This window comes from Hyperolius riggenbachi, chromosome 3, assembly GCF_040937935.1.
Source record: "Hyperolius riggenbachi isolate aHypRig1 chromosome 3, aHypRig1.pri, whole genome shotgun sequence".
In the NCBI taxonomy this organism is placed as follows: domain Eukaryota; kingdom Metazoa; phylum Chordata; class Amphibia; order Anura; family Hyperoliidae; genus Hyperolius; species Hyperolius riggenbachi.
Genome location: NC_090648.1, coordinates 372642999 through 372715087, shown reverse-complemented (window position 1 = coordinate 372715087; position 72089 = coordinate 372642999). Strand labels below are relative to the sequence as shown.

At 42.6% G+C, this 72089-nt stretch overlaps 1 protein-coding gene across 1 annotated transcript; it reads right to left on the bottom strand.

The window, feature by feature from the left end:
- Positions 1–32865: 32865 nt before the first annotated feature.
- Positions 32866–44680, bottom strand: MSX2 (msh homeobox 2). Its single transcript, XM_068277174.1, has 2 exons — positions 44156–44680; positions 32866–36858 (listed from the first exon to the last, which is right to left on the bottom strand). The coding sequence occupies exons 1-2, from the start codon at positions 44505–44507 to the stop codon at positions 36434–36436; spliced, it is 777 nt and encodes a 258-aa protein (XP_068133275.1). The 5' UTR covers positions 44508–44680; the 3' UTR covers positions 32866–36433.
- Between the last annotated feature and the right edge of the window lie 27409 nt (positions 44681–72089).

The window sequence follows — 72089 nt, the reverse complement described above, 5'->3', positions numbered from 1 at the left end:
TTCAGCAATCGCTAGCGTTCGGCGTGAACGCTAGCGATTGCTAGTGGAAAAGGGCCCTTATTTGTGTGATGTGTAGTGCAGTGGTAGTGAGAGAGTCCCTTATTTGTGTGATCATTCTGTAGTGCAGTGGCAGTGAGAGAATTCCTTATTTGTGTGATCTATAGTGCAGTGGCAGTGAGAGAGTTCCTTATTTGTGTGATGTGTAGTGCAGTGGCAGTGAGAGAGTTCCTTATTTGTGTGATCTGTAGTGCAGTGGTAGTGAGAGAATCCCTTATTTGTGCGATCTGTAGTGCAGTGGTAGTGAGAGAGTCACCTATTTGTGTGATGTGTAGTGCAGTGGCAGTGAGAGAGTTCCTTATTTGTGTGATGTGTAATGCAGTGGCAGTGAGAGAGTCCCTTATTTGTGTGATCTGTAGTGCAGTGGTAGTGAAAGAGTAACCTATTTGTGTGAGGTGTAGTGCAGTGACAGTGAAAGAGTCAATTATTTGATGTGTGGTGCAGTGGCAGTGAGAAAATCCCTTATTTGTGTGATGTGTAGTGCAGTGGGAGTGAGAGAGTCCCTTGTTCGTGTGGTGTAGTGCAGTGGCAGTGAGTCACTTATTTGTGTGATGTGTAGTGCAGAAGCCGTGAGAGAGTTCTTTTGTGGTGTGATTATGTGTAGCGCAGTAGCAGTGAGAGAGTTCTTTTGTGGTGTGATGATGTGTAGCGCAGTGGCAGTGGTAGTCACTTTTTAGGGGGGGGGTGATTTGTAAAGCATATACAGTGCCAGCCAGCAGGCATCAAACAGGACACCAGCGTGAGCTGCTGCTAGGGGGCTCGTCATACTTCTCTGTACAATAGAGTTGCCTAGAACGGGGAGACACTGTATTAATTAGTGCAACAACCCATGAAAATGGGGGCTGAAACAGCATTTCTCCAGCCTCAGCAAAACACCCAGGACTAATAAAGCATTGTTACGTTGGCCTGCTGCCTTAGCTAAATTACACAGCATTAAAAAATAATGCTTTTCATATTAGGTCCTAATTAAAGGTTGGGGCAGCTTTAAAACAAGAGGAAATCAAAGAAAATATATATATAAAAAACCCTCTGTCAAGAGTTATGGGAAGCTAATAAAGCAAGCCTGTTATGGTAGGGCTCCTTGCCCCTAGCTACAGCCAAACTGGAGCCACCGCAATTGGCTTTCAATGAGATAATGATATTCCTTCTATGCCATTAAAAGGCTCCTAGTGTAAAGTTAAAATGATTTATTTAATTTAGGAAATTATGAGGTGTAACTTCAAAGATGAGGCCGTCAGTAATGGAAAACATTGGCGTGTTTGAAATTATAGTAATAATTGTTTGTAATACAGTGATAGCCAGGCTCTTTCATCCGGCACATGAAATTTAACCCGGACAAAAGGGCCATGTAGATTTATTATGTATGTTCTTGTTTTTTTATGATTTCCATATCAGGGCAACCTTTTTAGACTTTGATGTTTTTTTGTGACGTGGTTACACTGGGGCTTAGTAGGTGTTCCCTAGAGGCATTCAAGCTGACTGCTTTTATGATAGATAGATAGATAGATAGATAGATAGATAGATAGATAGATAGATAGATAGATAGATAGATAGATAGATAGATAGATAGATAGATAGATAGATTAGATAGATATGAAGAAATAATATTTAATAATAAAAATTTTGATAGATTTAAAAAATAACGTGTGTGTGTGTGTGTGTGTGTGTGTGTGTGTGTGTGTGTGTGTGTGTGTGTGTGTGTGTGTGTGTGTGTGTGTGTGTGTGTGTGTGTGTGTGTGTGTGTGTGTGTGTGTGTGTGTGTGTGTGGTGTGGTGTGGTGTGGTGTGGTGTGGTGTGTGTTTGTGTGTGTGTGTGTGTTACATAACTATACATTACACACACATTTATGTTTATGTGTTGTGCGGATGGATGCATATTTCTACATATAAATGTACAAATATGCATCCATCCGCACAACACATAAACACATCCACGCATCCATACACACCCACACACACATATTGTACTCATACACACGCACACACATACATTTATGTGTACATATACATACAGACACACATACACACGCATATCGCCTACAATTCATACTATTCATATAGCCTGAAAACAAAAGTTGAGTGTTTGCCATTATTTCATTGTTATTGTATTGGGACCATTAAACTCTGCTTCACTCTGCTGTAAATGAATGGGGGCAGCACATTTTCTGCATTATGTTCTTTTTCATGCCGGGGTGTTTTTTTAAGGTTTTTGGGAATTGTTTTAAGGTGAATGTGTGCTGTTGCCAGCTCGCTGAACTCTAGCTGTAAGGGCCATGACTGTATTTTCATTTCCTTTAAGTGCGTTGTTAAATATTATTTGTATGCTGGAAATCTTTCAGAAGGCGTGCTTCCCAGGCAAACTTGCCGTAACCCCTTTTAAAAAGTGCATGCAGGCTGATGAGAAATGCGGGGCTGCAGCTTTATGGGGCGTTATTTTCCCGTAAACTACAAAGAGGAGATTTTATTCATTGGAGAGAAAGTTCAATACTAGGAGACGGTTGTGGTGCAGAAGAGGGAGCTGGGATCTGCTCTATCACATCCAGGATCAGACATGGCCGCAGCTCCCTCACCTGCACCAGCCATCACGTCACTGATCCCTGTAATAGCCAAACGCTGACCTAATGTCCCCAAAACAGACACAGAGGTCAACTGGAGAGGTGACTCCATAAGATAAGGCACAGAGAGACTGCTGTATGTATACACATAACATCTTCTGTCTGCCCACACACAGAGAATAATACAATCTCATTTTATTTGTGAATAGGTAGCAATATTTATTCAATCTATCTATCTATCTATCTATCTATCTATCTATCTATCTATCTATCTATCTAATGTTTTTATACACCCATTGAATGCTTTGATTATACACACATAGACACTATGTGTGTATAATCAAAGCACTAAATACAATCTCACGTTACCTGTGAATATACAGTACATGCGATCTCCTGCCCCCCACCCCCATCCATACCCCAACACCACCACACATACAAATACACACATACACAGACACTAAATACAATCTCACTTTACCTGTGAATACACAGTATATGCGACCTTCTGCTTCCCCCTCCCCCCCCCATCCATACCCCAACACCACACACACAAATACACACATACACAGACACTAAATACAATCTCACTTTACCTGTGAATATATACGATCTTCTCTCCCCCCCCCATTACACACACACACACACACACACACACACACACACACACACACACACACACACACACACACACACACACACACACACACCTGTAATTAGGTAGCATATCTATCACACACCTGTAATTATAGGTAGCATATCTCTCTATCTATTTATCATCTCCAGTAATTATGTATATATACACCCATTCATACATACCTACAGATCATATATACATACATATCAATATTAATCTTTTTTGAAGACGGTTTTGTATCAGCATAATGTATAATGAAATGGATAAAAGTAGCAACCACTCACAATATTATCCGATATACTCCTTCTCCAGGCATTTTGTACAGTGAAGCGAATCCTCACGTTACAGACATTTTGGTATATAGGCAATTCAGTATGCAGGATACGAGACTAAAGGAGACATGTATAATATTTCAAAAGCTGACCCTCTATTCTGGTTTTATTGTGAAAAGGAAATTATTATTTATTTTTTCTCACTCTTCATTTATACATAGCTTTCTGACGGGGAAGGTTACCCATTCTGTCTCCACAGTGCATTTCATATATCAAATGTAGTAGAATAAAAATGTACTTAGCAAAATATTATAAAATATAAGTATATTTTGAGCAACTTTTTCTGCAGATATTGTCTAATGGTGGCTGTAAATCTATAAATGTATTTTGATGGTGAGGTACAATAACATGTCTTGTGAGAAACAACCGGAGAAAAGCTAATTGACTTAGAAAATACTTGTGTGTTGTATGCATGGATATATATATATATATATATATATATATACTTTTTTCTATTCTCCTGTATTCTGCAGACTGGCTATAACTAACAATAACTGCCACTAGTATCTCCTAACGTCACAGTACAAATGTCACCAGTGTCTCAGTCATAGGTCCTTCATATGAGTGTTTGAAATAGCGTGCATTAAAAGGCAGCAAAGGTTGTAGTTAAAAAAAAATATTTATATAATAATAATAATAATAATAATAATAATTATTATTATTTATGAGTATATAGCAAAGCATGCTGTAATAAATCGGTCCTAGAAGTTGGCCACGGATATACATTGAGACAAAAACGATGGTTTGACATTTATCACAAAAGCTTCATATTCAGTTATGCCTGGAACCATTTATCTTACTTCCAACGAGCCCTACAGGCTTGCATGTAAAATAGAGGAATCGGTGCTACGATCTTGCGAAATCCCAAATACTGTTGAAAGACACTGATATCAAAACTGAAGTTACAATTCACTAGGTTAAACCTGTGACATCTTATAGATCCGGCGACATGCTGATGTGCGCAGCTCAGAGTCGGTATCATTGCCACAAGCATGAGAGAGACATAATGAATACTAGAATTCTGCGTGACCCACATTTCCTATCTGGGGATCCCTATTCCTGGCTACATTCTGCACAATAGAGGATTCAAACCATTGTGCAGAATGTAGCCAGAATAGGGATCCCCAGATGGGAAATGCGGGTCACGCAGAATTCTAATATTCATTATGTCTCCCCCCCCCCCCCCCACATAATTTATCACGTCTATGCCCCTATCACTGTGACTCAGCTGTATGACTAGTATAGACTGAACCAGCATTTTCTCATTCAGCACTTAATCTTTTTCACTCTCCATCATCGTTCACATTAGTCCAGTAATTCTTCTCTGTTGCGCCATCTCCTTCGCTCGAACTTATTCCATATTCTTTTCCCTTGCAAGTTTTTTTTTTCTTTTTTTCTGGGTCACTTATTTCTAATGTGCCTAGTGTTTTCCCCCATGTCATGCAGCACTGCCTGATGAAGTTTTCCCACTTTACCCGTAGCCCTTCCAGTTAGTTTTTATTCTTTCTCTCTCATTTTCTCTTCCCCCCCCCCCCCCCTTTTTCCCAGGTTATTATAACTGTAGTAGGTGAAGGACAGGTAAAGTATGGTTGCATTGCCCTGTACAGAGACACTCCGGTGATGTGTTCAGTGCCGGTGATTTGTATTACCTGTAATTGTGCGATGCCAGCCAGCCTCGTGTCGCTTCAGTAGAGAAGATGACCCATGCAGCAGGCAGAGAGCCCCCCCACTGGCTCCCCACCCATCCCTGATCGCGCACACACAGACGATAGGATGTCTTCGCTGGCTTTTCTTGGACTCATGTTTGTTGTTTCTTGCGGTAAAAATGTGGAAGAAAACTACTCATGTAACGAGGAAAATATTTGGTCGGGAGCCAGAGGCTGCATGGGACACGAACAAGAAATACAGGGGAACAGTGTTTAATCATAGCTAGCAGCATTCCCATAACCCTGTCATGGAGACACAGCAAGCGCTCTGCTATCAGGGCTGGGGCTGCCCCGCAGACATTCCTCTTGGAAAGAAAGCTTAGCTGTAATAAATTCTGGTCCAGAGCTGGCACTAGAGACAGTGAGAAACCGGAGAAACCACTGTCTGTTGTGCAGCTCAGGTAAGCCATGTGACACAAGGCAGCCAGTGCATCACATGGAGGGATCATGAGGGCAAAGTCGCTCTCATTCTGCAACATAAAACAAAATAAATACATAGATGGAATAGCAAAATATTACCCCACTTCTTGTTTCCCTATTCCTTTAGATTGTAAGATCGCAAAGGCAGGACTCTCTCCCCTTTCGTGTCTTGGAATTCATTATACATTTTATTCATCATGTTACTTTTATCACTGTCATTACCAATTCTGTATTTTGTATCGATTTTGTATTTTGTCACCAACTTCATATTTTGTATATTGGTGTACATCACTGTCTGTATTATGTACCTCATGTTCGTTTCTTACTTTGTACCGCGCCACGGAATATGCTGGCGCTTTATAAATCAATAATAATAGCACAAAACACTGAGCCCATGAGTACATTTATATATATCATTCATTCCTGCACATACACAGATAAGGGAGCCCAGCAGTGGCGTAGCTAATGAGCTATGGGCCCCAGTGCAAGTTTTACATGGGGCCCCCAAGCACTCTATACATAATTGATATGGCGCACCTGCCAAGGACAACCACAGTGTCAGGGCCAGTGACCACCAAAACCGCTAGCAGATCCGCAAAACGCTAGAGATTTTTGGAGCAGATTTTCAAAGCGATTCTAGGCATGTTTAGGGCCCTTTTCCACCTGCAGTCGCTAGCGTTCACGCTGAACGCTAGCGATTGCTGAATCGCAAAACTGGCGATTCCCCGACGTTCGCGGCCGCGATTTTGCTATGCTATGCACTGCATAGCAAAATCGCGGCAAATATCGCTCCGCCGCGCGTTCGCGTTCCCGTCAAAAGCGAATCGCGGTAGTGGAAATGACCTACCGCGATTCCTATGTTAAAAAGCAAACCGTAGCGATTGTAAAATCGCTAGCGGTTTGCGTTTTTGCGATTCAGCCAGCGCAAACGCGCTGGTGGAAAAGGGCCCTTAGAGAGATTTTCTAAACTTGCCTAGCGTTTTTGGGAGCGTTTTTGTGTAGCAGATGTCATATTTTGTTACAGTAAAGCTGTTACTGAAAAGCTACTGTAACAAGAACGCTTGGAAAACCGCTCTGATCTAGCGTTTTTCAGAGCGGTTTTCCACTTTCCTATACTTCACACCGAGGCAGAAACACCTCAGAAATCTAATAAATGCTGCAGGACAGAAGTTTGCGTTTGGGGGAAAAATGAACCGCTCTAGTGTGCACCATCCCATTCACTTTCATTAGCCAAGCGTTTTCCCCCCTGCAAGCGTTTTAAAAATCGCTTCACAACCGCTCTGGTGTGCACCAGCCCTCAGAGGTGCAAGCAGGGGATGGGGAACAATTTGTTAATGATTGCTGCTATTTTCTATAGAAGTGATTTTTACCAGCACAGGACCAATAGAGAGCTAAAATTGTGCTTGCTCTGGCCCAAGGGCCCCGATGCGGTCGCTACCTCTGCACCCCCTATTGCTACGCTACTGGAGCCCAGAGAACTAAAAGTTTACTCAAGTTTTCAATGATGTCCCTGGGCATTTTCAAGAATCAAAATGTGGATAGTCTGAGGTATGCAGGCATCCGTCACAAAGCTGGTTGCTATACATATAATGTTGCATAGGCCCACACTATATCTATTTCAGGAGCTCTAGCATTCATGTTAGTTACAAACGTTGTGGTGGGAATGGTCTTGGAATTAATAGCAGTTCTTTCCTTGCAATATGTCAATTGTGTTGCAAAGAACAATATAATCGCATTGGAGCACGATGCAATGATATTCCTATGGCGGTGAGATGTGGCATGTTCTGGTGGGATAATGCACTGCATGCAGAGCATTTACAGAGTAATGTGCATGTTTACAGTGGCAGCAAAGCATATATCAATGGTACTGATACTGAATGCTTCACTCTGTGTTTGAACGTGTCACATCACATGTCTAATGAGCAATGTGACTTTTCAGCAGCGTTGCATTTCTATCGCAACATAATGTGCAAGAAGCCTATGGCCTTTTTACATGGGAGGCTGAATTTGCTGCCTTTCACTTGCTCCCATTCACTTATTCTGTGCTCGCAAGCATTTAGCATGAGCAGTGATGCAATAATTCGCATGTAAGAGAGGCCATGCTCAGATGCGACACGAGGATTTTTCCATTGTAAGGTAATCACACCACATGTGAAATGCTGACATGCATGGGGTTACAGGTGCTGCAATTCAGCTGCATTTCATTACAGCTGAAACTGTAGGGATGAGCCCCACTCTCAGAAAACTGGCCCTAGTCTTGCTTAGAGAAATTCTTGTGCAATTAGCAGTCAAGTTCACCATGTGGCAGCGGTGGGTAGGGATGAGGATTTACAGTATTCTCTGTATAAGCAATCATAAATTAGGCCTTATCGACATACCAAAGTGCCATCACCCCAGGGCTCAGTGGTGTGGAAATTTTTTGTGTGTCTGCTTCAGATGAGAGCAATGCCATCTGTACTCTCTGCCACCAAAAAATGAGCTGTGGAAAGACCAAGACCCGCTTAGGGACAACTTTTTTATGAAGGCACACGATGACAAAGCACAAATTGCAATGGGATGACCACCTGAGGAAAAGCAGCACACAAAAGCAAAGCCACACACCGCATTGACAGATACCAGGCCGCAATTATTTCTCAAAGAAGGTGATACCCAAACTGTACCGTGATGTAGAAAGGCAAGTGGTGTCATCTCTGGCACACAACGTTGGGTCAAGGGTCCATCTGACCACGTGGTCTGCAAAGCACGGTCAGGCCTGCCCGTGACTAAGTCAGGCCCCACACACAGCATCTCTGCCTGCACGCCATGTGACTGCCTGCCCCAAGACTAAGTCGCTCCCTACACAAAATCTCTGCCTGCTAGCAGCGGCCGCTATAATACTTTTTCTGGCGCGTGTACATGCCTGACTAATTTTTCTGGCTGCACTGCAGCTGCAACAACAAAACAAAAGGCATGTACATGTGTCAATTCCCCTTCGTGATTGTTACCTTGCCGCAGTGAAGGGGCTTGCGTATCACAATGAAGCAATGACCAACGGCTATATGAGTGTCTCAGGGGGGAGATGGGGGCAAACCCATGATAATAGGGTCGTTGCTTCATTTTGGACAGACCAATTTCGATCAGCTGGAAAGTCACTGTTCTGTCATTGAGCTACCTCAGCCCGGCGACCATATGGGCTGGAAAGCCGCCATCACCTGCACTCTCGTCATGGTGCGCACCAGTCCAGCACGGCTGTCACTACAGTGACAAACAGCTGTTTGCAGTCACTGCATACCTTTCACTTGAATGGATGGCAGACTTGCCCTCCATAACAGATTCTCATTAAAGGATTTAAAGTTGATTTGTCTCATATACAGCAGGGCCTCCAAAGTCCTCCTGTATTGTTATTTTTCGTCACTACCTCCCTGAGTCGGGACTTGCATGCCATGCCTGTTGGCTTCCTTGGATGTGTGGTGGTAGCCCTTTCTGCTCCTTTGCCCACAGCGTGCCTTCTGCCTTCCTTGGATGTGTGGTGGTAGTCGTTTCTCAGGCTCCCACTCAGGACCGGAATTGAACCCTGATTCCCCGGCCATTACCCGTGGTCACCATGGTACTGGGAAAGTAATATGGAAACTTGTTTATCAGTCACACAGTTGAATGAATGGCAGACTTGCCCTCCATAATAGATTCTCATTAAGCAAGTGGTGTCATCTCTGGCACACAGAATTGGGTCAAGGGTCCATCTGACCACAGATGCCTGATCTGCAAAGCACGGTCAGGGCAGGTACATTACTTATACAGCACAATGGGTCCTTCCTTCCTTGGATGTGTGGTGGTAGCCCTTTCTCAGGCTCCCACTCCGGACCGGAATCGAACCCCGTTTCCCCGGCCATTATCTGTGGTCACCATGGTACTGAGAAAGTACCATCGAAAGTTTCACACAGTTGAATGAATGGCAGACTTGCCCTCCATAACAGATTCTCTTTAAAGGTACTGATTGAACAGCCAGCAGAAAAACTAATTTAAAAACATAGATGTAAGCTTTAACAATGGTAGAGAAAGAACCAGATAAGAGAAAGTTGATAAGGCAGTCAGACATTACCTGATATCGCTGAGGAAGAGCAATCTCGCTATGGTGCGCACCAGTCCAGCACGGCCGTCACTACACAAACAGCTGTTACACAGTAAGTTTGGTGTGTCAGTGTGAAGCAGTACACTAATTACACTCCCTGATTGATGTATATACATGCAAGATGTTTTAAAGCATTTTAGGCCTCCAATTTAGCATGCAATGTGATTTCTGCTCTTAAAACGCTGCTGTACATCTTTTTCATCACTTTTGTGGCCAGCATAAATGTTTCTAGTATTCAAAGTTCGCCTCCCCATTGAAGTCTATTGCGGTTCGAAACGTTTGTGCGAACCAAACTTTTTTGGGAAGTTCACGTTCGAGGTTCGCAAACCTAAAATCGGAGGTTTGAGCCATCTCTAGTCACTTTCTTGAACATGACAGAATCTGGAGAGGTGGGAAGGTTAGGGTTAGGCAGAGGAGAAGGGGAAGGTAGTGGCAGGCACAGAAGAAGGGAGGTTAGTGTTAGACACAGGAGAGGGGAGGTTCATTTTGAGGAGAGGGGAGCTTAATGTTAGGCAGAGGAGAGTGGCGATTAGTGTTAGGCACCAGAAAGGTGAAGGTTAGTGTTTGGCTTAGGCCTACAGGTCGTACATTTGGAAGAAAACACTTTTTTGTCACCTCACCAGCCAAGGTACTATGTATTCTGTTACATCGCTTGGCCACTTCCCACATTCTCTGGCCAATGTGGGAACTAGCCACACTTCTGGCTTTGGCCATAACATAAGCATCACATCTAACAAAAATCTATTTAAAAGTAGGGACATGCTGATCAATATTTTTCATTTTGTTGATCAAATTTATAATGGGAGTGCAGGAGGTGTGCAGGCATAAATCTCCTGCAATGGATGCTCCAATCAAGGAACTATAAGAAAGATGAAAATGCAAATGAAGCAGGAGCAAAGATTAAAACTGCATATACACACTAGATGAAGTCCGCGGAAGTGGTCAATAAGTTAACGACCACTTCATCCAAGGATCCTTTATTCATTTAGTGTGTGTTAAGGATTAGGCATGATGGATCCTTAACAAACCCTGATGCCCAAACAGTCCTGATTGTGGTGTTTTTGCCCTTATCCCACAGCCTAATATTAACTCCAGGTGCCTGTGTGTTGTAATGTGCATTAGAGGTTGCTATTGGTTTATACTTTATCATTTTCATACTTGACCTGCCTTTTTAGTAGCCAGAAATGGCAGCATGAGTCACCTGTCACTTGCTTCAGACATTCAAGTAAGATAGAGACCCAAGGAAAAGGTGTCTGTATCTCTCTTACTGCTTCATTGCAATTTTTCATCCAGTAAACCTGACTTGATCTACAGCAGTACCATCTGCTAAAGGATTCTAGTTCTTGCCTATAGTGTCATTTTAAACGTTTAGGCAAGGAGTTTGAATGTACAAAACTTTTCTTGTAAGTTATATTCTGATGTAAGCACCCAAGGAGCAAAAAGGTACTAATGAAGAATGGAATATCAGAGTTAAGGTAATCAGGAACAACTTATTTTGAGTATTTTTTCTTTCTTTTAGCTGCTGAAGTTATTTGTAGATAAGTGGGGAAAAAAAGTAAGGAGAAATAACTGATGAGATACGATTTATAAATCAGCCCCAGGATGTGAAAGCAGCAGTAATTAGGTGCTGGCTCTTTCTCTATCAAAGTGGACTGAACTCTTGCACAGCACACAATGAAAAGTCTTTAGTCCACATACAGTTGCTGAACAACTCACTTCTCTGTGTCCTGAGACATAACCCTTCCAGTGCTCCCTGCAAAAGTGAAACCTAGTAAGATGACAGTTTCCATAAATTGTGATGAATAATTTTTTCTGTAGAGGTTATCTTGCTGTGGCTAATATTTTAGAGCAAAGGAAGTACTTTTTAGTTCCACTTTAACAATTCATTATTATTACTGCCTCTGGGGGTCAAGTCAGGGAGTGCAGGCAATCCTTTGCACTGAAACAAATAAGTCTGTGCTCTTTTTATTCCCCCTTTTCTGCCCCCAGGGCAAACTCTACAAAATCTGGGAAGGTGAAATAGGGCTTTAACCAATACTAAATAACCACAGTTTCCCGTAAGTACTGTTTAGTATCTTCTTCCACTCCTACACTGTAAGCTCAATTGGGCATAGCTCTCTTCTCAATAAGCTAGTTTGTACTTGTTACACTTGCAGTTTTGTCATCTACGGCGTTTTGTTTATTATGTATTGTTTCACAATATGTTGGTGCTTTCTAAAAATAGATCATAGAATAATAATTGTAATCCTATTCCAGTATATTTTTACTCATGTATTTTTTTGCTGCATATTTCAGCTGCTTCTTTTTACCTGCATGTGAGGTATCATCTTGTTGGTAATATATCAGTACTATGCATTGAACATGTACCCAAACTGAGGTCTTATTTTCCCTTCGGGTGTACTTTAAATTAAAATGAATGGAATCAATAAGATTTATCAGGGACGGATCTAGACCAAATTGCGCCTGGGGCAAGGTCAGGTTTTGGCGCCTAAACTGCCACTGCCATCCAGTTTTGGTGCCTAAAGGTCAGGTTTTGGCGCCTAAACTGCCATTCCTCATTCAGTTTTGGCGCCTAAGGGTCAGGTTTTGGCGCCTAAACTGCATTTCCCTATCCAGTTTTGGCGCCTTTTTAAGAATTCAACAAACTGCGCCTGGGGCAAGAGACCCGCTCGCCCCCCCTAGATCCGTCCCTGAGATTTATAAATGTCTAGCACCAGTGTTCCCCAGCAGCCTCCTGGGTTCTCTGCCAGACACTGGAAATATACATTTAAAATAGCAGCACAGTGGTGTAATAGCACTCTCGCCTTATAGCGCTGGGTCCCCAGTTCAAATCCTAGCCAGGGCACTTTCTGCACTGAATTTGTAAGTTTTCTCCATGTCTGTGTGGGTTTCCTCTGGTACTCCAGTTTCATCCTACATCCCCAAAACATACAGATAAGTTAGTTGACTTTCCCCTAAATTCGATACATACATAGACATATGACTATGGTGGGGATTAGAGTGTGAGCCCCTCTGAAGAAACGGCTGAGGGCAAGACAATATACCCTGTACAGTGCTGTGGAAGATGTCAGTAGAGATGTCCCAAACGGTTCACCCGCGAACGGTTCCAGGCAAACTTTAGGTGGTTCGCGTTCGCCAGCGAAGGTGAACTTTTGCAGAAGTTTGATTAGCCCCATAATGCTCCATTCAGCAGAACTTTGACTCTCTACATCACAGTCAGCAGGCACATTGTCACCAATCAGACTACACTCACTCTTGGAACCCCCCTCCCCCCCCCCCCCCCTTATAAAAGGCAAGGTTCTCCTGTCGTTTTACTCACTCGTCTGCCTACAGTAATTAGTTAAGGGACAGCTGCTGACAGACTCTGCTAGGTAGAGTTTAATTAGACTCTTGTAGGCTTGTTCCTAGCTGATGTTTATTCCTTATATTAGCTTCCTCCCTCTCTCCTCACGGAGGGAGGAGGGTCTCATCTTCCAGGGAATTATAGTATTTCAAAAGCCAGCTTAAATATCATGGCTGGGAATTGAACCCAGGCTGGGCTGGGAATTGAACCCAGGTCACAGTGTGTGATAGGTAACTCACTGAACCACTATACCACCAACAACACTACATGCTGAAGCCAGCCTAGCATGTACCATTATGATCAATCCAAGAGAAAAATTAGCTTGCTTAAGGATTCATAGCATGAAAAGCCAACTCACATTGGCTGGGAATTGAACTCAGGCTGGGCTGGGAATTGAACCCAGGTCTCAGTGTGTGGTAAGTAACTCACTTAACCACTATACCACCAACAACACTACATGCTAGAGCCAGCCTAGCATGTACCATTAGGATCAAGCTAAGAGAAAAAGTAGCGTGCTTAAGGATTTGTAGCATGTCAAAAGCCAACTAACATTGGCTGGGAATAGAACCCAGGCCTACCACTCTTTAGGCTGCTATCCTAACCATTATACCACCAACACTACATGCTGAAACTTCTTGGAGCAGACTTACTTCCTCCCTCGAAAAGACACACATACATCCCTATAAGATCATTCAACAGCAACTGCATGCACAGTCTTTGTGGTACACAGTCTGTGTGGCACAATTGGTTAGTGTGTTTTGCTGTTAACTGCAAGGTTGGTTGTTCAAGCCCACCCAGGCATGGCCTGGCCTTTTGTGTTCAACAGTTGTCCGAAGAAAACCCCAGATAGCCAGGTAGATTCATCTCTATCTATCTCTCTCTCTCTAGTAGGGATGGTCACCGCTTTCTGCGGAATTGTATTTTCCACAATTTTAGGTGGAAATTGGTCAATCCGTTCCGTTTGGTCGGAACGGAATTGCTTTTTCAATCTGGCGGAATTCCGAAATTGCCTGTGAAATTCTGCCGATATCTGTTGATCGTTTTAAGCTGAAAATTCACTTCAATGGCATCAAGTCCGAGAGAGAGAGAGAGAGAGAGAGAGAGAGAGAGAGAGAGAGAGAGAGCTCATTTTTCTCTTGGGTATATCACATATTTTGAAATAGTACAATTCTGTGGATTAAGCAAGCTAATTTTTCTTTTTGATATATCTTAATGGTACATGCTAGGCTGGCTTCAGCATGTAGTGTTGGTGGTATAGTGGTTAAGTGAGTTACCTATTACACACTGAGACCTGGGTTCAATTTCCAGCCATGGTATGTAAGCTGGATTTTGAAATAGCACAATTCCGTGGATTAAGCAAGCTAATTTTTCTCTTGGATTGATCATAATGGTACATGCTAGGCAGGCTTCAGCATGTAGTGTTGGTGGTGTAGTGGTTAAGTGAGTTATGTACCACACACTGAGACCTGGGTTCAATTCCCAGCCAATGTGAGTTGGCTTTTGACATGCTACAAATCCTTAAGCAACCTAATTTTTCTCTTGGATTGATCATAATGGTACATGCTAGGCTGGCTTCAGCATGTAGTGGTGGTATGGTATAGTGGTTAAGTGAGTTACCTACCACACACTGAGACCTGGGTTCAATTCCCAGCCCAGCCTGGGTTCAATTCCCAGCCATGGTTTGTAAGTTGGCTTTTTAAATACTACAATTCCCTGGAAGATGAGACCCTCCTCCCTCCGGGAGAAGGGAATGAGGGAATGAGAGAGTGAATGGAGGGGAAGGTATTCCTGATGTCATAAAGCAGTGTAGGCCTGCAATTGAACATTCAATGAGATTTCTGACCTTAAAACACTGCTTTGTATTAAATCCAGATTTTTGGGGGGGACTTTTGATGTGCATTTTACTCAACCATGTCTTCCTCCAGGTATTAGACCCCTTGAAACATGTTTTCGATCATTTTTCCAGCCGGCAGAAATTTTCCTAAATTTTTAAGTTCGCCTCCCCATTGAAGTCTACTGCGGTTCGCGAAAGTACGCGCGAACTGAACCTTCTTGAAAATCGGAGGTTCGCGACATCTCTAGATGTCAGCACTATATAAATAGTAAATAATAATAATATTTATTAATTATCATGTAGCTAAGAGCTGCATATGTATACAGCAATGATTCTCAGAAACTGATCCCTAACGGCTAATCCAAGGGACAGTAATTGTGTTTTTTGCTGGAATGAGGTGCTGTGTTTTACCTTTCTTAGTGCTGTATACTGTACTGGCATTAATGTGAAGGTCGTAATGCCATGTAACCTATAGAAGTCTGCAGGCAATTTAACAAGTGGCATCACCAGAGGTGCCATCTTATCAGATATGTACAGAGACGGCTGCTATGACCAGTTGGTTCTACTTGGATAACCACAAAGACTATGGGGAAATATTCACAATTCACTGCAGTGCATACACTGGAAGCAAAACAGGAAAAATAAAGAACCATAACAAAAATGCAAGGGCCTGTTCACATGGCCAGCTGCATGGAGGCTCATTTCGGCCTGCTCAAATTCTTTTCTGCTACCGTGCCCATAAGCGTTTGGCTTAGTGTAGTGTCCCATCAGTTCATTTTTTCGTCTAGCGCCTCTAGGGTGGATACGGAACCACAAAAGCAGCCGACGTTAAAAGCTACTTGCAGCATCTCTTAAAATTCAGTTGCCCGTGGTGCTGCAGTCTGTGGTCTACAGTAAACTCAACCCATTCATATTAATGCAGGAGTGGATCCTGGTGGTAAATATAGGGATGCTCATCGGATTCTGCAGAATTAAAATTCCAGCGTTTCCGATCGGCAGTTCTGATCGGAATTCGGAAAATGGAAATCTAAATTCCGCAGAAATCCGACGCTATTTGTTTTTTGCACTAAGCTTTCCCACTGAGGCACTGCACAGTCTGTAAATACAAGACTGCAATGCAACAGGTGGAAATAATCACATTGTGCATTACACTTGTAATGCAACACATGCAGTGATGCATAAAGTACAGAAAAAGAATGATTCACTGCAACTGTAAAAACGCATGTTATCTAGTACTGCACAGCACGCCTTGCTTTATTCTGACAGATTACATTGCACTGAACTGCTAATGTGCCGATACGAACTCCCCATACACAATACAGTGACATCACGTTTGCTATGTGATTACGTTGTGCAATGTAAAATGACAATTGTTAAGCTCCTTACACACTATGGGCTTGATTCACTAAGACATATAGCATGCCAAAGTTAGCACTCCTTATCAAAGTTAACACGCCGTATCGGAGTAGGACAGCGAACGCTACGAACCCGCAGGGACTCAAGGCAGGATGAGTGGAGCTCTCGTCATTGCCAATTAGCAGGTATAAGTTCTCTATGCTACTCTCATAAGGCGTGTTAAGTTTGATAAGGCGTGCTAACTTTGATAAGGCATGCTATTTGTCTTAGTGAATCAAGCCCTATGTATTCATCACTCACACCGCAATGTTGCCGAAAAGGCGCATCACACCTTCATGGTGCAGTTGGCCTATACAGTGAGGCATACATTACCATGAAAATATGCCTCATTTCATTGTAAATATGTCAGTCATCCTGTTAACACACTGCATACAGTGCATTACCCCACCGCCCAAACTGCATTTTATTTGATAGCCCCATAGGACTATAATCGTACTTGCATTTGTCCGATGCGAGGACACATTATGGTCATAATGTGAAAGGACCCTAAAAGTTTAGCCTCATGTTGCTGGATGTTTAGTTGTTTCTAGTGTGAACTATTTATGTTTCTATGGTAGTTCCTAGGGATGGTCAATGAGATGCACATAATTTCTAGTTGATGTAGGATTATGCAAATTTTGTATGTAAATTTATGCAGCTTGAAAATTGACCAATAACATTTTACCTCAACAGGATTGATTGGTTTATTTTTAAACTGCATACATTTGCATATAATGTTTGCATCATGCTGCATCAACTCTAAATTATTTCATCTCATTGACCACCCCTAGTGGCAGGGGCATAGAAATAGGGGGTGCAGAGGTTGCAACCGCATCGGGGCCCTCCCTCAGCTGCAGTATTAGCTCTCTATTGGTCCTGTGCTCATAATAATCACTTCTATAGATACTATGAGTAGTGGTAATCATTAAAAAACTGTTCCACACCCCCTTCTTGCACCTCTGACACTGTAGTAGCCATTGGCAGGTTTTGGTGCACCTTATTAATTGTTATGTCTAGAGTGCTTAGGGGGCCCCAATGTACAACTTGCATAGGGGCCCACAGCTCCTTAGCTACGCCACGGCCTAGTGGTCCCCACTAATCACTGTTTTGCACTCTATACAGCGCCATTAAAGATGCTGACCTGTGTGTGTGTGTGTGTGTGTGTGTGTGTGTGTGTGTGTGTGTGTGTGTGTGTGTGTGTGTGTGTGTGTGTGTGTGTGTGTGTGTGTGTGTCCAAAAAACTAGAGACACCCTTTAATAACGAGATGGTCCACCTTTTGCTCTGATTACAGCCGGTATTCTTCTTGGCATGGACTCAGCAAGATGCTGATACCATTGCTGAGGAATGTTGGTCCATGCTGACATAATGGCAGCTCTAAGCTGGATCAGATTGGATGGTGGTGTTTCCAAGATTTGAAGTGATCTTTCGACTTTGTCCTACAAATGCTCAATAGATTGAGGTCAGGGGACTGAACTGGCCATGGAAGCAGGGTAAACTCTGATTGATGTTCCTCAAACCAATTTGAGACTGAACGAGCACGGTGGCAAGGTTCATTGTCGTAGTTCCCTGGTCCACAACAGGCATTTATTTCCTTTTTTTCTGTGATAGCAAAGACACTCTTGATGGTCTCCTGCTGCTAAAGCCCATCCTTTGTAAAGTCTGTCTTGTTGTGTATTGCAATATGCTTTTGTTATGTACCTTCATTGAGGTCAGCTGTAATTTGTTGTGTTTTTGCCATTCTGTTGTTGCGGACTTTGCGTGCTACTTGCCTTTCACCTCTCTCGTTCACCAGCCTTCTTCAACCAGAATAGTACTTATCGCTTTTCCTCAATTGCCACCCGAGATACTGTTGGGTGAAAAAATCCTAAAAGAGTTGTTATTTTACAGATGCTAGCACTAGCTCTTTTTCTGATACGATCATCCCTCATTCAAAGTCACTGAAATCTTTTATATGTATCTCATAATAATAATAAAATTTTCCCTAAGAGAAAAAAAGGCTTCTGAATTTTAATACTGAAAAAAGTAATCCCAGAAGTTAACAAAGAAGAAATCTAGGCACACTTTCTCAGAAGTGGGTTGTAGAAATAAAAACACACAGTGCTAACATGAAAACAGAAAAGCTATTAGGCACATGCCCTTTATTAAACCAATAGAGAGTTGGCAATGAAATATGTTTTAAGCCAACGCCAATCTCCTTCCATGGATGTAGTAAGATATATTATCAGATATGGTAAAACATCACGCCCTTTTATGCTAAGCATCGTCCACATCAGTGCCTAAAATGAGCCATGCTCATCGTTCATATAATTCATAACCTATTTGTAAGTCGTTGCTGTAAATGGTCCATATGAGTGAAGCTTTCCGTCACAGTTCATTGCATAAATCTATGAGCAGCAGAGCCTGCTTGGGGAATTGCAGTTACTGCAGGTTAAATGGTTCCCTTTCATAGGATAGCAAGGAGTTGGTCTCCAGGCGGAGGAGGCAATGGGCTGACAATGCTTCTCTTTGGAGCTCAGCCTTGACAGCCCCCCACAGAATCATAAAAGCCTGGTGTTGACTTCGCTCTCCAATAAATGTTAATTTGTTAGGTCTGCTCTGTTGGTTTATTCTCTAATGGCCTGACACCGTGCAGTATGTGCATCTAAGGTAATATTGTCAAACTGGGTAATATTGTCAGACTGGTGCTTCTGAAAATGTTATGTGAGTAGAGTGTGAATAAGGGGGGGTCTGAATCCTATAAAAGATGCTGAGGATTTTTCTCTGAGTAAGGTTAGCTATACATTTCGCCATGTGACCAAAAGGTAGATCCCTCTCATATCATAATCTGATCGTTGAGGAATCTATTACACACACTGCACACAGCTTCTTAATAGATTTCAGCATGAAAAATATAACTGCTGGGTTGTACTGTTTGATGCAGTGCAACGCTATGGGCCATTTATTTGCCACAGATGGATATCTTCCGCCTGATGTGATCAACTAATGTGATTGAATTTGGCCAAAAATCGATCTAATGATCAATAGAGCCTGCATGTGGGGACATCAATTTCTAGCAATAATCAAATCAGCCATAAATCGAACAGGAAACAGTGATAAAGCAGGGATCACACTTGTACAGTTTGGAATTTTCAATTCAACCATTTCAATTTTCAACCTGCACTACTTTCTCACACAGCGCATGCGATTCTGCATTGAAATCACTGGCTACTGTAAAAAATAAAAAAGTAACAACACACTCAAGAAGGCTATATCATGTGGAGACTCATCTACGGTTCCAACAGACAAAAGTATGACCCCTGCCTTAACAGATACATGAGCTGAAAAGATATACTTACCTGGGGCTTCCTCCAGCCCCTAGAAGCCTCTGTGTCCCAGTCCCTGACCACATTTCCACTGTCTGCCACTCTTCTGGGCTCCCCCATGCTGCCTACTGAACCTGTGCACAATGCTCCCGTCCACAGGGGCACAAACAGCGTGTACATGCGCAGAAGCCGCAGGCCGGGTCAGTGGTCGCTATGGAGGGGACTCCAGAAGGGTGACAGGTGGCACAACTGCGGTGAGGGACACAGAGGCTTCCAGGGGCTAGAGGAAGCCCCAGGTAAGCAAATCAGCAGTAAGTAAATCAGCTCCTGTATCCTTTAAGGTGCATACACACTTCTGACTGATGTTGCCCATTCTCTCAGGCAACATTGCTGGGCTGATGCTGTCAAACACTAATGGACTACTGTAGGGGGCTCGGGAGAAAAAAAGAGTTGAACTTACATGGGGCTTCTAATGGTCCCCCACAGACGTCCTGTGCCCGCGCAGCCAGTAGTGTTGGGCGAACACCTGGATGTTCGGGTTCGGGCCGAACAGGCCAAACATGGGCCAGATGTTCGGCATGTTCGGCCCGAACCCCGAACTCAATGGAAGTCAATGGGACCCCCGAACATGCCCATTTTGGGGGCCCTATGGGGTCGCAGGCATAAGGGGGGAGCATGCCCCGATCGCGGGGGGGGGGTCAGAAATTCCCCCCACCTCCTCCGCTAGCGCTCCCCCCTCTGCCCGCTTCCCCATAAAAAAAGTTTAATGCAAGTTAAATAGTACCGGTGGCTGGCAGTGGAGTGAGGAGGAGGAGTCCGAGTAGGAGAGTGACGCATTGAGGCCGGGCAGCGGGCGGTTCAGCGGTAGTACCCTTGTGGTACTTCCGCCCTTTCTCTGACCTCACGTCCTCTACGTGATGACGCATACGAGGGTACTCCAGTGCCAGCCACCGGTACTATTTAGTTGCATTAAACTTTTTTTATGGGGAAGTGGGCAGAGGGGGAGCGCTAGCGGAGGGGGTGGGGGGAATTTCCGACCCCCCCCCTCGCGATCGGGGCATGCTCCCCCCTTATGCCTGCGACCCCATAGGGGGGCCGTATTCGGCCGAACAGGGCCCTGTTCGGCCGAACAGGGGGCCCTGTTCGGCCGGCCATTGAGCAGTTCGGGCGAACCCGAACAGTTTGGCCGAACACCATTAGGTGTTCGGCCGAACTCGAACATCACCCGAACAGGGTGATGTTCTGCAGAACCCGAACAGTGGCGAACACTGTTTGCCCAACACTAGCAGCCAGTCACCGATGCTCCGGTTCTTGCCACCGGTTCACTTCCGGAATCTGCCGTTACTGGGAACATACTGCACAGGCGCAGTACAGTCTGCGCCTGTGCAGTACGCTTCTGATGTCGTCAGCAGGAGTAAGGACGCAGCCGTACAAGCACAGTGGGTTTGCAACTTTAAAAGTCGGAGATTCCGAAAGTGAACCAGCGGTAGGGACCGGAGCATTGGTGAGTGACTGCGCGGGCACAGGATGTCTGCAGGGGACCATTAGAAGCCCCAGGTAATTTCAGCTTTTTTTTTTTTCCCGTGCTCCCTACAGTAGTCTTTTAAGTCAGTTGTACAGCTGATGTGACGACATCTACTGTTGCTATTGGGGGGTGGGACGGAGGGCCGACACAGCGGGCACGTGCATGATGCTACATGAGGGTCGGGGGAGCAGTAGAATCGGTCATTAGTCAGTCAAGTTGATCCACCTGGCAGATCATATGCAGGGCGATGATCAGGGTTACTGAACACATGCCTTATGTGCAGAGTTGTTTTCGGCCGTCTCAGCCAACTTTAATCATGCATGTGTACATACCTTTATTGTTTGGGCACCTAATATACAGAGTTTATGGCCACCTTTGTGTACTATTTAAAGGGACCTGAACTCAGACCTCCTCTCTGCTCTAAAAGATACACAACAGAATAATAACCTTTAAGCCAGGGGCGTAACTAAAAGTCACTGGGCCCCCCTGCAAAACTTTGGATGCCCCACCCCTCCCCAGCTGTCATTGTTGGAGGAGGGGAGCGCTAGGGGTAGCCTGAGGTGAGGGGGGAGGGGGGTGTCATTACTGTTTGTGCCTGCTACTTTCAGTTCCTGTGCTGAGCCCAATCCTGCCCCTAAAAATGGCCCTGGAAGGCCCCAGAGCCAAGGGCCCCCCTCAGGCTTCTCCCCTTAAGGGCCCCCCTGCAGCTGCATCCCTTGCAGGGGCTATTACGCCCCTGCTTTAAGCTGCTTTCACAGTGGGACGTTACAGGCGCACATTCGTGCAGCCTGTTACACAGCCCAACTCACAGCAATGTAAAATCAATGGGCTGTTCACAGTGCCCACGTTGCAGTACAGGGTAACACTACACGTTCAAATAAAGTGCAGCATGCTGTGCGTTATACGGATTTTAGCCGCGTTAGACTGTGTGCACATGCTCAGTAATGTTGTTTTTTTTTTAATTTTTGGGCCGGAGAGGGGGAGGGGAGAGTCCGCTATTGCGGCCAGCCACAAAGCTAATTAATATGCACTGCACTACAATGTTTACTTCCTGGAGCGGCCGGTTATTGGCTAGCGGGACCACGTGATGCGGAGTGTTCCAATCATGTGGCCTCCGCAGTCTGTAGGACAAAAAAATGCGCACCAAGATCCGCATAACGCGGCTCTATGTAGCATCCTCCTATTACCACCATCATGCGTTGCGTTAGGGGACGTTATGCGACCTTAACGTCCCCTAAAATGCAACGTCCAAATGTGAAAGAGCCCTTAAACAAAAAACATGTATTTGTTGCAGCTCATACAAATCCTATAATAAATTTGCATAGTCTACTTTCTGATTCATGGAAGCAGACATATTTTATACATCCTGTACTTTCAAATGGCTTCTCTGCCATAGGCAGTCATGTGACACATGGGAGGATCAAATTACAACTAGTGATTAGACACAAATAAGCAGGCTAAACTCTTTAAATACATGCAGGGTGAGGGTGCATTTTTCTACGTTTTCATTCTGTCCTGTGCAAGAGTTCAGGTCCACTTGACTTTAAAGATTGGCCACACGTCGATTCCCCACAGCCATACAGCCTGAGCACAAATACATTCATGCTCATAGAAAACGGTGTCAGATTGTATCAGTGAGAACACAGAAGTTGTCATTTTCCACACTGACAGCCTACATATGAGAGAGCCCCTCCAGGCACGGGAGGATCGCTGGGAAAATGCCTTGTTCTCTCCATTGAGCTGTCATCATGACCCACAACCGATTTACTCCCCTTCCCCAACATGTCATCTAAGTGCATCATTACTAAACCTAATGCTAGCAGTCACAGCGCGCTGCCAGTGAGCTCATAATGGGGCTCTTGATGGCGGTGGCTGTGCCGACATGTTGCTGGGAAAATGAAGAAAGAATGTTTTTTGCGGATTAAAAGCTTTTAATCATATGTATTGCTAATCATGCCAGAGAATGGGGCTGATTGTGGATCTGGAGAGGCAGGGGGGAAATGCATGTCTTTTTTTCAGCTCTAATTGAGATGATGAGAGGCATTTCAGGAGTGGTTAAGTTACAAAACCACAAAATACAAACAGTATGTTTAGAGGGTAATGTGAATTGGAGCGGGGACGCAGCAGTCTCGTGTATAATGTCAGTCTCCTCCGAATCCTGCAGACTGGCGAGGAGGAACCGCACACAGGACACACATCAAAGGAGGCAAATGGAAAACATGTATCCAACAGCGCTGCGATGATTGCCATGGCTCTACTCCCTCTCTGTATACACATCCCTGCACCAGGGCCGGTCCTGGACTTTCTGCTGCCTGAGGCAAAGATCGTGAAGGCGCCCCCCTCCCCCGGTCGACAACGGCCGGCGGCAGCCAGCCAAGCTCATCATCATAGTCACGGTCACGACGGCGGCACTCAGTGACTGACCGTGTCCGTGACAATCAGGCAGGGCAGCAGAGCGGGCGGCAGCCGCCGCCATCAGCAGGCTTAGGCAGCGCTGCGTCACAGCCTTGGAGGAGACAGGAGAGGCCACAGAGCTCGGAGTCGTCGGACTCGGAGGCCGGGCCCGGCGGCATCATAGGTGGCACGTGGCAGCAGAACTGGCGGGCGGGCGGTGCACAGCTTAATGGGTGGCGGGTCCCAGCCAGAACACAGTCCGGGCGGACTAGTTCTCAGCGGAGGGTCACTCACCGTGTGTGCAGTGCAGGCACGGGGCCGGAGACGGGGTCGGGCACCAAAGGAGCAGCCGGACTTCACTGCAGAGTCTGCACTGCAGCCTGCACTCTCTCTCCTCTCCGCAGTCACACTTCCTCTTTATGTCTGGTGCCGCCCCTCCACTTCCTGCCGCCTGAGGAACCTGCCTCACCCCGCCTCATGGGCGGGCCGGCCCTGCCCTGCACTCATACAGACAGACACATCCCTGCACTCATACAGACAGACACATCCCTGCACCCATACAGACGGACATATCCCTGCACTCATACAGACAGACACATCCCTGCACTCACACAGACAGACACATCCCTGCACTCATACAGACAGACACATCCCTGCACTCATACAGACAGACAAACACATCCCTGCACTCATACAGACAGACAGACACATCCCTGCACTCATACAGACAGACACATCCCTGCACTCATACAGACAAACACATCCCTGCACTCATACAGACAAACACATCCCTGCACTCATACAGGCAGAAATACATAAAGACAGACAGACAAACACATACATCCATTCCCTGCACTCATATGTACAGACAGATCCCAGCACTCATAGAGAGAGGGGGGGAGAGAGAGAGGGGGGGGGAGGGAGAGAGAGAGAGAGAGAGAGAGAGAGAGAGAGATTGTTTTCGTGGGGGGGGGGGGGGGGGGTTGTGTGTGTCTTTCAATATTTAACTAGATAGATATAATTACTTGCCATTTATATCCGCTCTCTGTGTAAAGAACAAGTTGTGTACGCAGATTGAATATTGTCTGCCTCGCTTTACGGCATCTAATGTTCTAGTGATCATGACTGCAATAATCAAGGCTCCTGATTTGGTGATGCTGACTGATGTTTTCAATATCAATAGACCATGCTTCAATTCATTTCTCCCAGGAGGTTTTTTGTTTTCCTTTCACGTACCGTCAATAAGATAGGCTTCCAGTCACTAAAAACAAGCTTACCACATTTCCCACTAGTCGGCCAAAGCTTGATACGACTTTTCGTCACTACTGTTTTGTACTCTTTCACTTGATATGTTCTGAAAATAAGGTGAGAAAACACGTCCTGTGAGAGCCCAGGAGGAGAGCTACCTGCTACCTAGGATGCTACTGTGGATTCTTACTTATCCTACTTCCACAGCACATAGAGAGCAGCAAAAAGAATTGCTCCAGATATTTTACAGCTCATTAGTTTAGGGCAATTCTTTACCTGGTTTATTTTCCTTAGCTTTGAAATGTTTGTATATATATATATATATTCAATATCGAGTAAGAAAGAGAGATTTGGCTTGATAAAGAGAGTTGTGTGAAATCTGCCCCCAGCGGTGTACGATATTCATGTACTGATATGATAACTAGCTGATCTCCCCACAGCCATACAACCCTGAAATATGCAGCGCGGCAAAGATACGTGACAGCACTGTTTTTCTACCGTTTTCTTGTTATGCTTCTGTATATTTTAAAAGTTTGTATATATACTGTTTTGTTTTATTTTTGTCTAAAAAAAAGAAGAAAAAAACCACCAGCTCTTTTTTTTCTGAAAGCTGACACCTGATTGGTGGATTGGCTTAAGAATTCTGCTCTGTGCTGTATTATTTGGAATACGAGGTTCAGACTTGGTTTACAACTGTTATACTTTATACTAAATATACAATATATACATCCTACAGCTCAGGAGAAACCTACTGATCCAGACAAGACACTAGTTTATACTATGTAATTATTTACTAAAAGAAATAAAAATCCCGGAGGAATTACATGTTAAAATAGGGCACATAGCTACCTTTCATCAGAAGAACATTCATATATCCATATATATAATATTTTTTGTTATTCTGCAGCCCATCAGAGAACAATGGAGATCTTTAACGTCTGTACTTCTTTTGCAGAGTATAGTTGACCGCTTTTTATTAAAGTTCCCTTTCCAGTAAACGGCTGTATTCTAAACATCCAACCAGATAACCTTTTCTCCATTTCGTCTTGGTTACGATATGTCCCCCCTAATTACTAAACAAAACAAAAAGGCATGAAGCTACAACCAGCTTACCTAAAGGGAAACTCACTTTTTTTCTTCAAATGAGATCAATATTTATATCATTGGCTCTTTTAGTTTACCATTTTTGTTTTATTTTATTTATTATCAATTTATCCATTTTTTTTGCAACTGTTCTGCTAATATAGTGTCAACTGGCAGTATCAGGGTTTGCTTTTGGTCACTGGGTTAATGCAGGTGAGATTATATATATATATATATATATATATATATATATATATATATATATATATATATATATATATATATATATATATATATATATATATATATGCCAGGCCACATACATTGAGATGCAATTAGTTATCATTTCAATAAAATTACCACAACCATTCATTAAAAAACTAAATGAAGGTGCCCGAATATGATCTCTATGGACTGGTGAATGTTTTGGGACTATTTAAACTGAACCTGAATTGATTATCTGGAATATTTTCAGTCATGCTATTTGATTCTGGGCAATTTATTAATGGCTAGATTTTAAAATCATGCTTTTAAAAGGCCTTTTGAAAAATCATGAAAGTCGTGATGACCTGTACACAGTGCATTGCGTTTTTAGAAAAATGCAATCACAGTGACTGCTGTGCTTTTTAAGCGGTTGCTATTCGAGGCATAGGATATACACAATGCATGTGATTTTCTATGCGTTTTTTAGGTAAACGAAACCGGAAAAAGGTAGCCTCAGCAAAATCCAAATTTCATCACCAGAGCACAAAAATCCCAAGTGGAATTTTGATTGAGGCTCTGTTCACAGTGGTCAGCAGGGATGGGCTTTCGAGTAGTAACCTACTCGAATTTGAAATTCGAATTAAACCTAATGACTTCACCTGTGACCGTAGGATGGGGGGGGGGGGGGTGTGTTAGAGTACCTAGGAGTCTTCAGGACGTCTACGTTCCATTGCGCGATAAACGTAATGAAAGCCGCGTTGCATTACTCACTACCGGACTTCCTCTTTTAAGCCGGAAGTGCGGAAGTGATTGGTGGAACGCAGCTTTCATTATGCCTATCGCGCAATGGAACACAGACGTCCTGAAGACTCCTAGGTACGCTAACCCCCCTATCCCGCGGTCACGGGTGAAGTCATTAGGCTTCATTTGAATTTCAAATTCGAGTAGGTTACTGCTGGTCATTGCAGAATAATTCTGCATGTCAACTCACTGCCCATACAGTTCTATCAGGCTGTTCACAGTACTGCGTTGTGACTGACTGTGTTATTCTAACTAACTAGCTTTGCATTAAAGTCTATGTCTAGTCTCTATTGCATTTTGCAGTTATTATAACGCATGCGTTATGCAACTGACCACTGTGAACCTAGTCTAAAAAAAGACAATGCATTGCACTGTGTTTGCGATTGCGCTTGGCGATTTTCAGTGTGTACGGGCCATTAGTCTTACTTGCACTAACTCCAGATACTGACATGTCCAATAATGACTGTACTTCTTGTATCCCCCTCCCAACATTTCAAGCCTTGTGGGCTGGCTGCTCTTTTTACTACCATAGTCACTGATCTCAGGTTTTGAGCATTCATTATTTAATGTGCAGTGGCACATTTAAAACATTACTAAGCGCAATAAAAAAAAAATGAAATTGGTATGGCTACTGTTAGGCTAAGGTCACTTTATGGGTGTTGGGTGCCAGCAGTACTTCAACACAGGCATTACACATTCTGCATGTTATACCTTGCACATTATTTCTCGTGATATTAAATATTATGTAACATGCTTGTTATTGCATAAGTTCTCCACAAATGCACCATAGAAAGTGTGTGTTGGTTGAGCAATGAGGTTGTTTCAAAGCAGAGCTGTGCACATGCCCATACTATTGTTTGAGTGAATACATGTTTACCCTGCAAATAATTGGATGTCTGAAGTAATCAATGGACCATTTACTGCTCCTCATACTAAAGGCCTTTATACACACTAGATTAAAGTCATCTGTGGTGGCCGATAGCGACCACCTCTGCTGATAATCCGGAGTGTGCACATCAGCCCCCGATCGATATTCTGGCTAGCTATGTTGCCATCCCCCCGCCATTCCCTCCCCCCACCGTATTACAACAGAATGAGTTGTTAGCCTGCAGACTAGCTTGCATGTCTGTACAGCCTCAGCCCAGCAATAATGCCTGAGGGTTTGGGTCCTGATCTCCGTCAGGTGGCCTCCATCTAGTGTTTGTATTGGTCTTAAGGCTACATTCACACTATGGGCCCAATCCAATTAACTTTTTCTCCAAGTTTACTCCTTAGTGATATTTTTACATTTTATCAATAAAACACCTTTAAAGAGACTCCGTAACAAAAATTGCATCCTGTTTTTTATCATCCTACAAGTTCCAAAAGCTATTCAAATGTGTTCTGGCTTACTGCAGCACTTTCTGCTATCACAGTCTCTGTAATAAATCAATGTATCTTTCCCTTGTCAGACTTGTCGGCCTGTGTCTGGAAGGCTGCCAAGTTCTTCAGTGTTGTGGTTCTGCTATGAATTCCCCCTTCCAGGCCCCTCTATGCACACTGCCTGTGTATTATTTAGATTAGAGCAGCTTCTCTCTTATCTTTTACAAGCTGGATAAATCGTCCTCTGAGCTGGCTGGGCTTTCACATACTGAAGAATTACAGAGAAGGGCAAAGCTGTTTGCAGGAGAAAAAAGAGCAGCCTGAAACTTCAGTGCATGAGAACTGCAGGGGAAAGAAACACACAAATGATCTCTTGAGATTCAAAAGGAAGGCTGTATACAGCCTGCTTGTGTATGGTTGTATTTTCTATGTGTGGACATACAGTACATCAACATACTTCCTGTTTTGGTGGCCATTTTGTTTGTTTATAAACAAACTTTTTAAAACTGTTTTTAACCACTTTTAATGCGGCGAGGAGCAGCGAAATTGTGACAGAGGGTAATAGGAGATGTCCCCTAACGCACTGGTATGTTTACTTTTGTGCGATTTTAACAATACAGATTCTCTTTAAGCTATTAGCAATCAAGAATATACTCAGAATAGTTTTGACAGCACTCTTTCACTTTTTAGTACTTTTCCATTACAGAGTGCTGAAAAGTTATTTTAGACAGAAGATGAAAAATGTTTTAGGAGAAGAAGTGAATTGGATTGGGCCCAATGTGTGTTGCAGTATAACGTAATTGCTAACCGCATAGCAATGCACTGCAATGATTGCTCCATCAGTGCATTCATATTGTCTTGTAGAGCCTACAGTACATCATGTTCAGTGTCTACTAGTGCACAGAATAAGAGCTGTGTGCTACTATACACTGTGCACTTTTGTCCATTTTTTTAATTTTAAATAGCTGGTGACGTGGTCCCGTGCGTGTAACACACACAATGCTGTGAACCACCAAAATTGAAATCCATATCCATGTGCTGCATGTGCATTGCAATAGATCCAAATGTAAACTTAGACTCAGTAAAGTTAGGGGCCCAGAAGAGGATTAAGATGAAATGGGGCCATAGGCAAGAAAGCAGTTTTTGCACCCTGTTGATGGTCACCTGGCTTTTTTTTTTAGTAAGATTTGGTTGAGTGACTCCTAAAATCCACTAGACCCCTAGAGCTTATCCAGGCCTAAGGCAACTTCCTAGGTTTGCCTTGTGGATGATCCGGCTTTGTAAGGGTCCATTCACATGACCAGTTACCCTGACAGTATAGTGATGCCGGCAAAAGATGGAGCCTTAAGCCGCCAGCAATAGTTTGCAGCCAAATAGCATCTTTCCTGAGTCCATGGCAACCTGGAGGGGAAATAGTACTTAACGCCGCCAGGGAATTTGCAATAGCAGGTGAGCCATTTTTCAGCTTCACCCTGCACCCTTTTTGGATGCATGCCTGGGGGTATGCTAGAAAGTATCAATAGAGATTAACTACTTCCTAGGTTCACAGTGACCATTGCTGTAGCAGCAGGAATGCAATGCAACAGATTGGGAAAGTGTCGGGAGTCGGGACACATTGGCCTCAATTCACTAGGTTTATCTCCTGTCTTTAATAACGTTTCTATAGTTATAACCATGGTGATGAGGCATGTAGTATTCAGGAAACATTTTACCTCAGGCAAACCTAACGTTAACTCTTCTGTCTTTAAGTTAACTCTTCAATCCTTAAAATAACTCCAGAATTCTAAAATTAAAGACAGGCTGTTAATTAACTGCGTGTGAAAATAACTACTACAGAGGAGGTGGCTTAACTACAGAGGAGGTAACTTAAAGTGAACCTCCGGACTAAAAATCTACTCAGCAGAACTGAAAAGGCTTGTGTTTCTTTAACAGTTTCACAGCATCAGAACTTTGTTTTTCTTACCAAAGCATCATTTTTAGCTGCATTTTTAGCAAAGCTCCACCCATCAAAGAAAACTGCCCGGGCTTTTTTCCTTGATGCTGTGCAGAGCATGATGGGATTTCCTATGGTGTTATTCACATTGCCTAGCAACTGGGAGTGGTGATCAGCACACAGAACAGTTGGAACTGTGTCTCATGCTCCCTGTCACCTCCTTTCAACCAAAAAGATGGCTGCTCTCATGAAATCAAACATTTGCCTGTTCTTTTAAAACAGGGTGGGTAAGAGATTATATTACTTATCTATTTTAATGAACATAACTAATGTAACTTAATGACAGTATGTTTGTTTAGGCTGAAGTTCCTTCAGGAATGAAGAGATAAGATAACTCTCACTGTGTGGTGGCAAGTTATCTCTTGCCTTATTATCTCCAGCATGATCTCAGTGAATTGAGGCCATTATCCGCACATAACATCGCATACAGTAAATGAAATGTGTGCTTCACTGTCACCACACGTCTTGCTGTATACCATTACACTACACCGTGAATAGCACATAGGTGGTGCATTGCAGTAAGCCACATTAAAGTGGTCATTATGCCGCACTACTATGAATGTAGCCTAAGGGGTGGTTGTATGCATCTGAGCGGCATTTAGGGCCTGCTTAGACTTTTTCATTGCTTTTGCAATGCATGTGACTGTGCATTATATGGAAACACAGCAACTGTTCATTGCAGTGCTGGCCCTATTCAATAACACTGAATTAGACAGTGCTGAGTCACACATACCCCGTGTCAGACAGTGTGGTATATAATGTGCTATCCAAAGTCCTTGTGTTTTGTAAGCTGGTACACCTCATGCTGAGTCTGCTGACACTTCTATTACCATTTCTTTTCTACTAATAGCTGCAATACTGAACCGAAATGTCTGCCCATACATGCAATACCCAATGGTCCCATAGCCACTGATTTTCAGAGCAGTAGCTATGACTATTTAATGCTTTGGTAAAACAACCACTGCACTTGTAGTGTGCCAAGGCTCTAATGCTGGGAATACACCATACAATTTTGTGTTAGATAGATGGTTCGAAAGATAATTTCCGACATGTCCGATCTTACTTTTGATCATTTTTCTGATTGCTTTCTCATAGAAGTGAATGGAAATAGATAAGATAACAGAATCAAGTCGAAAATCAGACGGAAAATTGACCGAAAAACGCATCGTGTGTACCCAGCACGGGCCATGTAACTTGAGAGGCATAGTTACTGTTAGACATACCTTGGCTACCAAAATGCTAATCCTTTTTTCATATTCAATGCGGAGGACTACTCCAACAAAAAAAAAGTAAGGAGTTCAAATCTGACAGGTTTTTAACTAGTCCATCTCCTCATGGGGGATCCTCAAAGTTTTTTTTTGTTTTTCTTTTGTAGTTTTCAAAAGCTTTTCCTGAATGGCAGTTTAACTGCCATAATAGTAAGATACCAGCCAGCCTCCCTATATGTTTGCACACTATTTTGGCAGTTAGACTTAACTATTGCCATTCATTGAAACCAAAGAAATCTATGAGAATACCCCATGAGGTGATGGACTAGTCCAAAACCTGTTGGTTCTAATGAGATTTAGTTCTTAACAACTCCATGGTGTAGTATTACCAGCAGCCATTGTAGTTGTGAGCATTGTGTAACACTCGCAGTACAATGCAGTCTTAATCATACTCTGCATGCTAAGACGCACACCATTTTCATAGGCTAAACAATTGCTATGTAGCATGCTCATTTTTGCATGTGGTGTCTACAAACACACTGTAGAAAATGTGTTATGATTGCATAAACCATTACAATGCAGAAATGTGAATATACTTATCTAAAACTGTATGGGTATTGCATTCACATATGGCAATGCAACACAACTCATAGGACCTGATGCACAAACCTACAGTAATATTGCTGTGTGCAGGCAGCACACAGCAATATTAGCAGTACTAACGCCAGCAGTACGCTCCGGTCCACGTAGTGGTGATTGACAAAGCCGCTCACGTAAGCCCAGAACAGGCCGACCTCTAGGTCGACCTGATGTCATCGCTGGGGACCGGGAGGCAGTGGCTGCGAACGGCTGACTGCAGAGCTGCCACAAGGGACATGCTGGGAGCTTGACGAAGTCCCGGGTAAGCAGCACTTATTTTCATTTATTATGCCTGATAATTCCTTTAACATGCATTACCATAGCAATGCTCATGACCACGGGTCACGCTAATTGCAATGCACAAAGAGGTGCTACTATATTGGGCAAGACAAAACAAATAACGTTTATATTGCTCTTTTCTTCTGGCGGACTCAAACGCCAGAGATGCAGCCACTGGGGCGTGCTCAGTAGGCAGTAGCAGTGTTAGGGAGCCTTGCCCAAGGTCTCCTTACTGAATGAGTGCAGGTTTACTAAACAGGAAGAAGCAAGATTTGAACACTGGTCTCCTGTGTCAGAGGCAGAGCCCTTAACAAGTACGCTATCCAGCAAAAGCCGCAACAGGTCAGTGTGAAGGTTGCCCTTATAGATCAACAATATTACTACAGAGATCATGGATGTCCAGCTGTGAGTGTACCTCAGAAAAGCAAAGCGTGAACCAGTTTGGTTAAATTGTAACAAGATTTTAATTTAATTACAAATAAGAGATATATGAAATTATAACTCTTTAATAAAATATATACCATCTTACACAAGGTCCCTTTCAAAGGGATGGAAATATGGAAAGTATAAAGGGCTGGTCAGTGGTTCTGTTTCAGCAGTAAAACAAAAAAAAAGTATAACAACAAGCTTGATTGCATATAAGGATTTGATTCATGTAAATTTCCTTTTAGAATTTGCTTGTGAGAAAAATATATTTGAAACATGACTTAGTAGTAAAAATTATAATCACTCATCTCATCAATAAAATGCGTAGGCTGAGCTGCAACCAATGAAATGAACCCTCCAGTACATTCCTGTATAGCAGAGTCATACACTAGCAAAGACTGTATACATGATATCCAAGGCACAAATACAAGGGTATTTACTAAAGGAGTCGATTTACAAATGTACAGGCTTCCCTTCCCTTTAGTAAACCCCATTACCAACGTTTTATTGCCATTTGTTTCCCTTAACCTTAAACAGTAATCCAACTTAATTCACAAACACAGAGAAGTATTGCATTCGGTTCAAACTCACACTTTCAAATGCCTCCATGCTCTTTTAACCTTCCCAGTCACCTCACAAATGGCTTAAAGGGAACCTGAAGTGAGAGGGATATGGAGGGTGCCATATTTATTTATTTAAACAATACCAGTTAGTTGTGTGACAGTCTTGCTGCATATTCTGGCATTAGTAGAGTCTGAATCACACACCTGAAACAAACATGCATCCTATTTTGTCAGATTTTTTTTTTCCAGAAACATCTGATCTGCACATGCTTGTTCTTTTTTAATGAAATATGTCAGCCTCCATATCCATCTCACTTCAGGTTCTCTTTAAGGTGGCCATACACATATTGATTGCTGACCAATGTGGAAAAACAATGCCTCTCTGGTCTGAATCGGATCAGAGGGATTGATTCCCCCATACACTGCACATAGATTTCACCACAAAGTCTTTTGAAAATCTATTGAACCTGTCTGATACAGTGCACTGATATGTCCCGTCGATCTGCTGCCACCAAAACAGGTCATTTTGGTGTGCATTCTAATCCACACTGCGTCTGACCTGGGGGCCGCCTTAGACATGTTATTATGTTATGGCTGTGCAGCAGTGTAATTTGGGTGCCGGTGATCGTGATCGCCAGACCCGGACTTACTTAAACTTGGAGGTGAAACAGTAATTAACCCTGCCCGGAATTTATGCAGCAGCAGGGTGAGCCATCATTCAGCTCAACCTGCGCCAAAATGCCGGATGGAGAATATCCATGTACACTACTGCCACTCCCCCGCTGCATCTGATCGACCAACATTTACCATCTGGTCATAAAATTAGGATCGATGCAATTTGTAGTGTCACAGATAACCGGCAGATGCAATCATAGTGATCAAATCGGCCAGTAGAAATTGATGCCTGTATGGCCAGCTTTAGTTATTTCCCATCCACATCAGGCTAGATTTAAAATAAAAGTGATCTGATAGTGTTTTGTGTTCTAGGCTAAGTTCACAGTGCGAGCTGATAAAACGACATGTAGCATTGAACACGTTGCGTTGTGCGTTTCCCATACAGTCAATGAAAAGTATACACGTCACTGACAAGGCATGTGTTATTCTGGAATGCACTGTATGCTACACATTGGCATATCGGAGGCAGAACCTGCTGGATTGCATTGTAGTTCATGCATTACATTTGCAGTGCATTACTGTGGGTTAAAATACCTGCGTTATATCACACCGCAATGCCCTACTGTGGATTTAATAGCCTACGCTCACCAAATTAACCACTATATACATTCTCTTGATAAGATTCTAGTTATTCCGCAAATATTTTAGGTTTAAGGCTAGATTCACAGTGGGACGTTGTTTTGAGATGCGACATTAATGCTGTTACCCTTGCATACAGTAGGTACAGTAAAGCATACAAGCAATGAAAAGTACTCTTTCCTGTACCTGGTAACGTGTGTGTTTAGAGGTAATGCACTGCAGCAGTGTTACCATAAAACATTACAATGTGACGCTAACGTTCGCACTGTGAACGTCCCATAGGCTTATCATTGCAGTGCCTATGGCTGCGTTATAAGACTTTATAATGCAGCTCCGCAACGTCGCACTCAGAACGTAGCCTCCGTAATCTGCCCTCCATGTCTTTTTTTTTTTAAAGTAATGATGTTTCGCCATCACCCCTCAGTCTAATGGTCGCCTAGATGATCACACACACTCCTGCTATGGTGGAAAATACGTTTTCCTCACACAGAATTTTCTACAAATGTTTGCTTTATGGCAATTCCAAATCAGTGTATGGAAATAACGGTTTTGATTTCAAATCCCTCAATGAGTTGTGAAATGACCCCACCGTTGAAAGATTTGCTGCTATACCCATTTATTAATGTTTAATCTCATCAAACCTGTCCTGTTGACAAAATACAGTTTACATTTGCTGTGTAAGGCCTGACTCACACTGCAAGAGCTTTTTAAGTGCTAGTGATTTGAAAAGCTCTTGCTAATACAGTGCTGTGGGGGATTTTTATAAAATCGCATTGCTCAAGTGTGATCACACACATATAGAATTACATTAGGAAGAGCTTTTACTATCACAAGCGCTTTGAAAAAGCTCTTGCAGTGTGAACCAGCCCTAAGGGCCCTTTTCCACTAGCAATCGCAATCACAAATCACAAACGCCAGTGATTGCGATTGCGATTTTTCATTAATTCTGTTATGCGATTGCGATTTGCGATTTTCATTTGCATTGCATCATCATTGTAAAAATCGCTCCAGCAAGCGATTGCGATTTGCGATTAGCGATTTCCAAATTGAATCACTGTAGTGGAAAATACTTCTCATGATTTCTATGATAAAGTAACAACCCTAGCGATTTAAAAATCACTAGCGATTTGCGATTTTGCGATTCAGCAATCACAATCGCTCTAGTGGAAAAGGGCCCTTAGAGCCACTTGGGCTGATTTTGGAAAAGTGGAGTACAATAGAAAGTGTTGCTCATATCTCATTCTCAGCCAGACCAATACCATGTTTTTCTCATAAAGAAGGTAATGGGTACCTTGACGGGTTGCTAAGAGCAACTGTTCTATGTCGATTTTCCTAGCTCCAATTTTCATAGGTCAGCCCAATTCTTACCAGGAATTTTTGGCCTGAGATGCTAACATTGCTTATACAGTACCTATATACAAGTAATAGGCGTAAAAAAAAACCCCACTCTTTGGTGAATTTGCTACCTCTCTTTTGTCTATGTACATTTCTACACCGTCATTCTCCATAGGTGTCTGAGGGAGTGAAACAACCCACTCACACGATGAATAATGGACCGGATGCAGGTGGGACATAACACTATTCAGTTCAAGAAATATTGTCACTTGGTATCCAGCTCTGTGGTTTCTCTATCAGGCTATAAGGCACTTAGGGTCTATAGAGCAGGCTGCCAGGAAATCCACAGAGCCAGCAGCACTGTCCCGGATCTTTGGTGCAGTTCTGGGCATGCTGAAGGCCCATCAAGTAGTCCACATAGCAGGCAGCCTCAGGTCAGGTGATACATGCTGTATCCAACGGGAGTAGCATAAAGTCCTACTGGTGGGATGGGGAGCATCGGTCTGTGTAGCTGATAGGAGGAGCCATATAACGAAGCAGCTGGGATGTGGGAATTGATGGGGAAGGGTAAACTGAAGCCATGGGGTAATATGGGCTTTGCTGCCATTTTGAGCTTTTCCAGTTCTGCCTCCTGCAGTCTTTTGGCTTTGGCTCTTCGGTTCTGAAACCATATTTTCACCTGGGTCTCTGTGAGGTTGAGAGAGCTGGAGAACTCGGCCCGTTCTGCTATGGAGAGGTATTGCTTCTGACGGAACTTGCGCTCCAGGGCTAGCAACTGTGACGTGGTGAAGGGTGTTCTGGGCTTGCGGTTGGTCTTGTGCTTCCTCAGGGTGCAGGTGGACGGACTCAAGTGTCCTGAAAAATACAAGCATTGCGATTAGTGGAAGGCAGGTCATCATATTTACAGACCAACTAAGAATATCACCTAAAATAACTTGCCCACAACAACCTAACCTAAGAAGATGTGGTTGCAACTCATAATCTCCTATCAGGCCCACCAGAACCGCTAGTGAAAAAACCTTCAGGAGCTGGTATCAGCTTATTCATATATATTAGTCTACCGTAGAGGCTTGAAAGGGGATTGGTACATATGGCAACCTATCAGATTTCTCTTATCATTGAAAACTGTTGTGTGATGGCAATGGGCAACTGATTACTAAAGGGGGAAGAATCTTTAAATGATCCACTCATTTGGGGCCTGATACACCTTTTCTCCTAGGTGCTATTTTGCACATCAATAAAATAAATACTTTGTGGTACTTTTTCAAATGCAATTATTAAAAGTTATTTATTTTAAACTAAAGATGAAAATGTACCTCCTATGAGAAAACTTAGGATAAAAGGTCAATTTTGGTAAGTCATAATAGTACTTTTATTAGATTGTAAGCATGCAAGGGCAGGGCTCACTCACCTATTGGTGTCTTGGAATTGGTTATGCATTTTATACATATTACTTTTGTCACCGTAATTACCAATTTTGTTTTTTACACTGATTCTGTATTTTGTACCAACTCTGTATTTTGTATATTGGTGTACACCATTGCCTGTATTATTTATACCCCATGTTTGTTTGTTTCTTACTTTGTACAGCGCCATAAAATATGTTGGCACTCTATAAAACAATAATAATTATTATTAGACAATGTATTCCATATACTAAGGAAAACAAAAGTTTGCTTTCTTAAAACAGAAGGAATTTGCGATAATTCAGGTTGGAGTGAGCTTGAGATGTCTCCCAGAGCATCACTGCTGAATATATGCAAATTAACCATTGTTTTTAAAAGTACAATGGTTAATTTGCATATATTCAGCAGTGATGCCCTGGGAGACATCTCAAGCTCACTCCAACCTGAGTTATCACAAATTCTTTCTGTTTTAAGAAAGCAAACTTTTGTTTTAGCATCTTAGTAAGGGGGCTTTTAGGACCATGGTAGTCCCTTACACACTCCAATGAGTTCTGGGTCACCATGAGCCTTCTTGGTTAGTATATACTAAGGAGACATGCACTAAAGTTATGATCCCTAAAGATGAGATTTTCAGCTACTGCTATCACTTTATTTACTTTAAGCTTTTGTGACCATTTAAAAAAAAATATTATACGTGTGCACATCTAGAAATAAAATATTAGTCATTGTTGCAGTAATTTCACTAGATAAAACTTCAAAGAGAAAGGTTGCAAGTCGTCAATATAGGAGGAATTTATGACAATGACACACTGTGATCAGCTGCTGCTAATAGAACTCGGACAGCTCAATGCAGAGAAAGCACGGCTGTCAGTGCAGGGGAGAGCATATCCATATCAGTGTAATTATATATACATTAAACACATATAGGATACGGTAACTCGTTTCATCCTCCACCATACAATTACTTTCCCACTTTATTGCTGTATGTTTTATTGGATTCGGGACAAAACTTCAAAAGCACTCTAAAATTAAAGTGAAGTTTTACAGTAAGACTGAATAAAGATCAGATTTAAGTGTTCCATTTTATAGCTGCATCTCGTCTCACGTGCTCTTCAATAAAGTGGATGGATGAGTGGAGATTATCTTAAGCTCACTGTAAAAATTATATTTTAAGATGAATGTTTGTGGATTGGAGGACAGTAACATAGAGGAACTGATAGCAAAGCGTAGAGCTGTGTTATATCTGCCTTTTGTGTCCCCAATTTGCAATAGGTGATTTCTCCATTATATATATTATTTGCCTTTGCTATTTTGAAGCTGATTGTTATCAGTAATGGCAAAGGCCTTCTTGGTATATAAAAAGGAATACAAATCAATAGAATCAAAGATTTGGTATTATAAGTTATATTGCATATGCAGCGTCTGCTTAAAAACATTGCTGTATTTATGGTTTATAATATGCGGCTTTAAAATTGTATAGGTTAGATCAGAGGTAATATCCTACTCTGACTAAACACTGCAGTTTATTGTGATGTAATTTGGGTCAATTAAAAAATTCCAATATACGTGTTCTGCTGAGCTGCCTTTTAAGCATTACAATTAGCAGACATCAGCTAATTATATTTGGGGACCAAAACAAACAAGAATAGCTTTCAGCCGTTCATTCCCTTGTATCAGATATGTATATATTAATTTCTCCGATGTACTATAAGTATTGCCGAATTACGAATCTGGTCAAAAATGTCTCCCATAGTGATTGAATATATAGATATATTCAAAGTTAAACGTCTTTGACAGATGGATATGTACACACACACACTATGTATGTATATTTTATATCACACGCACACAGTAGAACATTGTTCTAGTACTCAGTGATACAATGAACCATAAACGACTGAGTCCCCAGGTCCCGACCGTGTGCCTGTATTAATATACGTGTATGACCAATTATGATATAGTAAACTTGCGAGATATAAATAAATTATAGAGAAGAAATAGATCTATATTATGATAGAGAGATGGTTATGTATATGAATATTCTATGCACTTTGTAGTCAAGCACGTAAAGCCTGTTGATATTGAGGTTTATCTTTCCAAGCATCAACATTTAAATGTATAAACGTAGGGACTAGGGAGCAGCTCAGCTTTGACCGATTATTAAGCATCCTTTAATTTGTGCATGTATCAGTAGCATGCTAATTTTAATAATGTAATTATGGCAAGTCTCTTATCAGACACGATAGTTGCCCGACAAGGAAATGCCAGTGATGGATGATGAGCGATGAGTTATGCATTGGGATGTGCCCCTGTACGCTCAGCAGTCAGTATGAGGAGTGGGCAGGCTCCAGCATTGTGTGCTCTGTAGCACGGCTAGGATAGTACAGGAAGAGCATCCTCAGGTAGCAGTGATGTCAGCAGGGAAGTGTTTCCCCAGGATCAGGAAGACAGTGGAATCTTCTGCTGCAGGTGGATGTCACAAGCATCAGCTTCTAGTCACGTTATCTACAAGAGCATCTGCCTGGCGAGGGAATCTGACCGCATTTACTATGACTGCAGGTTACAGCTAATGAGGAGGACAGGGATCTATGCGAAATCTATATTCCCCTTGATGCTGCAAGCCTGTACTGCACTAAGGCCTCATGTAAATAAAACTACTTATAATCCATTCTACCGACAGCGTCTGTGTTCAGCCTACACTGGACAGGACAGCGGCTAATTACAGCGGGGCTAATTACTATGGGAGACTCAACGTTATGACCATATTTATAATTAATCACTGGTTATAATATATTTAAAGTGGCATTTCTTCAACTACAAATTCAAAGTCGAGATGGGTTGCTGGTTTCGTATTGAAGCCAGGGCCACATCAATAATCATTCTGATGATTAATTAGTTTATGCGCGGTTTAAAAATGGAAAACAGTGTGGAAAGTGAAAGGGAATACCAAAATCAATATACAAAATCCTCCACTATACTGCCCACAGTAAAGGGATAAATTATATTTCATTGGCTGGTCTGGGTCTGGGATTACACAGCAAATCATCACCATTACACACTAGTGCCCATTAAAGATTTCACAGCAATTTTATAATTAGGCAAAGAACGGACCTTCAAAATAATTTAAGTCTTAAAATCCTATAGTTCCAAAATATATAATAGTGACGGTACTGAGGAGTGCAGTGGAGTATGTATAGAAGAATGTTTTGCATGACGAGAGTTTATTGAAGGCCCTGCTTCTCATCTGCAGTCAGAACAATGGTAATTAATAAAGTAAGGTCGCCTGAACCTAGCTGAATATCAGTACCAGAACCTTTCACCCTAGCCTATGTCCACGTCACATGTCCAGTCAGACAATAAAGCAGAAAGTTTATGGGCGTAACTGGGATCTGAGAGCTGGGAATGAACTCCAGCTAAGGTGAAAATGACTCATTTAGTATATTAGTCATTCATATGAAGACTGGTTCCCTGGCCTTAAGAGACTAATTTCGAATAACAGTCTTTAGATTGAAGCTGGACTAAGATTCTTCCAGACAACTATATATTAAAAAAATGACTTCATATCAGACAGTCATTAACTGAAACACTCTGGTCCAGCATAAAATGTCTCTTAAAAGTATATTGGTCATTATGTGTTCCTGGGCCCAGCATAATATGTCCCATGGCATATCGGTCATTATGTGAGCACAGGTTTTTGGGCTCAGCATACAATACTTTATCTCCTGAGTTCTCTCCTAGGAGATACTTTTTCATCTTCTATTTAATATAACTTTTCAACAGTTTGGAGTACAAAACATACCAAAATAATGGGTGAAAAAGTACTATCCAAAATGATTTCGAGTATTTTCTGGCTTGCTGTTGGTTTTAAAGGGCATTATTTTTGACAAGGGCCCATATGCCAATTATTTCTTTCCCCGAGTTTTCTTCTAAGTGATATTTCAAACTTGTTAATAAAATGCCTTTTACATCACAAGTAAGCAAGAAATTTTGATAGTACATTTCAGTACTTTTTTAATTGCAAAGTGCTGAAGTCCAGCATAATATACCTCCATATTATAAAACCACTAATGTGACCATGGATTGTTTGGATCAGCAAAATATGCCTCCATGGTATACTAGGTAGCCACTCTATTGAGCATAGGTTCTTCTTAGGCCCAGTAAAACAGGCCTTGCTCCATAGTATGCCAGCCATTGATCAGCATAATATACCTCAACAATATAAGATCCATTAACCTGAGTACAGGTTATCCAGCCCAATACAATACCGTAGTATTCCAGTAGCCACTAAAATGAGCACAGGTTCTTGGGCCTAGTATAATATGCCTCCATGGTAAACCAGCAGCCACTTATCTGAGCACACGTTTTCTGGTCCAGCAAATTATGCCTCCATGATGGTATAGCCATTAATCAGAGTGCAGGTTTTTAGGCCCAGTATAATTTCATAGTGTACCAGCCATTTAGTAGTGTAGTGGTTCTTGGGAACAGCATAACATGCTTCCAGACTACCCCAGGTTCTTAGGCCTACTAAGAGGCCTCTTCTAATTTTTCAGCCCCTTTATTGTAAACCCAAGTTTCCTAAACGGATATAACAAAGGAGTAATTTTCTGTGGGTATTAATTATAATACAGATTCTTGGGCCCAGTATAATATACCCTTTTAGTGCGCCAGTGACAAATCTGAGTATAGGTACTCAGGCTCAAACAGAGGACTATTAAGAATTCGCTCCCTTGATGTGAATTCACTTCCCCCTTATATAAATTAAGTCCTTTAACATAACAGGCACTCTAACATTATGCCTTACTTCATCAGTCCCTTCAAGTAGACTGAGGGGTTTCCTAAATATATCTCCTGTAGTATGACATGTAAATAATGTACACTTTATTTGCCCAAGTATTCACGTTTTTTTAGTATACTAAACTTTCCATATGAAGCAGAGTTTAGTTTCTCTGTGACAAATAGGAAAGTGTTTCTATTAGAAGCTCAGTCCTTTGCTTTGGCTCAGCATGAAATGCCAGCATAAACGTCTCATGTGTCTGTCATTAATCTGAATCCAGGTTCTCTAGCCCAGTGAGATGTCTCTCTTTGTACATCGATGTGAGTCTAGGCACCCTGCCTGGTATAAAAAGAACTCTTTTGGCGATTTGGAATCTTGATATGAACAAAACATACAGGTTCACTAGCCTAATATAAATAAGACTCCTTTAGTGCGTGAGTCCGTCTTATTAACACAAATGTAGCCTACATAACAAAGGGTGATCTGGCCAAATATGCTGGCTCTTTTCATAGCATATGTTCACTCATGTATGTACTTGTAACCCTTTCTATCATTCTCCTCTCTAGAAGGCAACCGAGGCTACAAACAGACGCAGAGCAATGATCCAGAGAAATGTCACAGCTGTCAATCGTGTCGCTGTCACTGTTATTTTCCCCATTACCAGTGAATTGTGGCGCCGTCTGACAATTGACACGCTCTTCCCAGCAACACTACACAGCCACACAATTCATTGCAACAATCCGCGTATTGTCCCGCTTCTCAGCAAACATATGTACTCAAGTGTTCATCTGCAGATAGCAAGAAGATTGGGAATAAACATCCGGATCCCATGATCTTCATCTGCTCCAGCACGATTACCCCACAGCCAGTTCCCAGCTCCGTCTAGATTAGGAATGAACTTGGGCCCACTAGCAGTTCACTTTTCCTCCTGACTCAGTTTTCTCCTGGGTGATATTTTCAGTTTGCCAATAAATTGCCTTTTAAACCACCAGCAAGCAAGAAACTACTCAATCTTTATGCTAGTATATTTTCACCTACTTGTTGCTATCTTTTAAAGTGCCGAAAAGTTATTTAAAAAGATGGAAAATGACCTCTTAGGAGAAAACTCAGGAGAAAGAGTTATCTGCATATCAGGAATCTAGTTGTATCATCAGCGATCACTAACGTATAATAAGAGATCGCCCTTAGATTGCGATAAACTAGGAATCTGATTAAACTAGTTTTATCGCCATTGATAATTAATGTATTTATGCATTAATAAGAGATGGCTCTTAGATTATAAACTAAGAATCTGATTATAGCTAGTTTTAGCGTCAGTGATAATTAATGTAGTTATATATGAATAAGAGATCGCCTGTAATGACACGTCTTGGCCCTATTCTGATCCGATTATTGGAGACCACGTATTAAAGTTGCATTGCACTGAATATAACTTTACTAAAGTAGATGTTTAAATTAAGCGTGTCTTTATCCCCCTTGTAACACAGCAGCGGCTACATAATAAAGGTCTAGTCATAATGTATTCGAGCAGAGATCATTAATCATATCCTAAACAAACATGTTGCATGACTGACCTATATGAACTGCGAACGAGTTAAGAACTGATTAGTAACATGCATGTACAAGACAGCTCTAATAAAACGTAACCCCTTGCCTGCCGGAAGGGCTGGACTATGGTGAAAGCGGTCACTAAGATCAGCCAGGAGCCCTTTCTTTATAGGAAATGGCACTGCCATGGAGGGTAGCTGAGCAGAGGGGGCAGGAATGCACACTGAGTCATGGTCAGGGGTATTGATATCAGAGCATGCGGAGCAGCCAGGTTTAATTAGGCAGATGAAAGAGACGGGGAGGGCTGGAAAAGCTCGTACATGAAATCAGAGAGCTGTACTGCAGATATGCATCGCTACGGCACCGACCTGCAGAATACCTTCATAAAGACAGGCTCAATGTGAACGTCACATTCCCTACTTACTTGGTGGAGGTGAATAGCTGCCCCCTTCCTTGGGCCAGGCTGTCCCATCTTCAGAGTTCTCCGATTTCACAGAGGAAGTCTCAAAGTTTTTTGTAAGCCCGGGGGGGCTGGGGCTGTCTCTGCTCCCGACCCCCAAAAGTAGGTGTCTTGGGGTGCTGCTGGCTCCAGGAGCCTCCAAGCCACGCACATGGGACACTTCCTTAGGCATCCTATCAGCCATGAGCGCCTCCACGCTGAAAGGCAAGCTGGAGACCTTGATCTTCTTGTGATCGTCCGATGGGGAGTGAATAGGATGGACGGAACCCTCATCATCAGAGCTCAAATCCTCCTTTATGTTCCTAGGAGAAGACATGTCGAGGTGAAAGGGGAGCTCAGGCTCAAGCCCCCTCCCTGGCCAGATCCTTGTGATGGAGGTCGCCCAGCTCTGTGGCCTCAGTCAGCTATGAGAGCTCGCACTCCAACGGGCACACACTTCAAGGAAACTCAATCAACTTTTCCTTTCCTCTTCTGAAAGGAGCTTCTCTGACAGCCAACGGGAAAGGCCCAGCGTCGTGACGTCACCTGGCCTCTCCGCTGATTGGCCGAGGCGCTCTTCTTTTATAGCAGTGATTTTAGAACTGTTTTTGTTACACAAAAAAAGAGGGAGTTAATTACATAGGCTGCAAACTGCGCTGTGTTATTAGTGATACCTGTAGGGCTGTAATCACAAGAAACTGAAAAGTCACTTGGGTAATTAAGTTTGATTATATGAAGAGGAAGCTCATATAACCAATTTTCTCTTTCTAGTCTGCTCTTTAAAGAGCTCTTTCTTTGTGATGTCTTCATGTGTCTACATGTAAACATTTTAAGTATCATCTTGGCGTTTAACTGATAGAGATACATTTGATATCTGACTACAAGGCAGCCAATGGCACCGAAGCCTTTGAAGTCAGCGGCCTGTTGGGATACCGTGATCTCTAGGACGTATGGGCTCAATACATTAATAGTGTATGTCACTCAGCAATATGTCATTAGCCTAAATTCACACATCACTTGCTTTCCAACAGCTCCATGTACTGTCAATGTCCTGCTAATAATATTCTTACCATACTCAATGAAATGATAGGAGGACCCTAGTAGGGAAAAACGAACCCAGGACTGCTTAAAGTTACCCTATAAAGTGTATTTACTTCTCTGCATTAGAAAAGGTTACATTTATCAGCGACTGTCCATATCTGTGTTATTACACAGCGTTATTACTTCTGTTCAATGGGAACCTGAATGTGGAGGCTAACATATGTATGCACATTGCCTGGCAGTCCTGCTGATCCTTGGCCTCTAATACATTTAGCCATAGACACTGAACAACATGCAGATTAGATGTTTCTGAAAAAAATCTGACAAGATGAGCTGCAGACACTACTGATGGCAAAATTATGGCAGCCTCCTTATTCCTCTCGCTTCAGGTTCCCTATGTACTTCAAACCATTGTCCCTGTGTGCTTATGATGATATACTCGACTATTGCACCATAGTTTCAATATTTTTCTTTGACTACAAATGTGTCATTTTAAGATCAGGTTTTTTTTAATGTTTTATATTGACTTGTGCTAGCTTGCTTTATTTGCCCAATATTTGTTTGAAGAGCAACAACATTGTCATATATTCATACATAAAGCCAATACAAGCAGAATTCTTCAAAATACGTTCCGCAGCATTGATGGATTAGTATGTTATGCCCATTGATGGATGCAATATTGATTGCACAATCTTACCACATATATGAAGTATGTGGGACTACCTACAGTATGCATGTAAAATACATTCATATGTTCACTTATCGGTCGATTTATTAAGATTATAGAATCAAAGTTGTATATTCCACGGACACCTTAATAAGGGAGCCCATCAGTATTCAAGCCATAAAATGCTTACATGCAAGGAGAGGTATTCCCTGCCCTTTATAATCTCACAGAGTATTCCCAATTGTCATTAAATAGCACAACAGTGACACCCACGTTATGCGTCACTATATTACATATTCATAGAGGTGGACTGTATTTGTGACTCTAATTTGTGAAGCAGATTGGCGTTGTATACATTTGTTTAACAAATGATATGAAATAAAATATAGTAAGGCAGCCCTGTATTAGCCTATAGCGTTGAGCAGCAAGCCAGCATCCACAGAATCTCATTGCACTGGTGTATTCCTAGATTTTCTATCTGAAAACACAGTCTGGAGGTATAATGATTGTTTTCGCATGATTAATGAAATCCATAATTATCCCGCAATTATAATATCCCATAATGGTTGCATAATCGCTCTCTGGAACAATTACACTTACGTGTTACCATAGCCTAACATTCTGTCTGGTAATTAATTACACGATAATAGCCCTCTTGCCAGTTTCAGCTCCAAGTCAAGGATTGCACAGAACAGTCGCCCAGGGTATGTGCCGGACCAAAACACCCGGAGATATTCTGCTGTGAGCCCAAAACATGCTGTAGTTAGTTGTAAGTAATAATCTGTCTGTCTCTGGAAAGACATAAGCACTCAAATTCTTTCTATGATTTTAATATTAAACTCTCGCCCCCTCCCCTTACCTGCGAGTAACAAATAGCCGATCAGACATTCTGCAAATTCACACTGTATGTTTTCATTCTCATTGTACTTCTGCTGCAAACTTTTGCCCAACCTAGGAATATAAACGCTCCACGATCATAATTGAGAACTTTTGTTGTCCCTACTGTGTCCCCATGGGGACGGATTATGCATCACTTTATGTAATAATAGTAGGTCGTGCTGTGACCAGAACATTGCTCACATAAAAATGGAGCACAATGTCCTAGCAGTTGTGCCGCCGGCTCTCTGTGTAGGCCTCAGTACATATTATTTAAAAAAATGAAGATATACATGCAAAGGAATGAGCAGATGATCAGAAATGTAACCTTAGAGTTAATTGAAATGACAGAGAAAAGGAGACACGTGATTATTTGTAGGTTCTTAAAGGATACATTTTTCTGCAGACATCGTGTCTAGTATATGTAATGACTTGTGCAAAGTGGTAAATCTGGTAAAAAAATCATTCATGGAAGATACTTGTTTACCTGATCTATCACAAGCTTATTATAGGAAACGTGTGTCTCTGGCCAGTGACATCTTCAATCTAGGTAGTGTGATATTACACTGCTAATATTGATTTTAAAATCACACCTATGCTTATTGCAATGCAGCAATTAGAGTTCTCTTCCATTTGCTAGAGGCTTTCCTTGAATGACTTTATTGGCACTGCGATATATATAGATATAATCTGAGATATCCTGGACACTACTGTCCACTTGTCCAGCATACCCCTTGCTGGAGGTTGTCTGTAGACCACAGACAGGCTCCTGTGCCTTCAGCTGGCACCCCTGTGTGTTGGCATGAGCCATCCCCAGACAGATGCAGAGAGCAGTGGCAGCAGGTACTCTAGCAGTAGCCAGATAGCCTCTGTCCATAGAAGAGCTCGGGTCAAGCACTGAAGCTCGCTGTGAAGCCCATCAGCGGCAGGAAGGGTGGAGAGGTCCTATCAGCTAATGATGACTCCCCTGGCCCCAGCATCAATTAGACACTTATGGCTCTGATTTCCCTCTTCCTCTGCAGGATGATAACTTTCTCCAGCAAGCAGCAGCAGTGAGTGGAGACTGGGGAGATGTTTTGTCCGTGGGACTGAGCAGCTCAGGCTCTGGGAGAGGGGGGAGGAGGGGGGTTGTGGGTTTGAGGGGGAGGCTGCAGACGGAATGAGGCTATTTGCAGGCGCCAGGAGCGGCGAGATGAAAGGCAAACTCCTGGGGGAAGCGGCTGTTGAGTTTGACCGGCTCCAGCAGCCTGTGCAGCGGCAGCCTGTCCCTGGCAGTCCCGCCCCGGTCCCCAGGGCCTGTCAGGAGACCAGCCCCCGCCCCGCCCCCACAGCCTATGCTCAGACACACAAGGGCAGCCAGGAAACGTCCGCAATGAGGATGTAATAATAGCATTAGCGCTCATTAATCAGAGTATAGAGATCCTGCGAGAGGATTAACCCATAATGTCACGCTCCCGACCTTACAACTTCCTTCTCTGCACTATAGGTATACCTGATCTTCTCCTCCGCATTACATGTATACAATCACAGCAATCCCGAGAATACAGCAGCATTCATACCGAATGCCTCTGCTTGCTGCTCTGCTAGCCGCAGGAGCTTGCACTCTACTGTGTGAGAGAAAAGTGCAAGCACCCCTGCACCAGTGCTTTCAGCAACACACCTATAATTATAAGCATCAGGCTAGACTGCGAGCTCCTACGGTGAGGACTCTTTCCTACTATATGTTTTTCTGTTCTCAGCTGTACGTTCTAAGCTATAGTATTTGGATAGTGTGTGTATAGGAATTCTATCTATCTATCTATCTATCTATCTATCTATCTATCTATCTATCTATCTATCTATCTATCTATCTATCGTTAATGCTACTATAGTAGTAGTGATAGTAGTAGTAATGCTTCAATTGATGTGACTCAGAGGTGCCCACTAATAATGCAATCTTGATTGTACAATCCTCCAAAAATCTTCACTTCTATGTAATATGAGGGACGACCTAAAATATCAATGCACAGTGTATTTACTCTCTTATACTACATAGATTTGGAAATATCGTACAGTCAAGACTATCATTATGGACATCAAACTGCAAAGTAACAGGAATACAAAAGAACAGTAACCATGGTGATCACTCAGTAGTCATCTATGGTATTTTGGCTATTCTAATTTAGGATATAGTGATCCAGATAAACAATCTGATTGGTTGTTGTAGGTTACCTATCCACTTTGGTATCTGCGACTAGTTTGTACACAAAGCTTTGCAAGAGGTAGTATCCTTACTGCTGATCAGGGCTGGGAAATGAGTATTCCAATGATCATGTATTTACTGTCAAGGTGTAAACGATTACAACAATGAGTCTGTCGCTACACATTACAGAGGGCAACATGTTAGTGTGATAACCTGCACAGTCTTCAGCTATCAGCCATAAAGTGGCTCCTGGAGTCTGAGGGATGCGCAGCCTGTATTATTAGCTATCTGCATAGGATCAGTCTGCTCCTGGGAATTGCTCTCTAATGAAATTCATGCACTTTCCTGAAGTTCAAGCCATTTCCCTGCAATTACCCCTCTCATGCCTTGTGTCTGGCCGGCGCTCGCCTCTCCTTATATTGGGAGATCGCCTGAGTCTTGTTGGATGTAATCAACGGGAACAGCTGCTGAATGCCTGCCAAAATATTACACAATGTAGCAATAACCACCTTTGTCATTCAAACAGCCAGCAACAAACGCGACAGTAAATAAAACGCGTATAAAACTATACACCAGCAGCAACTTCTATCTATCTATCTATCTATCTATCTATCTATCTATCTATCTATCTATCTATCTATCTATCTATCTATCTATCTATCTATCTATCTATCTATCTATCTATCTATCTATCTATCTATCTGTCATCTTCCTTCCTCTGTGTTTGCATTAGGACATTTAATTAAGAAGGATTCAAAGAAACTCCTTATCGAGGAGCAGAGGAAGATGACTGCAATAGAGGTATCATCCATCAATAGTTCAGTAGGTAATATCTTCATAACCATCTCATTTTAAAATGTGGATATGTTTTGTTTTAAGTTGATCCTACACTAACTTTGCTACATGCAGGGTCGCTCGCTTTCTCTTCTGAATTAAATCACAGCCTAGTTTACTTAACTAAATAACCATTCCATGTGTGAGTAGTGTTCCTTTCGAGCCATTCATGTACTGTAGTAAATTCATTATCTACACACCCTGTGAACAATCTGCCAGGGATTCCAAGAACTTGAAGTTCTATAGTCTTCTTTAATTCTCCATAGACCTATATACCATACCCCCAAGCACCCCCCCCCCAAATACACACATCACAACCACGACATACTTTGTTCCGTCTCTCATACAATCATCCAGTTATCTGAGGCTTGTTTTTAGGCACATTGACATATACAATACTCTGTATTCCAATATGACATGCTAAATTAAGCTATTCTTTTTGCTGGTTATAATTGGCTACAATCGTCATAGTGATTTGCAGACGTGACATCCCTATAGCCAGGAGACAAGCAAGGATCAAGTAAATCGAGTCGTCACGTCACCAGCAGGGACTAAGCAATCTGTCCCAGGGCGCACAGACTTGGAGGAGACCTTCTCTGTCACATTCTGTGACAGACTAACCAATAACAGGACCCATATTTTTATTCTCATTCACCTATATAGAGGGACATCATCAATACGTCCTCAGCATCTTTTCAATCAAAACTGAAAATGCCCTGTAACTAGACTATTTCAGTGCTCAGACCTCGCTGATTTCTGTCACTGCAGAAGAGCTGGTTTATCTTCACGAGATGGTCTTCAGCTAAACCGCGACAGATGGAACAGTACTTACTGCTGAAGTGCTAATCGATATTAACAGTCTCTATTACAAGCCTGTAGAGATCGGATTTCACAAAACATTCATGCTAAATGTCATCGGTTGTAATTACAGTGTACACAAGTGGGGCTGAACACGGTGTTTTCAGCAAGCAATGGATGTCACATGTCAAGAGATCAGAAACAGGAGCATTCCATAAAGACTACAGGGGATCTTTAGGAAAAACACACAGAACGGTGTCATTTAGAATGGGACAGCTACAGTAGATCTTACAAAGGGGGGCTAATGGCTACCATACACTACAGACATTTCAATAGATCTTAATAGATTAACCACCACACACAACTCTAAACAAAAAAACAAAAAAACATGGGTGTTTCCCAATATTCAACAAACCTCAATCTTATATCCATTGTTTGCCTCAGGAACGCCATGGACAGGAGCATTGCATGATGAGTGGTTGCATTGCATTAATAATATTATTTTTATAGCGCTTTTTTCCCTGGGGACTTAAAGCGATGTGACCCCGCGTTATGCAGTCTCAAATGCTCGGGAGAAGAGGTGGGTTTTTAGCCTTTTCTGTCCAGAGAAGGAGCATCTCGCACTGAGTGTGGAAGTGAGTTCCATAGAGTAGGGGCTGCATAGGAAAGGGCCCGGGCACCAAATGTTTTTAATTGGATCCCGGGAATAATCAGATTCATCTGGTTGGCAGAGCGGAGGGTGCGTGGAGGAACATATAGCTCCAACAGATACGCTATGAACTTGGGTCCCAAGTGGTTTAGAGCAAGCGCTGAGCGATTTATTGAGAGTTTTTTTCTGCGCTTTTCGCTGCGCTTTGCGCTTAGAAAAATACTTTTCAGTCACGTCAGACACGTCAGTCAGGAGGTGAACTCTTTCACCCCGAAATGAATAAATACAATGTATTTATTCATGAAAGCACTGGGAAAATAGCTATTAAAAGCGTTTTCTTCAAGAGCTTTTGCGCTTTATTTATTATTTATTTATTGTATTTATAAAGCGCCAACATATTACGCAGCGCTGATTTCCCCATACCTTCCATTGAGGCAAATCACCTCAAAAATGGTACATGCAGCACTTTGGGTAATGGATAGGAATCGGATTTGTAATTGAATCTACCTGCGATCAATGCCCTAACATGTTCAACCGATAGTAACTTCGATAGGTTTCCTGTTGACATTGACCAAAATGATCGATCAGTCCATGTGGAAGATCTCGCATGAGCGGTGGCTGGTGGGGGACCAATGGCCGGCCAGCAGCGTTGCACTCCATCAAGCAGCTGAAGGCCATGGTTCAATTTCAAATCACTTTCTAGCTCAAATCTATTAAAAATCTATTTGCAGTGTTTGGCAGAAATAGATCCCTTTCTAATTTCAATCAGAGAGGGATCTATCTTTTGAGCATGTCGGGTAGTCATCTATTAATGTGTGGCCACCTTTACCAGCATAAAGCTAATTAATGGTAACAGCATTTATGATTAATATTTGATCAGATTTTATAAAAATCTGATTTATATTCTGTGCTGTAAAGGTGCCTGTCAATATTACATTGTTGATTGTACAATCTTATCACTTCTGTGTAATATGAAGGACTACCTAAAGTATCTAATCAAAGTATATTCATTCACTTAGTTTACTCTACTAATATTTGTACACACACTAAAGATGAAACTCAGCCGAGGCAGCTGATAATGACCGCCGCTGACCAGAATTCAGAGTGTGTACAGTGTCCCAAAATGCCTCTGCCAGCGATTGATTTAGCTGATCCATGGCGATAATGTCACAACTGCGCAGCTCCATCAGACATCTCCTCTCTCCCCCATAGCAACAGAACACCTTGCTAGCCTACAGGATAGTGACTAATTTATACAGTGTCAGCCCAGCAATGTCGCCCGAGGGATCGGGTATTGATATGCATTGAGTGTGAGAACCTATAAACTTAAAGAGGAACTTCAGCCTAAACAAACATACTGTCATTTGATTTAGTTACATTAGTTATGTTAATTGAAATAGATAGGTAATATAATCTCTTACCCTCCCTGTTTTAAAAGAACAGGCAAATGTTTGATTTCATAAGGGCAGCCATCTTTTTGGTTGAAAGGAGGTGACAGGGAGCATGAGACACAGTTCCAACTGTCCTGTGTGCTGATCACACCTCCCAGTTGCTAGGCAACATGAATAACAACATAGGAAATCCCATCATGCTTTGCACAGCATCAGGGATAAAAAGCCCGGGCAGTTTTCTTTGATGGGGCGGAGCTTTGCTAAAAATGCAGCTAAAAATGATGCTTTGGTAATAAAAAAAAAGTTCTGATGCTGTGAAACTGTTAAAGAAACACCAAGCCTTTTCAGTTCTGCTGAGTAGATTTTTAGTCCGGAGGTTCACTTTAATAAGATTTTAAAATGAACATTGTATCAATAATGGGTACCTTTTAGGTGTGTTAATATGATCAGTGTTTTCTACAGATTTGTGCACAGATAAACAAAAGTAAGATAACTGAAATAAGGTATGTCCTTGCAATATTTGTGTAGAAGTGAACTGAATGTATTGCATAGCAAGATAGCCTCAAAGGCTCACAGTGGTGAATATGTCAGGCAGTACAATTGCAGTTGCATTGCTAATGCCTTGTGCTTTCATTGTAATGTTTTAATGGTATTCTCCCATTCATGCAATAGCAGTATGGTGCAACAGAATCTGTTGCTGTAACACAGTGCATGCTGTGTGGTATTGCATAACATTGGTGTTAAAGAGAGCCAGAGGCAGAATATTTTTGTAAAAGAAACATACTACCTGATCTGGGGGCTAGTTGGATCAGTTAGTGTCAATTACCCCTGCTCCTGTTGCCAGAAATCACTCCGTTTAGTTTTTTTATTTCTGGACGGAGGAGAGGCAGAACTGACCATTGAGAGCTGAGGAAGCGGCGTTCCTAACACCAGAAGGGGTATTTGCAGGAGTGCCTCTCCTGCAAGGGACGCCCCTTGCCCTGTAAGTCTACAGACAAGCTGCTTGTCTGTAGATTTCTGGGGTCACAGTGCAGCACAGAGGGGGCCTGAGAATGATGCAGAGAGGATACAGAGGCATGGCATAGAGCTTCTTCGTCACATCCCCCCCCCCCCCCCCCCCAAGCTGCCTCAAGTACACTTTAATGATTGCCGTGTGCTTTGTACTGTATACTTTACTGTATTGTGCCTTCCTCACACATAACGCGTGATGCAATTTTTTTTCCCCTCAGTTGTGTTGCAATCCTTTTTCAGCAGGATAAGCCCCACAGTGAATGTAGTCCTAGGACATCTCTCCTCCCACAGGCAGAGCACTCACACAGCTGTCCACAGCATATCTAGAATTAAGCTCCCGGGAAATTAGGGCACAAGGTAAAGCCGATAAACCACTAACTCTGCTCCTGCAAAAGTCCCGGTCGGCATTAATTACTATTCCCCCTCCAGGCTGCTGTGGAGAGTGCGCAAATACATAATTCAGCTGCCTGCTATTGCTGGTGGCCGAATTACACTGCTTGGTTTACAGAGACTAGAGTTAAGCAGATGGGCTACGCAAATAACACAATTGAATACCCAGCCACTATGCCCCCAAATACATAAATTAGGTAGCCATGGCCCCCTAGATATTATAATTAAGTAGCAATTTGCCTCAATATTACTGTAAATAAATACAGTAAATAGATAAGAGAATTAAAGCTAACCTGAACTGAAAATAAAGTTATGGGATTATTAGTTGTTGGTGTAGTTCTAGTGTTAACTAGAACATTATTAACATAGAATAGAGTCTTATATTTTTTTTTCTTCCGTTTTAACAGCTGCATTTTCAAGACTGGATTCTAAACAGCAGCCATGGCAGTCTTATGTAAAATCTGCATCACACAACTGCAAAACAAACAGAAGTAGTTACCTACCCTTTGTACTTTTCAGCTCTAAAGTGTTATCATTGCTTCCTCAGATAAATGTTTGTCTTCTTAATTTACATAGATATTAGCACTAGTTTGCAGTGAAGGAAAATAGAAAGGGACTTCAGACAATTTCTTAGTAGGGCTATATTATATGAACCTATGTTCATGTCATCATATCTTCCTTCAGTTCAGGTATGTTTCAAGTAGTCACATGCTTCCATATAAAATAATGATCTAGGTACCTGAGAGATAAACACAATACATAGCTAGGTGCACCAAGATAAAAAAGTAGCCAACTGCCCCTTATATACATAAATTAAGTAGTCATGTTGCCCAGATAACAGAATTAAGCAGCCATGTGCCCCTAGATACCAGTATAAGGTAGCCAGATGTGCACCCAGCCAATTAGATGTATTAGGTAACCCTGCAAGCTCCCCAGATAAGGTAATTAGGAAGCAATGTATGATATTTTCTTCAGATAGTAGTATTAGGTAGCCAGTAGTGCCCCTAGCTCAGGCATGGGCAAACTTGGCCCTCCAGCTGTTGAGGAACTACAAGTCCCACAATGCATTGCAGGAGTCTGGCAGCCACAGTCATGACTCATAAAGGCAAATGCATTGTGGGATTTGTAGTTCCCTAACAGTTGGAGGGCCAAGATTGCCCATGCCTACCCTAGCTATTAGGTAGCCATATCTGCCCCTACTAAAGTATTAGGTAGTCCTGTGAGTCTCCCATTTAGAAGTAGTTGGATATAGATGTGCCCCTCAAAATAGTATTAAGTAGTTAGTAATACCCCAAAATGTATTCGGTAGACAGGCCACCATTACTAATAGGTAGCCGTAGGTGTCCCCCCAGTGTAGATAGACAGAGTATGGGTCACTACAGTTAGCCCCTCAGTATAGGTGACCAGAGTTAGCCCCCAGTAAAGGTATCTAGAGTTAGCCTCCTAGTATAGGCAGCCGTAGGTAACTTCACAGTATAGGTAGCCCCTCATTATGGGTAACTGGAGGTGTCCCCTAGTACTGGTTACAAGATGTAGCCTTCCACTGTACATCCGCCTCTGCTTCTAACTCTGGCAATGGACCCATACCCCATTCTTCCACATACATGTAAAAAAAGTGCCAGGGGAAAAGCGCACCGGATATAGCCACTATGTAGAATATTGTAAAACTTACCAATATTCTACTAGTTAAATCTGATAGTAAAATTCCAGTAGTCTTTACTGATATTTTACTAACCTAACCCTACTCTCATAAAGAACCTTCCCTCTACCAATGCCTAACCTTAACCCCTCTGGTGATGTTTAACCTTAACCCCCCATGGTAGTGCCTAACCTTAACTTCCCCTCCCGCATAGGTATATGTCTGTTGCTGGTGAGTTGGGCTCCCACACAGTATTACAATACTGCTATGGGGCACCTAGTTCCAACGCTCGGCAGTGAGCGTCGTCCGCCAAAAATAACCTGCTTTGTCCCTCCCCGATGCTTAACCTAAACCCACCCTGGTGGTGCCTGACTTTAACCCCTCCTCCTAACCCTAAACCTCCCCCTGCCGAAAGCAATCTTCCCATGGGTGGCTATTATCGTAACAAAGGGTGTTGGGGCCACATGCTTTGCAACCTGCGGCCATGCAAACTTTTTTTTTTTTTTAATGGGCTCCTCCAGCACCCTTTGTACCGATATAAACTGCCATATTCTTTAATATTAATGATAATCTGAATATATTTAATGTTTAATGCTTTCACACCCACTATTTGTTGCTGCACTTGCATAGTGGGTTGCCCCAGCGACTGCTATTTTATCGTGTGTATAAATCTCAAGTATTTTAACACTTATGCAACAACAGAACACCACTGTTTTGTGCACTGTAATGTGGTGTGATTCACATTCTATAAACAGTTAACACCTCATCAGTTGTGATGAGTTGCAAAAGAACCCGAGGTGGGGATCTAAATTAAAATAATTAATGCTACCTGATCTGGGGGGCTGGGCAGATCAGGTAATCCTGTGGCCTGCATCTTCTTAGTTTCCATTTCGTGACCCCTGGAAGAGCTGCTCTGTGTGTGAGGCACACAGAGCAGCGTGCAGGGAGGTGGGGGAGCGGACAGGGAGAGAGAGAGAGCTGCCCGAGGGCAGCTGGGGAAGACTAGTAAGAACGCCCCCAGTGAGCGTTTCAGCAGGGAATACCTCTCCTCCCTTCCCCTTGCCCTCAAGATTGGTGACAATTGTGGTGGTGTGAAGGTTGAGAGTGGCGCGGGGGGAGGCACTCAGAGGCATGTCCTGCAGCAGGGATCATGCCTCTGTGTTCTATCAACCCCCCCCTCTGCACCGCCTCGGGTATACTTTAAAATGCCACTGTTTATCTACACACATATGTACAAGTATGATCTGCCTGCAACAGCTATTTGTATTACAAAAAGAAGAAAAAATATGAATGTAATAAAAAAAAAAACTACTTCGGTCTGGCTATCTTGAAAGCAATGCTCTCCTATTTCAGAGGTTAAGGATGTACTTTAGCCTAGTTTTAAACCCATATATTGCAGTGTTCACATAAAAGGAACAGCAAGCATCGGTATTTTTTTCCGCTTGCAGAGACTTTCCATAAGAGGTAATGAGGTTTGTCAGGTTCGACTTGTGATCTTACTTTAGTGTGGCGCTTGTGATATTCAATCTCATAACTGTTACATAAACAATACTCTATAAGTGAAGTAGAAAAAACAGAAAAAAAAAAACTTCACAGTGATACAGCGTTAGAAACGCACCAGAAGAAAAATAGGTAAATAAAATATTGTGAATTCAACACTTAACGTTGAAGAGGGTAAGATCAGTTAAATTTCTTGAGACATTTAAAGAAAAAAATCAGCTCTGGCTTTGCTAGACAGACTCAGATATGCTGATTGTGTCGTATACAGTGAAATATAAAGTCAATGGAAAGTATGCTCCATTATCCCTAACTATCCCTATTAACACATTTGTTTTGCGTAATGCACTACGTGCAGTGCATTGGGATACCACACACCATTACACTGCACTGACCACACTGTGAATGTTGCATAGGAGTATAGAGTGTGGACAGCTGCATCACAAATAGAGATGTTGCAAACAGAATTTTCCACTTGCAAATGGTCAACGCGAACTTCTGCAAATATTTGCAAACAGGCAAATCTGGCGAACCGCCATAGACTTTAATGGGCAGGCAAATTTTAAAACCTACAAAGACTGTTTCTGGCCACAAAAGTGATAAAAAATTTGTTTCAAGGGGTCTAACACCTGGACAGGGGCATGCCAGAGGGGGATGCCAAAAATCTCGCCAGAAATTACGGAGTTGACGCAAAGTCGGATTTTAATCTCTAAAGGGCAGACATCACATTATGCACAGCTATGGGTGTCAGTGGGCTGTGGAGTGTCTCACACAGAGAAATGAAATAGTACTATCAGAATACAGTGAAATAATAATGTACTGGAGTGGTTCTGTGCCTGCAGTAGTGTGCGCACAGCTCTGTGTGTCAGTGGGCTGTGGAGTGTCACACCCAAAAACAACACACGAGACCGATGTGCTAGCCCTCCAAAAGGGATGTTTGGGATGCTTTTTCAGCAAGTGCGGGATAAGAACACAGGCCTAGCTAACACTTCCATAAGTGAAAAGAAGGTACCTTGTGCACCTGATGCTCACTCCTCTTTAATCCTATGCACTGCGCTGCTCTGTTTTGTGAGGGTCAGAAGAAAAATCTAGGCAGAAATGGAGCGCGCCATAGGGCATTATCAAAGGGATGTACTTTATTAGCAATTCAATGTTATACTCACAAGATCACAAGGATAAGCTCGCGTATCAGCGGTGTGGCCAGCCGCTCTCAACCCTGGCAGTGGATGACAACACGCTGTGGCCATCAGCTCGATTCCCGATGGCCTGGGTGCCGTCTCGCTGGAGGGTGGGCGTGGCTTGGCGTCAGAGTGTGTGTGATGTCATTACGCGTTTCGGCGCTCTGCCCCTTCATCAGATCTGACGAAGGCGCAGCACACCGAAACGTTTCGGCAAAACGTTTCTGACTTAGGCGCAACGCACTGACGGCAAGACACGCCCATCCTCCAGCGATACATATCGCCGTTACAGGAAGCCGCTGCCCTGCTTCCTTCCGCATCACACAGAGCAGCCGGAGATACGCTGCTAGAATAAACACATGCGCCGGAGAGGGGAGAGCGGCAGCTGTTAAGGTAATAACAGCGGTGGCCGCGGGGACGGGCGGGAGAGGGCACTATACTGGGGCACTATACTAGCTACTATAATGGGGCACTATACTAGCTATACTGAGGCAAATAAACTCCCTACACTGGGCAACTATGCTAGCTATGCAGCCGCACCCCAGCCCCCTCCCCCCCCCATAGCCTGCTGCGCACGGCACTGTCCACTAGGTCGCGCAAACAACCGGGGGCCGCATCCCCGACCCCCCCCCCCCCCCCCCCGCGCCGTTCCCCGGAGAAAAATTTGGTCAGACAGTGTTCCCCAGGCCGGAAAAGGTTGGGAACCACTGCTCTATAGGGTTGATTCTGCTGCAGAATACAAAAAAGAGAAATATGGACTGAATACAGAATATCCTCTGGAGAGGTATTGTCAAATATTCTATTTGTTTATTAAAAAGGTTTAATGTACATTTTTCGTTTCAAGGGTGTTTTTAAAAGAGATATGTTCACATGATATACAAGGAGGGAAACAAACATATTCCCCAAATATGGGTAGTATCAAATATTAGCATATCACATGAGATAAGTGTACAATCATCTTCAAGTCTTTTAAGTTAACAGAAAAAAAGAAGCATAATACAGTAGATGGTCATTTCAGAAGTTTTCAATTATGGGAGGGGAAGATAGGGCAAGGTAGTGTAGGAATAAAGGATGTACTTAATGTGCATTTTTTATCATGCATAGTGTGTTATACTTAGTATTACTATGAGTAGACATGAATAGTGTAGTTCCCCTATTTGGATAAGATATAGGTTGTATATCTAATGATTAATTGATGATTGTAAATATTGATTGAGATGTATTGATGTGACTTCATGGGGGCGGGTTATTTAAGCACACTTTAAGTGGGTGGGGACACTCTTGAGAAAAGGGTTTACTTTTCACCCATAATGTCTGGTTTGGTGCTCCAATAGTACAAACAAGTTGCTTAAAGATGTGGGGGTGTTCGGCGTGACGAGGTCTGCATAGAACTCCCATGACTGCAAAGAGAAAAATACAGAGAGCAACCAGGAGCCCCAATAGTGTAGTATTTAATGCCAAAGGAATTATACAAACCAAAAATTACTACTTACAAACTTGGGCTGCAACTAGGCAACCGCTGTTGTGAGCATGTTGAGAAATCCGTCTCCACTCGGATGGAAAGTCCTTTTCCGGACTTGGATTGCACTCCAAAAAAAGGGTCCACTGGAACCAATAGGCCGTGGGTATAGCCTCTAGAAAGAGGAATGGAAATATACTGGGAGCGAGGAGACGCCCCACTGATGTGTCAGGATAATGGCTGGCCCCAGGCACCCCCCCCCCGCACATACGGCTATCATATTGGGAGGGGGGGCATTAGGAGCACATACGGCTATCATATTGGGGGAGGGGGGGGGGCATTAGGAGCACATACGGCTATCATATTGTGGGGAGGGGGGCATTAGGAGCACATACGGCTATCATATTCGGGGAGGGGGCATTAGGAGCACATACGGCTATCATATTGTGGGAAGGGGGGCTTTAAGAGCACATATGGCTATCATATTGGGGGAAGGGGAGTGGACAATAGGAGCACATATAATTATCATTGTTTGTTAGGGACACATATGGCTATCATACTGGGAGGAGGGGTGATCATTAGGGGCACATATGGCTATAATATATGGGGAGGGGGGGTAATTAGGGGTGCATATGGCTATAATACTGTGGGGAGGGGTGGTTATTAGGGGCACATATAGCTATAATATAAGGGGGGCAGTGAGCAAATTGAGCAAATGCTCCAGAGCCTGTAAGTGCTGCTGGGCCCTGCTAGGTCTCCTCCTGACTTGTCTCAGGGTCTGGAGGGGGGGGGGGTTGTTGCCGGGGTAGGTGGTGGGGGGAAGAGGGGGGGCAGGTTACTTTTGCCCAGGGGCCCCATTGTAGCTAGAACCGGCCCTGCAGTCTACTACCACATTCCAAATAAATATACCACCAATCAGTGTCAGTCTGACTACATAACATTAGAACATACAAAAAAGGAATCCGACCCGACCGTGAAGAGCAGCCAGAGGCCAGAGCCAGTGTCTGGGGCAGCCGCAGCAAAGTGACTCACCGGGGATGGTGGGGTCCGACGACGACGATGGCAGAGGGCAGGCCAGGCATCGGGCATGAGCAGCGAGCTTGCTCCTCCATCTATTCCATCTCTCGCTGGCGGGCAAGGCCAGGGGGCAACGGCGGGCTCATCATTGTCACGGTCACGGCAGCACTCAGTGACTGTGACTATCATGGCGATGGCGGGCAGCGGGCGGCAGGCAGCGTGACTCCTCCAGTCACTTCCGGTCCCGGATTCTGCAGGCGGAGCGGAGGCAGCGCAGCGGTGCAGCCAGGACAGCCTCACAGAGGCCTAGTAGGCGGCTGAGCTCACCTCGGATTCGGAAGTCCGGCATGGTGGGTGGGCGTGGGCGGCACGTCACGCAAGTGGCAGGGCTGGCGTCACTGTGCACACAGGGTGAGGGTCACTCACCGATTCGGTGTGCTGCATGCTGCCACTGCAGGGCAGGGAGACTTCACTGTCTGCAGCGCAGGCAAATTGAGGCGGGCGGCGGCGGTAGCTGGTAGGTAGCACACTGCAGTGTGACTAGTCAGTCTCTCCAGAAAGGCGGCAAAAACCAGGCGCAGGCACTTCCTCTCAATGCCTGGTGCCGCCCCTCCACTTTCTGCCGCCTGAGGAACCCGCCTCACCCCGCCTCATGGGCGGGCCGGCCCTGACAGCACCTTATGTTCATACTCATTCATGGGTCTGTGAATGAAAGAAAGATGTTAGAATTTAAGTAGGCCTCAGTTACTTGGCCTGAGTTTAGATAAAAGGCTTGTCCGCAGAGTATGTCTTTAACATAAATAGAGTGTCTTGTGATGCAGGCAGAGGCATCTCAGTGTCTGCTTGAATAAACAAGCAGATACTGAGAACATCGGAGAACATGTTCCTGAAAGAAGGTCACAGGCCTACACTGACCTCAGTGTGTACACCACAGGGACAGTAAACATAGGCCATGTTTTCTAAATACCAAATTCTTGTAAGTATGTCAAGAGCCTCATTAAATATTAATCGAGTGGGTGTGTATTATGACACCACGAGGGGGCTAAGCCAATAGTCGTGGCGAAGATGATGTCACATTTAACTCTTTCCTATCCGCTATTAAAGATGCGGGACGGGCGCGGACAGAGGGCATTCTCTCTCTGATTCCTGCTATGCTTCCTACTTTAATGCTGACTGGAGTATTTCATTCCTTGCTGTAATCTGATATAATGTATGCTGTACATAGGTAGTCTAGAGTAACGTAGTCCAGAAAGAAGGTAACTGACTAACCCTCAGGAGGAGGGTTAGCCACGAGCTGCAATGCCAAGACCTTAAACATTGAGGATCTGCTTTGCTAGGATATGATGAACTATATCTGTATATATGTTTCCTGAATAAATAACGTGAATACTGAAGAAGCCTGAGAAAGTCTATCTCCTGCTTGCTGTGATGAGTCGTGTGTGCAACTCTTGCTGATGAGTTTGCTGGTGCCGGAAAAAAGGTGATTTAGAACAGTTTATAACAAAAGACAGAATCAGCAGGACAGCAAGGAATTTGGTATAGTTTTAAGGCAGGTATGTCAAACCGGTCCTACGAGGGCCGATATCCTTACACATTTTTTATACAGCTCAAATGAATTGATGGGTCTGAATCAGGAAAGGTGTGGTCCATCAGGTAGAACACATTCCTTTCTTTCTCAGTCCATCCTAAACACTGGCTTGAATCCGGCCCTCCAGGCCTGGAGTTCGACACATGTGTTTTAAGGGAACAAAAATGTTCACAACATCACATCCCTCTTAGTACCGTCTCCCTTTAAAGCATTTGGTGCAGGGCTGGGCCGAGGAAGAGGCGAGAGAGGTTCCAGCCTCAGATCGCAGTGTAGGAGGGGGTGCACAACTCACTCAGCTATCATTCCCCTATTGTGTTTGAAGCAGAGAGAAATAAGAAAAGGGGATACATGGCAATTACTGCCTGCAAGCCAGATAACTAGAGATTAAGGTGTTGGTGGGGGAAGGGAAGGGGGAGGGGGGGCCTGGGGTGCTTCTCATATCCTAATAGCAATCAGTGTGTGATTGCTGGGGTGGGAAGGATGGAGGGGCGCACTTGGGTGCTGGAGGACTTTGTCCTGACGCTGATTTGGTGTGCCTTCCCCTTATTTATGAGCTTTCCAGTTTCAGAGTTGCAAACCCCAAATAGTGCAGAGCAGTTATGTTTTATTAAAACCACTTTGTTGGCACTCTGTGGGTTTAACTAGTGGTCAATGAGTGGAAAACTCTTATTTCTGCTCTTCTTAATGCATGTGACTGGGACTTTTTATCAGCACATTTAGAGAATTGCATACTGCCTCCATTTCTGGAGGTAACAAAATCTGTTCTCACTTTTACAAATGTGTTATTAAAAAAAAAAAATCTGAATTTTTAAATGTTTAGGGAAAAAAAGTGATGTTTATTCAGATTGCTTTTTTTTCTGTAATAGATGGGCCTCTTGCCACCTGATATTACAGATAAGTTTTATTAAATCCAGGACAGGTTCAGAGAATCAGTTCTGATCTCTTCTGATCTCCAGCCAAGACAAGCCTTAGTAAAGCAGGCTCATAATGATAGTGATTCACTAACAAAATTGTATGTGCAGCTACTGCGCCTAAATGTTAACATTTTGTAGCATTTTATGCAAGATGCACAAGAGCACAATTACATATTTTATTGTATGTTAAACAATGTGTTATTCCATTCATAACTAGTTCTGTGTTATCCCATATTTGAGTGTATTTTGTATTAGTTAATGTAAAAATATGTGTTATTTTACTGCTTTGTTATGTACATAAAGTAATCATTACTTCTTAACCACAATACAAAAAAAAAATAACATGCCTGACTTTAAAGCAACGGGAATCAATTGGCTGCAGTGATCTGTGCATAAAATCAGGTATCATAGTGTTTTGATGGTTTGTGGATCAACTCCAATGTCACTTATAACAGGCCTCGATTCACTAATGTTTACATAACACTGACAATGTATGTAAAGTTTATGCAAATAGTGTTATGCACAGAGTGTATACATTGCTGCTATAACCTGTGTTAGGTCAGCCAATGTTACACCAGCTACATAATGGGCCTGATTCACAAAGCGGTGATAACTCAGTTATCACGCCTAAAAGACTTTAGGCGTGATAACCTTTGCACTGCTGAGTTAGCACCGTTTTGTGCTCTGTATCGCGCGCAAAGTCCCGCGCGCGCAATTGCGCAACTCCGCACGCAGCGCTCATAGGGTTTAATGGGCGCATCGCGCGCACTGCACCGTGCGCCGCGCGATTGCGCGCGCAAAGCTTTGCGCGTGGGAATTTCACGCGAGTTTCATTTTATCATGCCTAAACTGAGTTTAGGCGTGATAAAGGGCTTTTCACAGGTGTGCAAACACTTTGCACCGCTTTGTGAATCAGGACCACTGTATATGTTGTGTGCCTTATGGGAGTTTAGCTATTTGCATAACACACACCAGGTACTTTGCATAATGCCCACTAATCTTTACGGATGTTGCCAGGGCACTGTAAAGATTAGTACATTACACTATAAAACGAATGCTGTCAATGAAATATATTTAAAAACAAAACTGTCTAATAATCAAATCCTATGCTGAAAAAACTAAGCTGAAATCCATAATGTCTATGTAGGTTCTTTTGTAGAAGGTGATGGTGGGGTGTGACTATACTACGTGCAACACTCTCAATTTATCCTCTTCACACTCCCAGCCTTACAGTGCCTTTGAACATACTGTAAATAGGAATACTTTGATAGCAACTGTTGTTCATGGAAAATTGGAAATTGGAAAATTCTTAGTCTAGAAAATAATTTCCATACAATTATTATAAGCTGGGAGAGGTTCCGGAAGTCGTGATGTGCCTTGCGGAAAGGAACAGTTACCAGAAGCCTTCTACGGTGTAGTATGTTGAGATAAGTGAAAAAAATTGTGGCATGAGAATAAAATCACACAGTTGTGTTGCAACAGTGGAAACCACAAGGATGTACTTCTGGAGAATTCTAGTCAGTCTCTACTTGGAACATGGATGATCCTAGGAACTCCATGGTTGCTCTTCAAAAACAAAAAAATGTGACCAAATATATGCTAATAAACAATTATTAACTTGGCATTGTCCGCCTAGAGCGTGAGACCATAAAGGGGTGGGAGAAGGTACCCCAGATGGGTTAAAATACTCCATTTAAAAACATAAAGGTTGGCTTACCTTAAAGGAGCCAACTGACATCACAGCTTGGAAATAAGTTAATTGGAAACACTAAAGTAAAGATCACATGTTTCATGAATCGCTCTTCATCAGGTCAGTATGAGTGTCTTATTGTGGCAAGCAAATGGCACAGAGCACCTATTTAGATGTCAGTGCATGGTACTACATGAAGAGTTGCAGAATCTATTGAAAAACAAATTAGCAGGAAACCTCTCATAGTCATCAGCCTGTGGTGGAATGCTTCTTGCTCTGCTCTCTCCTTATAATTCATCTTAAATTCTTCCCCCCACCATTTCAAACAAGTCCATCTACTGGACTACACGCTTTCTGCCCCTGGTCTCCTGCATGGAATGATTTGGTTATAATGATGTCACAGCTGTTAAAAATGCATATATGGTAGGAGAGACCTCTATGCAAAAAGGTCAGTGGATTTCAAGGAAAAAGGGCGCCTGGTGAAAACGAAACAAGTTTTTTTGGTTTCACTAGCTTTAAATAACCATATTCTGACACTGAACCCTTCCTCTAGCAATGCCTAACCATAACCAACTACCTCCAAGGCTAACCTTAATGATCCCCCAGAGCTAACCTTAACCACCCCCCCACGACTAAACTTAACCACTCTCCACAGCTAACCGTCAACATCCCCCATGGCTAATCTGAACCACTTCCCATTCCCATGGCTAACCTTAACTGTCCCCTGTGCAAATCTGCCAGAAAAAAAACAATATTTTTCCGATGCTGCAGATGCCCAAATGTTCCCATAAAGTTGATATGTGAATGGGCGCCTTTTGGTTTCTGCCAAATATTGGCACCCAAATTTCTTGGATTGTAGGAGGGAGCATTGTTATAAAACATCTATTAATTTTTTTCCTGCAGTCCAGATTATCTATGACAATTTCAATCTTGGTGTTCAGTTTGACTTTAAAGGAAACCTTAACTAAGAGGAATATGGATGTTTCCTGTTAAACAATACCAGTTGCTTGGCTATTCTGCTGATTTCTTCAGCGGCAGAAGTGGTTGAATCACACACCTGGAACAAGCATGCAGCTAATCCAGTCTGACTTCAGTCAGAGCACCTTATCTGCATGCTTGTTCAGGGGCTGTGGCTAAAAGTATTAGAGATACAGGATCAGCAGGAGAGTCAGACAACTGGTATTATTTTAAAAGGAAAAATTCATATCCTTCTCAGTTTAGGTTCCCTTTAAAAGTTTGACCCATAGGAATCACTGACCGACAGCTATAGCTCCCATTAATGTAATTGTTCGCTATTATTTACAAAGTGGCCTGTCATTACGCCTAGTCTGATCCATTAGACATTCAGGGCCATATTCTATTGCTGAACTCGCCAGCGCTAAGCACTGGCGAGTTCTTAACTTAGGCGATGGGGGCATCGCCTAATCTTACAAAACTTTAGACCCCCCCAGGCAGAAAAGAACTCGCTTGGGCGATATAATCGCCCAGCGAGTTCTTTACACAGTATCCAATTACCCTGTTCATGCCTCTGGGAAGCGATGCTTCCCAGCAGACACGAGTGTTAGCTTAGACCTGCAAAAAGCAGGTCTAAACCAGCTAACGCACGTCATCGCCGCAGCATCTGGGGGTCTCCTTTAATAAGGAGACCCCCAGAGCTCCCCGTCGGGCCGCCGCACAATTTAGAAGCCCCCGCGCAGCTCTGCAAAGGCTCCCCTGTCATTATACATACCGCCGCCGATCACCCGACGCCTCTCGCCGCAAAATCCGTCACGTAATTACAGTGTATCTAACTCTGTAATTACTGTCCGCATAGGAGCCCGGGCTGAGCATCTTTGAATCTGCAGCCGGGCTCCCCATTGGTCCGCTGTCTGAGCCATTTTATTGGTTCAGACAGCGGACCAATGGGGAGCCCAGCTGCAGATTCAAAGAGGCTTAGCCCGGGCTCCTATGCGGACAGTAATTACAGTGTTAGATACACTGAAATTACGTGACGGATTTTGCGGCGAGAGGCGTCGGGTGATCGGCGGCTGTACGTATAATGACAGGGGAGCCTTTGCAGAGCTGCGCAGGGGCTTCTAAATTGTGCGGCGACCCGACGGGGAGCTCTGGGGGTCTCCTTATTAAAGGAGACCCCCAGATGCTGCGGCGGAAGATGGCGGCGATGTTCAGCAGGCGAGTGCGCATGTGTGGGGAGTGAGGCCGTGGTGCTGATGGACAGCACCACAGCGTAAACCTCACTCCCCATCGTTCGGTAAAAGGGAGCATCACTCAGGCTTTCGCCTGAGTAATGCTCCCTAACGATCGGCCATCGCGCAAAGGATATGGGCAATAGGATTTGCCGGTAATCCTCGCACGATGGCAAGGTGATAAGTAGCTCACATCTGCAAGCTACTTATCACCTTGAATAGGATATGGCCCTTAGTGTAAAACTGCATGGGATAAAAGCGAGTCCTGAAAACACGTTTGCAGCAAAACTTGTAAGTAGAATGTATTTTTTCAATTGCTGGTGATGGTGATACAAAAAGAAATGTAGTGAGTTCTTTGTAGTGGGGAGGCAGACAGCAAAAAGGACAGTAGTTTCAAACCATCTGACTCTGACTAACAAGAGAAGAAAACATAATGGCTGGAGTCCCACTTAAAAATGTTCCCATTTCATTGTCATGTCAATTTTATTCTCTTCCTGGCTCTCATAATAAGATGACCGCTATTACAGGCACACTGGCGTAAGAACAGTCATTGTTTAGCTGGGACTATTTGGAAATGCATACAGCAAATCTGTTTTCACTCTGAATGATTTGTTTGGTGGTGAACGGTTTGGCAGAAAGCATTCTAATGTAACCATACAGCTATACTGTACTGCTAAAATGCCCAATACTTCCCTTTTAAATATGCCTAATTTTCTCGTCTGTTTGTAATTTAAAACCAATCTTTGGTTTCCAAAGTAAAAATAATTTCTGTGTAATGGCATAAAACAATATCTGACTAAGCTAAATGGCAAACTGCTGTGCAGCGAGCACAAAGTTGTCTGAAATTGTTCAGGTGCAAAGTACTTGAACTGATGCATGACCTGCTTGTATCTGCTTAACATTACAGACACTTAACCGAGTTCTTCTTGAGCAAATAGAATAGACATACAAGAAAAGAAAAGAGAGACAAAAAAATTGATTTTGCTGCCTCAGTTGTGGATGTCAAATGTTGAGTGCTTAAAGGATACCACAACTGACATGTGGCATAATGAGATAGACATGGGTATGTACAGTGCCTAGCACACAAATAACTATGCTGTGTTCCTTTTTTTCTTTCTCTGCCTGAAAGAGGTAAATATCAGGTATGTAAGTGGCTGACTCAGTCCTGACTCAGACAGGAAGTGACTACAGTGTGACCCTCACTGATAAGAATTTCCCCCTTTTTTATCTCTTTCTTGCTCTCAGAAGCCATTTTCTTCTAGGAAAGTGTTTTATAGTTGGAATTTCTTATCAGTGAAGGTCACACTGTAGTCACTTCCTGTCTGAGTCAGGACTGAGTCAGCCACTTACATACCTGATATTTACCTCTTTCAGGCAGAGAAAGAAAAAAAGGAACACAGCATAGTTAGTTGTGTGCTAGGCACTGTACATACCCATGTCTATCTCATTATGCCACATGTCAGTTGTGGTATCCTTTAAAACCTATGCATTCCATGGAAGCATTGAGATCTGTTGCGTTTATTGTAACCATTACACTGAAGGTTAAATAGTGAATCCAGCGCTGCGTAATATGTTGGTGCTTTCTAAATACAATAAATAAATCCTGCTATCATGGGAGTAAAGGTGGGCACACACGGTAACGTTTAAAAAAAATCTTTTTAAAGGGGCACTATGGCGAAAAATTGTGAAATTTAAAATATGTGCAAACATACAAATAAGAAGTACGTTTCTTCCAGAGTAAAATGAGCCATACATTACTTTTCTCCTATGTTGCTGTCACTTACAGTAGGTAGTAGAAATCTAACAGAAGCAACAGGTTTTGGACTAGTCCATCTCTTCATGGGGGATTCTCAGGGATTTATTTATTTTCAAAACCACTTAGTGAATGGCAGTTGCTCTGTCCAACTGCCAAAAAACTGTGTAGCAAGCAGGGAAGCTGGCCAGCATCATTGTTTAAATTCTTTTTAGGAAATAGCTTTATAAAGAATAAAAGCCTTGCTGAAAATCCCCTATCAAGAGATGGACTAGTCCAAAACCTGTCACTTCTGTCAGATTTCTACTACCTACTGTAAGTGACAGCAACATAGGAGAAAAGTAATTTATGGCTCATCTTACTCTGGCAAAAAAATACTTCTTATTTGTATATGTTTGCACATATTTAAAATGTAAAAACTTTTCACCATAATGCCCCTTTAATTGGATGAAACCAATCCAATGTATGTGTTTATTGAAAGTTCCAAGGAAGATATTTGAGGTATCAGACACTTGTGTTTGAAATTGTCACAGTTTTGTTAAAAAAGATTGTATATAGCAAAAATGTTGGTAGGATTGAAAAACATTTCAGTTAGTAAAGGGTGTGGTACTAATGGCATTCAAGGGCCTTCCAAAGGAGACAGGAACACCAGGAGCCCCTGATGGTGTAGTATGTCGAGTCATTTAAAAACGATATGTGCAGAATACTCACAGGGGTAGGTTGCAAGACTGGCCACCACAGTGTAACAGCTGGTGAAGATAGCAGTTCTCACATATGTTTTTGGTCTTCGACAATGTGAGTCTCACTCCAGGAAAAGAAAAAGGGTGTAAGGGTTCCAAGAAACCAACATACACTGCCAGCACCCAGAGCAGAGGGGGCTGGTATTGGGTATCACTGGATGGGAGGGGCGTCCCAAAATGTAATGTGTTGAAGTGGATATGTTGAATGCATAAAACATAAAAAATTGTATTACCTCTAATAAGAATGGGGTAGCTCAAATAAAATAACACTTTTAATAGAAACCAAACACTTGAATAACTCAATTCAAGATACGCATTATCATTGAAGTGTCTGTTTTCTATAAAAAATGTTATTTTATTTAGGCTACCCCTTTCTTATTATAAATAAGCCAGTTTTTTATTTAGGCTACCCCTTTCTTATTCGAGGTAAGTCAGGTTTTATGTTTTATCCAGTAAACATTCCCACTTCCACACATTTACATCTTGGGGTCACCTCCACCCTCCCAGTGATTTCAGATAATAATCAATATTTTTTTATTTTTTTTGGTTTTTAACCACTTTTTCCACCACTATAGTATATCTATGTCCTCTGTGACTTAATCTAAGCCATGAGGGCGTAGATATATCTTGTCTTAGAGCTGAAGCAGTGCCATGCAGGATTGGGCCTTGCTCCTGTGCCAACCTCCGGCACGATCTGATTCAGCACTAATTGGTGAAAGGGAATATATGTTCCCTGAGCCAATGAGATTGATTTTTACCATTAAAAATACTTTTATTTTCTCAGTTCATAGTGAAAAATATGCACTGTAGCATTATTACAGAATCAAATATCCTCACCATAAATTGTGACAGGAACATAGTTTAAGTTTTGTAATAAACAGTACAAATAGCCAAACAAAATTTGTGTTTATCTACAATAGTGCTTTTTATTTTTAAACTGGAATTGGTAAAACTGAGAAATGTTTTTTTCAATTGTTTTCCTCTTTAAAATGCATAAAAACAAAAATGTATGAGGGAAAAAAAATGCAATACAATGAAAGCCTAGTTGGTCTTGAAAAAATATGTATTTCATTTAGGTGTCATATGTGGGGATAACGTTATTGCTGATTAAATAAGGACATAGCTAAAATGTCAAAACTGCTCTGGTCCTGAAAGGGGAAGCAAGGTCTGGATACAAAGCAGTTAAAATGAATACCTTTTTTTTAATATGGATTTTTCAAATGTATTATCTATATATCTCATGTTATCATTTTCTGTTTAGCATTACAATTACCAGTGAACACCACTTTGCTACTTAAAACGTCATTTAACACACTTTTTTTTTTTGCAACCGTTCATTGATATCTGTTTGTTAAATAAAATAAATAAACCAAGTACAAAACAGTTACATTTTATTACAATTTTATTTAACAGTCACTTTCCCATATATAATATTTTTATATTGCATACCATATTTTTCCATCTTTTTTTTACTATACATAAACATACACTCTTTCATAATTCCATTTTTTGTTTATACAAACAATAAAGTGTGCTATATACTGATTAGTTACATACATTTTATTCAGTTTAAATACAATCAATCACACACCACACAATTATTGGTAAAGTTGGTCTGGGTCTAATAAAAAAGAAACTTTCTATTTTTTTGTTTTGGTACAACTGATCATTTTCATCAAATTATGTTAAACTTGAACAGAAAAATTGTAATGTGTGTTGCCACCTTAAGGGTTGGGGAGTGAAATATTGGGACCATGGATCCCAATAGTTAATCATCAATAGTTTCTAGGGCTAGGAAGATCAGGATAGTACTAGGCTTGAAGTGAACCTATCTGTATATTGTTTAACCACTTCGCCCTATCTGGACGGATATATCTCTGTCCAGATGGGCACTGCTGCTGCAGCCGTGTGGTGCGCGCGATCGGGTGCGCGCCCGCGCGCGCTCCCGCTGCCTCCCGCTGCCCCCCCGATCAGTGAATGGGAATATAATTCCCATTCACCGATCTAAGTCTCCGGCAGAAATGCCGACGCTTTCTCATCAGAGAGCGCGGTATTTCTGCCCCCAGGAAACATCACCTTCTTCTTATAGTTCCTAGATGCGAGATCGTTCACATCTAGGAATTTTTTGAATGTGGCCATCTTGTGGCCAAATAGTAAACTGCACCCACATACCTAAATTAAATAAAAAAAATACATTATATTACATCTAAAATTAGCTATTTACCTCCCAAACTAAAATTACCCAAATACATTTTTGTATTTAAAAAAAAAATAAAAAAAATTACAATTTAAAAAAAAAACTACATAAATAGTTACCTAAGGGTCTGAACTTTTTAAATATACATGTCAAGAGAGTATCTTATTAATTTTTTTTTAAAATTATAAGCTTATAAATAGTGATGGACGCAAATTGAAAAAA

Excerpts from the sequence above, each read along its gene's own strand:
- MSX2 (XM_068277174.1), bottom strand. The coding sequence starts at position 44,507 with ATGTCTTCTCCTAGGAACATAAAGGAGGATTTGAGCTCTGATGATGAG. Across the intron at positions 36,859-44,155 it reads CAGCTATTCACCTCCACCAA|GACACTTGAGTCCGTCCACC; the intron begins GTAAGTAGGGAA and ends TGTATTTTTCAG.